The sequence below is a fragment of the Peromyscus californicus genome, unplaced genomic scaffold, assembly GCF_007827085.1.
Source record: "Peromyscus californicus insignis strain IS unplaced genomic scaffold, ASM782708v3 Scaffold_19__1_contigs__length_69161282, whole genome shotgun sequence".
Taxonomy (NCBI): domain Eukaryota; kingdom Metazoa; phylum Chordata; class Mammalia; order Rodentia; family Cricetidae; genus Peromyscus; species Peromyscus californicus.
Window position 1 is genome coordinate 47,626,825 of NW_026294491.1, and position 72,089 is coordinate 47,698,913.

The window sequence follows — 72,089 nt, forward strand, 5'->3', positions numbered from 1 at the left end:
TATTTAAGGATCAGATTGCTGTATGTTGTTTCTGAAGGGTTCTTTCTCCACTAAAATTTAGCAATTTTGTAATCTTGTGATCTCAATAGGGACTGGATTGAACAGAATGGAATTTCTAGAAGGCAGCTCTGCTTACTCCTATGTCACCAATGCTGGAACTATATTTCTGAAAGAAGTTAGAACAAGGCTGATTGTGGAATGACATGAAGTGTCAAGCCTGGGTGAGAAAAACACAACAGAAATCTCATGTGTTTTCATAGAAAAGGGAATTGAAGTTTTATAACAAATAGAAGAAGGAAAGAGTGACAAATCAATTGGTAACTATGCATTTGAGAAGATTCTGATTGTCTGGGCAATATACAGTTGAGTGGCAAAATATCTGGAAGCTAGAGTGAGAAGAACGGAGATAAAGTAGCATGCAGATGAACATAGCTGTTGGCATGTTTAACATGGTGACCTGCAGATATTACTATCTCCAGAAGGAATCTATAGTACTGTGAAAACAACCTTGGGTTAATTGTTAGAGTTCACTCCATCAAGAAAAAAAGTAGCTAGCCAAATAAGAAATGCTGGCAGTTTTCAGTATTACTATGACATGGAGAAGAAATGCCATACTGGGCAGTTTTAAGAAAGAAGAGGCATAAGAGACAGATGCTCAAGTTTCAGGTTAACTTATAGCTTCGCAGAACTACTCTCTCTGTATCACAAGAGAGTGATCATTTTGGGCATTGCTCAGTTTATATACCTATTCATACAGTGCTAGCATATACCTGACCTTTATGTGCCAGATTCTGTTTAGATGAACTTTTGTCTTGTGTGTGTATGAAACAGCTAATCAGTATGCACATTTTGCCTCTCCTCCTACCATAGCCTTGCATCACTGGTCTAGAGACAGAAGCTAAAACAGTAGCCATGGAGGAACACTGATTACTGGCTTGCTTGCTATTGCTTTCTTATCTTATTATACAATTTAGGTACACTTGTCCAGGATTGGCATTGTTCACTATGGGTTGGGCTTTTCTATAATCAAACAGTAATCAAGAAAATGCACCATAGGTAGGCTTGTCTATAGAATAATCTTGTGGGGACATTTTCTAAGTTGGGCCTCCTTTTCAGTTCACTCAAGCTTGTATCAAGTTGACACAAAACTAACCAAAGCACAACTTTTGAGACAGGTGAACCTTTTCCTGTTATAAGATCAATGACATCAGTGCTGAACCAGAGCATCGATACAAAGGCATCACTTGGGTATACCGTTTTGAGCTCCTACCATGGTGTTAAATGTTTCTATTTGTAAGTTGTACTTGTCACCTACTTAAGAGGATGTTCTTGGATGTTGTCTTGTGTATCACATATTTTTGAGGAGTGGCTTTGTAAGTCCTTACATTACATGGTATGTTGCTTTATAGAGTTGAGTTTCATATAAACTATATATTTAATTATCTTCCGTGAGTTTTCAGCCCATTAGGGTGCCACTTTCAATTAACTGCTCTGAAAGGAGACAAATTCTTCCTTTTCTGTAGAGACACTCAGAGCGTAATGTAGAAGATGTCAAAAATTAAGATGAATTACTGTCTATCAAATCAAATAAAGTTTATCTTTTAGAATTGTGACATTTTTCCTATGTTGTGAAGGAGGCTAATAAAAACAACTGAGTACATAATTTTTCAACAGGAGGAAAAAATAATCACACATAATTGAGCATATGTGTAATCTCAGTTTTGATGTTTTGGTAATAAGTATAGCCTTTAATGGCTAAGCCATCTTTCCAGCTCCTACATCTTTTATTTTTATCTTTTTATTCATTCTCCATACCAACCATAGATCCCTCTCTCATCCCTCCCCACCCACTCCCCATCCCCTCCTTCAACAGGGCAAGTTCCCCCATGGAAGGACACCTAATCTGGTATATTCAGTTGAAGCAGGACCAAGCCCCTCCCCGCTGCATCAAGGGTGACCAAGGTGTCTGACCATAGATAATGGGATCCAGAAAGTCAGATCATGCACCAGGGATAGATCCTGATCACACTGCCAGGGGTCCCTCAAACAGACCCAGCAAACAACTGTCTCCCGTATGCAGAGGGCCTAGTTTGGTCCCACGCAGGTTCCACAGCTGCCAGTCTAAAGTCTTGAGTTCCTTTGAGCTTGGTTCAGTTGTCTCTATAGATTTTCCCATCATGATTTTGACCCCCCTTGCTCATATAATCCCTCTTCCATCTTTTCGACTGGACTCCTGGAGCTCAGCCTGGTGCTTAGCTGTGCATCTCTGGATCTGCAGTTCCTGCTTCTTAATATTTGGTAGAATAAGATATAGACTTTGAACCCTCAATGGTACCTGTGTTCCTATTGATACACAGTTCAGGTGGTAGTCCAACATAGAACAGTTTGGTAATATCTCTGTCATTATCATGAACATAAAATAGTATTTCTCTGTTTAGTTTTTGTCTAGGTGACCCATCCGTTGGCAAAAGTGGGTGTTGAAGTCTCCCGTTATCTGTGTGTGAGGTCAATATTTGATTTAAGCCATAATATTATTTCTTGGGTGCCCTTCTGTTTGGTGCATAGATGTAAAGAATTGAAATGGCATCTTGGTGGATTTTTCCTTTGATGAGTATGTAGTGTCCTTCCCTATCTTTTCTAATTAGTTTTGATTTGAAGTCTATTTTGTTAAATACTAAAATGGCTACACCAGCTTGCTTCTTATATCCATTTGCTTGGAATATCATTTTCCAACCCTTTACCCTGAATAATACCAATCCTTGATGTTGAGGTGTGCTTTTTGGCTGCAGCAGAAGGATGGATTATGTCTTTACATTCATTCTGTTAGTCTGTGTTTTTTTATTTGGGACTGAGTCCATTTATATTGATAAATATCAATGACCAATGATTGTTGATTCCTGTTATTTAGTTGTTGTTGTTGTGGTGGTGCTGGTGGTGGTGGTAGTGTGTGTGTGTGTGTGCGCGCGCGCGCGCGCGCGTGCGTGCGCGCACGTGCTTCCCTTCTTTTGATTTTGCTGGTGTGAGATTATTTATTTCCTGTTTTTCATATAGATAAATTCCTTATGCTGGAATTTTACTTCTAGAACTATCTGTAAGGCTGTATTTGTGGAAAATTATTGTTTACATTTGGATTTATCTGGAATATTTTATTTTCTCCATCCATGGTCACCAAAAGTTTGCTGGGTATAGTAGTCTGGACTGGCATCTTCGATCTCTTAGAGTCTGTACTACATTTGTCTGGGCCATTCTAGCTTTTAGAGTCTCCATTGAGAAGTCATATGTAATTCTAAAAGCTCTGACTTATATGGCACTTGGTCTTTTCCTTTGAATTTTAATATTCTTTCTTTGTTCTGTACATTTAGTGTTTTGATTGTTAATTATGTGGCAAGGGGACTGTACTTTCAGGTCCAAACAATTGGATATTCTGTTTGCTTCTTGTATGTTTATAGGCATCTCCTTTAAGTTAGAAAAATTTTATTCTAAGATTTTGTTGAAAATATTTTCTGGGACTTTTTTCTTGGTCAGTCCTGTTTGGTTCTACTCTGTCTCCGAGTCATCCAGCTTCTGGTTCCTACCCAACCAGGCAGTGTTGGACACGGGCTCCCTCTCCTGGCCAGTCAGTTGTTGGTTGGTCACTCTCAAACTGAGCCACCACTGCCCCAGCACATCTTGCAGGCAGGACTGCTGTGCGTTGAAGGTTTTTGTGGCCGAGCTGGTGTTCCCATCTCACCACTTGGAATCTTGCCAGGTTACCAAAGATAGTTGATTCACATCACCCCCTAAACGTCCACCTATTCTAGTCCTCTCTCCCTATACTTTCCCCTTCATCCCTTCCTCCCCAACCTGATCCCTCCTGTCTTGAACAGTTGTTTCCTTCAACTGTTTGTGTTCTCTGGGATTTCTTTAAAAGATTTATTCATTTCCTCCAATTGTTTGTGTTTTCTTGGATTCTTTGAGGGATTTATTCATTTCCTCTTTAAGGACCCCTATCATCTTTATATAGTTGGTTTTAGGGTATTTTTTTCTTGGGCTTCACCTACGTTAGATTATTCAGGGTGTGCTGTGGTAGAACAGGTAGGCTCTAGTGGAGATACATCTCTCTGCCTGCTGTTGATTGTGTTTTCATGCTGGCATCTTGGCTACTAGGATGATTATAGATTTAGGTGCTGATTTCTGGATTTGTCTTTGTTGGGTGGGTGTTTTGTTCATTGGGGGTTTTGTTTGTTTGTTGTTTTGTTTTTTCTTTTGTTTTGGTTTGTTTTTTTTTTTTGTTTTTTTTTTTTTTTTTTTTTTGGTTTTTTGAGACTGGGTTTCTCTGTTTAACAGTCCTGATTGTCCTGGAACTCGCTTTGTAGACCAGGCTAGTCTCAGATTCACAAATATGCTCCTGACTCTGTCTCCTGGGTGCTGGGATTAAAGGCATGTGCCACCACTGCCTGTTTTCTAGCCTGCCCAGCTGGTGTGTTCGCAGGGAATGCCTGCTGGTTTTGGAGGCTGGGATACTGGGATGAATTGGGGAGAGAAAAAAGGTTGGAGGAGAAGAACTTTGTCATCTCTCCAGAGGATGAAGTCAGAGAGGAAAGGGAGATCACAGCAGGCTTCCTGCTACAGAGCTAGGGATGCAACTTAGGGAACTGGATCTCTGGAGCAGCAGGAGGTGTGGCTCTGCTTTCAGCCTTCAGTATTGTTGCCCTGGGAGGAGTGACCCTGGTTCACCAGTGGAAAGATGAAGGTAGGACGGGAAGGTCTGTGGGATCCACAGGAGATGGGAGAAGCATGGCAAGGAAGGCTGCCATGGGTGTTCTGCTGCAGAGCTTGGGATGAGACTGGGGGATTGGATCTCAGGAAACAGACATAAATTTACTTATATAATTTAAATATCCATCTACTTGTCTAAAAATGACTCCATACACATAGCGATATTTCTTAACAGTGTGTGTACTTACATATTTAATATGGAGTAATTATTTGAAGTTTGAAAAATGAGAGCATTAATTTGCCCATTCAGTATATATGTGATATATATATATATATATATATATATATATATATATATATATATATATATATATATATATATATCACATACATATACTTGGAAAAATTTGCACAACAATGTGAGTAATGTAAAGGTATAGCATCATTTTAATTTCTGCTTAAGTAAATTTCTCCATTTCTCAGCGTCATACTAGTACAGAGAATGTATAGATCCTGAGAAGGCAGTGCTCCCCTGATTAGAAATTGAAGCTGCTATATTATTGCTTCGTATCCTGACTTTTATTTTAAGAAACCTTAGATATTATGTATGGTCATGTTAAATAAAAAGTGTTGCATTGTTATATGCAGAGGAAATAATCGTCCTTTCTCAATCTTCTGCAGCTAGATTCTGAGAGGTACCTGGGAGCTTCTGAGTCATTTCCCTCTGGTGGGAAGCCTTTCTCTAATTAGTCACACATACTCAACGGACACCCGCCCCATTTGTATTGTATAGGGCACTGTCAGAGAAGCCAAGACCATAACTAGGTGGAAAACGCACACACTCCTGCAAATGCTTATAGGAGCATGCTGAGCCTACATTTTTAGAAGTGTCAGGACAGTGTGGGTTTGAGCTACTATGACTACACAGAGAATTTTAGAGATGCCAACAGTATGCCTGATAGTGATGAGTAATTAAACTTTATTCTCTTATTCAGTGTGAAATTGCATGAAATACCATATAGTAAGAGTGAAAAAATTGCTACATAAAAACATACTGGGTTTTCATTAAAGCATTTTTTTTAAAAACAATTAACAGTAGTTACACTGAAGACTTGGAGTCTAGCTTGGATTTGATGTCAGTTAATTGCCAGCTGGGTGACATTAGGAAGTATATGAATGCTTGTTTCTCACACCCTCAGTTAGGTTCTGTCATAACTGTGTTATGACCTGAAGCTACTAAGCTCAAAACTTGAGAGTCTGAGGAACTCAGCAAATGCTACCATTGTCAGACCTGTTTCAAGCTGCAATACATTCTGAGATCATAGCCGCAGACCCATGGTTTCCTAATCTGATTTATCTTTTTAATTCTCTTTTTTAGAGTTTTAAAACAACATGACACTGTGCATCTCAGGGTGGCCTGAAACTTATGTTCCTCCCATCTCAGCTCCCAGAATGTGAAAATTACAGCTGTATACCAACATATCTGTCTTTCTCATTTATAATAAGTACTACTTTAAATTTTCTTGGATTAAGTATTATCAAACTTCTCACATGTGACCTGTAGTAATTTATTTCTGAGCTGCCATTATTTTACAAAACTATATTTCTGTCTTTTTGTAAATAACATGTTGTTTGATTATTGTAGATTTGCAGTATGTTTGAAAATATAGAAATATGATGCTCTCAACATTTATTTTTTTCCTAAAGACAATTTAGGACATACAAACTAATGAAATAGAATAGAGCGTATTAAACAAATCTAGGTATAAACTATTAACAGGTATTTCCTAAGAGTACCAAGATTATGTGATGGAAATGAATAGTGTCCTGGACAAATAATGGTGGAAAAAACTAGATGTTCACATGCAAGACAGTGAAATTGTACTTACGGAAAATAACTAAAATCCATGAAAACAGAGGACTTCAATCTTTGACACCCCAGCAGGGCAGATGGGGAAAGATTAATGACTTCATTCTGCACAAATGTTTCATGACTATGAAACCCAATGTGTAGGCAACAAAAGCAAAACTGACAAGTGAGAGTGAATCAAACCGGAGTTTCCCAGGCCTGGAGAGACGGTTAGTAATTATATGCACCCACTGCTCTTGCAGAAGACCTAAGTTCATTCTTATCATCCTTACCAGGCTGCTTACAACAGGCTGTAACTCCAGGCCCTGTGTATGTGACCTGGTCTAGATTATATAGGAATCTGCACACGAGTACACACACCTACACACCAAGGAAGAGACCCATACACATAATTGTTTTTAAAAGACTCTTTTTGGTTGAATAGCTTGTATATACAAAGGTGGAACAAGAAGCAGAATGAAAAGATAACCTGGGAATTGGTAAATATTGACAAAAGTTATGCCCAATAACAGAATGAATAATCTTTAGCATATGTTTTCCTACAATTCATATATAAAAACTTCTAATAACGTAATTTTAAAAAATGGGCCAAGATCCTGAATAAGGATTTCTCCAAATTTCTACTAACTGACAAGTGCTCAATATTACTGGTCACCAGGATAATAAAAGTCAAAACAACTCATATCTGCTAGCTCGGACATTGTCAAAATAACACTGTTTATAAGGCTGAGGGGAAATTAGAACCCTAAGTATTATGGTTAGGGATCCGAGTGATAGCTAAGATGAGAGAACAGCTAATTCAGTAGACAGATGGATAAAGAAACACGTCATTCAGGATTTCAAAAGAAGGAACTTCTATAATAAGAAACACTGTGGATGAATCTTAAAGAAATTGCACTAAGTGAAATATACCAATCACAGGAAACCAAATACTATATGATTCCACTTGTATGAGGTATATGGTATCTAAAACAGTGACATTTAAAGAATGGAATGATTGTTGTCAGGGATTGATGGAAAGAGCAAATGATCATGCATAGCTTGTAAGAAGCAAACGAAAATGTTTTGGCTACTTTTTAATATATCTTTATGTTTTATATATATGAAGAAATAAATCACAAAAAGGAGAGTGTCAAACAATAACAGTATTATATAGTATTGTTAACAGCACAATAAATAATTATATAATGTATTAACACATTAATTGATATCGAACAAGGATCTTTTCTATTAAATGTACTTTTTCTATTAAGGTCAGATAGCAAATATTTTCACTTAGAAGGCTGTATAATTTCTGTTACAATTATATAACTCTACCTTTGCATCTGCAATGCAGCCAGAGATTACGCATATATGAACAAGCATGCCCATATTAATTCTATAAGCAATCATTATGGAAATTGATTAATGAACTAAAATCTTGCATAAGTAAGCTGATTTCTTCAACTAAAACACGGAAGGTAAAATTATTTCAATCTTCACATTTAAAAATAACTTTAATGCCAATAAGAGTTTTTTTTAGGATAGCAAATTATAGTCAGAATTTAAAATAGGCTAGGGATGATATACAACTGGGCAGGTGCTTGTCTAGCATGCACAAGCCCCGGTTTCAATCCAACAAAGAATATGGCGGAACAGGACAACAATCCCAGCACTCTGGAGGTGGAGGCAGACAGCTTAGAAGTTCAAGATCATCATAGGATATAAAGTGAATTCAAGGACTGCCAGAGGAATCATGAGACCATGCTTATAGAGAGGTGAGGACTGAATTCAGACAAGGAGGTAACAGGTGAATGTACTGAAAAGATTAGTGAACTGAAGGTTGGGTAAAAGAGTTACAAACATTCAACAACCGGAAGTAGAAGGTAACAGGAGCACAACTGTAAATCTCCCCCCTGCTTAAACTTTCTCCAGAGCTGATTGGCAAGAGAACATCTGGGAGCCAGTCTCAGGGCTTTCTGTCTAACTGCTGCCAAAATGCACAGCCCTAGTAGTGGGGTAGGAGCATCTTTGTTTCTTCTAAGGGGTTGCCTTCCAAATCTTAAGAGAGAGCCTTTCTATTTCAAACCTGGTGTCTGCTGCTAAATGAGACAAGAACGTCGATTCTAAGAGTAACTCCTGAAATACAAGTATGTATGACACAATCAAAACGGGGGCCGGTCGACCTTGGCAACCAGCAGTCTAGAGTTATCCCTGATGAACATGGAGACAATGGATGTAAACAAGTCTGGAAGCTCAGGAACTGGCTGGCAAGGTAATGGCTGGAAAATCTGAAAATAAAACCAGAATTAAAACTCATTCCAAAGCCTTTCCATATATTACACTCACGTGGCCTGCTGTCAGTCCTGACAGTGTATTTCTAACTGGTATTATCATTTTGTTTTAAATGAAGTTTCTGCAATATTTTGTCAAAGGAAAAAAAAACCCATATCATTTCAAGTTAAATATTTACACAAGGATATCATAGCTAGAGACAATATACTGGTTTTTCCTATAAGCAAGGAAAGTATTTGACATCAAGAAGAATAAAAAATAATCCTTTTATATGCAATTTACGTGACTATGAAATTGAGGGAGATAGACAAAAAAGATCTAAAAGAATTTCTTTAAGTTATAAACAAAAGACTTTTTCAAAATAAGGTAACACATTAAAAAGGAGTCAGGGGGGCACCTCATTAGTCAATTTGGAAGTTGATCACAAGGACTCGAGTTAAGAAAGCTGGAGGAATGAGCGAGGAATGGAAGAATAAAAAGCCTAATACAGAGTGCATTTTGAATTTTACTGCTGTGGGAACCCTGCCTGAGTCTGCTAGGACATCCCTGAATGAACTGCATACTTTGCATAATCATCTACTTGAGATGCTAATTAATCCATCAACTCTTGTCTCCCACTAGCTGAAGACACACCAAGTGCCTTAACCCTAGCACTCCCAAACCATAGTGCACATTGTCTTCATGGCATTTGAGAAGGATAAGATGCAGACAAGTCCACCTGTGGGTGACTTGGGTCTACAGCCTTAAGAGAACTCCAACTTGCCTGGACTTATTGAGTGCTGCTACTGATGCTCACAGAAGCAAGAAGGACATTGCTACAGTCCACTTCTCACGCATCTCAGATTCACTTATGGGAAAGATCCTAACTTTTCCCAATCTTGTTCTCTTTAGCTTTGATGAGTAAAAATAAACAAAGAAAAGCTGGGCATTGGTTTGTTGTTTTGTTTTTATAATTTTTCATACAATATAATCATCCCACAACTCCTCTCCACTTTCCTTACCCTTCTAAATTCAGATTCTCTCTCTCTCCTAAAACAAACAAAATGTACACGAGCGCGCGCGCACATGTGTGCGCGCGCGTGCACACACACACACACACACACACATACACACACACTCATAAAACCAAAACACACAGAATCCATCTTGACATCTGTACTAGAGCATAGTTGATATGCCCATTGTCACTCCATTGAAGAAAACTGATTTTTTCCTTCTCCCAGGAGGTAGTAGTTGCAAATAGCTTCATAGCTGGGATAGGATTTTGTGTTTTTATCCCTTTCTTTTTTGTGGCTTGAACTTGGTAAATTCTTGGGAATGATGTCACTAACTCATATGGGCATCAGCCCCACTCTGTCTAGAAAACATTGTTTCTTTGTAGCTGTTCACTCAAGAGATAGTGAAAATGGACAACATGATTTTTTTTCAACCTGATGTTTTTATATCTATAATCATTTTCAGGTGATCAGCACAATTAACCATGTGGCATATATGTTATTTCAAAAAGTAACCACCATTTGAACTTAATATACTAGTGGTTTACTATCTTATAAGTATCTATTAATTAGTAGTAGTGGAACCTGAGATATTGTTAAGTCATTCTTACGGTATCTCTCTTTCACGTAGTGAGACTTATTTCAGAAAATAGAGTCAGCTCTGGAAACTGACTGAGGTTTCACTGTTGCCCATCAGTTGGGATTTACCAACTTGATACCTGTGATAATAATATTTTTCAAATTACTTTTCTTATATCCAAATTCCAGGTCATAAGCTTAAAGGCTAATCTTCTGCCAGTTTGGAGGATATTTTGTTTGCTCTTCTTTTGTCTTCGCCACATAGAATTTTGCCATCAAAATATGAATATTTTTGATATTGCAGAGGGTATCTTTCAGTCTATGATTTGTGTTGAAAAACAATGCAAGTTTATCACCTTTATTTTGATGTTGATATTATTGATAAATAAAATATTTTGAATGTTACTGAATGTTCAGCTTCCTATTGTTTTCAAATTTGAAAGATAATTATATTTTTAAATAGATTCAAATACAAATATTTTAGAAATATTTGTCTGTTTGATGTATCTTGCACAAAGAGTAACACAACTCTATTGCTTATGAATTCTAATAGTTTCATGCTTTATTTTTGATAACATCTATTTTATCAGGAACCTATGCTCCATAACTCTTCAAAGCCATTTTATATCTGCTGTTAAATTTTGCCTTCAAAATATTTTTCTTTCACTTCTTTTTCTTTTTCTATTTGACAAGACAGACTACAGAATCACAACCTATGACTCGGATTCATATGTATGGTAAATCCTGACCCAAAGAATATCCCTTGTCTAAATGTCTGTCATAAAGACATAACTGGTCTTCACCCTGGACAGTTTGTCTTCAAAGTTAACCTGTAGCTCTTCCTGACGACTTAGCTTATTACTAATCTTAGTAAATCTTCTCATGTTCCTGTAGAGAGCCGTGCTTCTGGCTTAGTAAATCTTCTCATGTTTCTGTAGAGAGCCGGCGTCCGCCTTCCGATGGCGGGTATTCTCTGGGATAAACAACTCCTTATTTGGCTTGGGCGTAGAATCTGGCTTGCTTGCGTATGTCTGACCCTATCGGCATTGTCCACGTGGCATTACGGGGTTGGTTGCCCAGTGGCTATAAAGGGCGTGGGCTGGCTTTCCCCGGGGTCAGAAGATTGTTCAAGGTTCCTGAATAAACGGCAAAAAGAAGAGCTCAGTGTTGTGTCTTCCTTGCTGGTTGAGGTGGTCGCGACATGTTCCCTGGTATTCTGGGCCATCATTACTATCATTAGTATCCACTTACTTCTTTCCCTTCCTGCTCTGACCATGTCAGTGACTTCAGAGTTCTATAAAATTCCCAAACACAGCTCTATTCTCAAGTGTGATTTTTACCCAGTGTTCTCTCCATCTGCAACAATACTCATATCTGACTGTCTAATTTTACTTATATCCTCACACCTCTTATCAAAGGTGTGGTTGCCGTTTCTCCCTGACCAATGCAAATGGCTTCCTGATACTCATCTCTCTTGCCCTGCTTTGTGTTTTCTCATATACGATTGTTGTTACTAAGAATTCTCATGCCATCAGACAGGCCTCTTACATAATTCATTTTCCAAGTACCTTAAATAGTGCCTGTGGACAGTAGGGACTTGATACACATAAGTTTGCATGGACATTGTTTTGTCCCTCATTCTGATCTTACACCATAATAGAAAAACTTAGAGAAAGATTTCAGAACATAATCAAACTATACTGCACCTGTCACTTAAAGCTTTTTATTGAAACCCGTTGTCTTATAAATGTAAAGCCATGCCTGCTGGCCTGAGAAAAAGATCCTTCCCACTTTATTCTCAGGTTCTCTCGTATTTCACAACTCTTATTTCATATCCTAAATTCCAGGTATGTGATAAATGGTTACGTTCCCCAAAATATGCTATGTTTGTACAAAACTCTGTGTCCCTGCCCTTAGGTATGGTGGCCATATAATTTATCGCCCTAACCAAGACACATCTGAGTTAAAGTAGGTATTATTAATAATTGTAGCAAGACATCAGGCACTGAGTAGAACTCTCCCAGACAAAGAATGATGAGTGGTCAGCCACATTACCCTGAGGCTTTCTATCTGAAATGTCCTTTATAATTTCTTTGCCTGACTCCTTCAAAATATGTTTCATGTTTCAACCACTATGTCACATCCACAAATAGACATTTTTATGTCTATTTTATACAATGAATTCTACTTTGACACCTGATGATTATAAGGGTCACCTTATTGCAATCATTATTTAATTCCTTATATGCCCATAGAATTGTTTTTATGTTCCCAGAAGATAAATCTGTGCCCCCAGTAAAGGTGCCTCTGTAATAACCAGAAAATGCTGTCAGAGTATAAACCTAGGAGTTGAGCTTGAGGTCTATGAGCACATATGGGTAAGTTTATATTTTAGATGGATATTCTTGAGAAATTAAAATCTGATCCTAGAGGTGATATGAAGTTCAAATAATTAATTCAAAATTGAAGAGACAACAATTCATAATGCATAGATGAGAGTTATGTAAGACTGAAGTAGATAGGATGTGAGTTTCTTTACTCATTCCAGTCATGTGTGCCTGCCCATAGTCTAGGAAAAGCCATATTCCTTGGTCAGTAGTAAATTATATGTTATGATGATTATTGTTTCTCATGAAGAAGAAGCCTCTCTTTAAAAGGACTCATTTTTTTCAATCCCTGTATTTCAGAGAAGAATCCTTCTATACGTATAATTAAATGTATATAAAATGACAAGTAAGAACCTGGAAATAACCTAGATGCCCCTCAACTGAAGAATGGATAAATAAAATGTGGCACATTTACACAATGGAGTACTACTCAGCAGAGAAAAACAATGACATCATGAAATTTGCAGGCAAATGGATGAAACTAGAAAATATCATCCTGAGTGAGGTAACCCAGACTCAGAAGGACAAACATAGTATGTACTCACTCATAAGTGGATAATAGAGGTAAAGCAAATGATGACCAGACTACAACCCACAATTCCAGACAAGCTAACTAACAAAGAAGACCCAAAGAGGGACACATGGATTGTCCAGGGAAAAGGAAAGAGGTCTCGATGAGTAAACTGGGGAAGAGGGGAGGGCAATGGAGGGTTGGGAATAGGGGATGAGAACATAAGGGAACGAAATGGTCAAGCTGGAACAGGGATGGAGTAGGAAAGCAATGAAAGAGATACCATGATAGAGGGAGACATCATGGGGATAGAGAGAAACTGGGTGCTAGGGAAGTTTCCAGGAATCCCCAAGGATGAACCCAGCTTTGACTACTAGAAATAGTGGAGAGGGTGCCTAAACTGAACTGGCTTACCCCAGTTATCAGATTGGTAAATACCCTAACTGTCATAACAGAGCTTTTCTCCAATGACTGATGGAAGCAGATGCAGAGATCCACAGTCAAACACTAGGCAGTGCTCCAGGAATCCAGTCAGAGAGAGGAGGGATTCTATGAGCAACTGTACCAAGATCTTGATGGGGGAAACCTGCAGAGACAACCAAACCAAACTAGTGGGAACTCATGAAAGTTGGATCAATGGCCGTGGAGCCTGCATGGGACTGGGCTAGGCCCTCTGCATGGCGAGACAGTTGTGTAGCTTGATCTGCTGGGTGGGAGGGCTGGTGGTAGGATCAGAATCCATCCCTGGTGCATGAGTGGGCTTTGTGAAGCCCACTACCTATGATGGGGCACCTCATGCAGACTTGAGACAGGGGTAGGAGTTTGGACTTGTCTCTACTGGATGTGCCTCCCCATAGAGGCCTTACCTTTTTGTGAGGGGGGAGTGGGAGAGTAGGTTGGGAAGGGGAAGCTGCAGGTGTGGGAGGAGAGAAGACTGGTCTTTGATTGGTGTGTAAAATGAATGGAAAATTTTTCTTAATAAGAAAATGAAAAATAAATATATAATCTACTTTATTTGTATTTTCCAAAAACAAAAAACAAAAAACAAAACAAAAACACTGGAGTCATACTGAAACTGATTTCATTGCCACCAGTGGAAGTACTTTATTCCCCTCATCTATCAAAGCAGACAATAGTTCAATTCTATTAACCAGTTTGAAATGCCTATAAATATTGACCACTGAATTACTGAAGTGTGAAACGGTGGAGGAAAACTTAGAAAATGTTCACTTTGGAATTACTATTTTGTATGGAATAAAACTGTAGCATAAATTCAATAGATAAAGTTGAGTGTAATGGATATTTTGTAATAATTTTAATAAACAGAATAAAATATTATGAATAATAGTAATGAGAAAAAGTTTTTGTTAGTGAGATAAAGTCTCTATGAAACTGAGAGTTCAAATATGCTTTCCATTCATTCATACATTCATTTATTCATCCATTCACTCATGAATTCATTCTCTAAAGAGTAGTTAATATTATTTTCATAAAATAATAACCATAATATGAATATTAATAATAAGATTATCATGATAGTAATAATTTTGAATCATTACAAAGATTTTTCACAGAAGCAATCAATTTAGAGACAATTTTATATCCATAATAAACTGAAAGAAGTGTTTGAAACTGGAATTAAAGGGTCTTCCTGATTTTAAACCCAGGACAGAGCAGCAAACAAATCAGAGTTGTGAAACCACCATGTTAAAGTCAACACTTTGTCCACTCTTGTAATCGCTGACATTTTGATTTTGTATTCAAAGATGACCCAAAGCTGGTTCCAATGATTTGACTTGATATGTTACACAACCTCATTCTTTACCACAAAACATTTTCAGTAGTACTTTATACTCACTATCATTACATCCATCAGAAACTAGTTATTTAACCAAACTTAAAACACTTAGTTGTGAAAGCAAATAAATTCATATTTTCCATCCCAATCCATAAATATATACCCTTTACATAGAAACTTGGAACAAAAAAATTCATTTTTTGTTGTTTCATACAATAGGAATGCCACTTTCTGAGATGCAATATTGGCATCATCTGGTATTAATTTCAAGATTTTTATATTAATAACTGAAATAAATGAGATATCTCACTGTGTGTTTCTTTAACTACATCTTGTGGATTAATTTCATAAATATTCAATGTTAAATTTGGTGGATCTATTAATAATGAAGAAAAGCTATGACATGATCATAGTTGACTTTATAAGTCCAGGATTTCCAAACATTATTTCAAACATCATAACGAGATTCTTTTTTTTTCAAGTTTTTGAGACAGAGTTTCTCTGTGTATCCCTGGCTGTCCTAGACCTCACTCTATGAACCGGGCTGCCCTGGAATTCACAAATATTCACCAGTCTTTACCTCCCAAATGTTATGATTAAAGGTGTGTGCTAATGCCATCCCGAACGCATATGATCTCTTCCAATCTTGGAAGAGATTAAGAGCAACTTGAGCTTCAGCTTAATTTAAATGCTTAAAATTGTGTATGCCCAGCATACTTGTACAAGAGAGGACCTGGACACAGTGCCCCTGGTATAAGCAATACATCATTTCTGCTGCTGTTGTAGGCATAAGGAGAAAATAAAGCACAATATAAGAGTAAATCTGGAAAGAGCCTTTTGCTTTAGGAAAGAAGGGAAGACAAGAGAGAATAGGGGAAAAGAAAACTGAGAAGACCTAGGGATATCAATACCTTTTGTCTCAGATCCTGAGTGTACGCGGTCTACTTGAATGTGCACTCTCAAAATATTCTTAAAGCATATTGTGAAAACGAGATCATGGACATGAATCTTTTGAAAATGGAAGCACATGCATTTACAAAGAAACAGAGACCAGTGAGTTCAAGACACACCATTCCATTAGGAAACAATGTCCAATACTCAAAATATTAAGCACATAGGGAGAAAAGCAGAGAATGCTTATTTGTTGATTGAAGTAAAGGAAAAGAAGGAACTTTGACAATTGGAAGCAACATTCTGAAATCTAAATTTATATTAGCAAGAAATACTGGAAGATAAATACTTCTTATTTACATTTTTTAGTCTTATGCCTTGAACATTCATACTTTTCTCATAATTGTGTCCAAATATCTGATAATAAATACTTCGAGGGGAATGATACACGTATTAGTCACCATTCCTTAGAAAAACAGGATCCGCCGGGCGGTGGTGGCGCACGCCTTTAATCCCAGCACTCGGGAGGCAGAGGTAGGTGGATCTCTGTGAGTTCGAGGCCAGTCTGGGCTACCAAGTGAGTTCCAGGAAAGGCGCAAAGCTACACAGAGAAACCCTGTCTCGAAAAACCAAAAAAAAAGAAAAAGAAAAACAGGATCCAAGATAGAATGAATATATATTAAGAGGAAATTTAATACATTAATGGGCTGAGATGATAATGGCTCAGTGGTCCAACAATGACTATCTAAGCACGAACAGGTCTGAGAATTCAGAAGTTGCTCAATCTGTGAAGCTGGAAGCTTCAACAGTCCCAACCTAGCACTGAAGGTTAGCGGACACTGGAAAGACAGTGGTCTCCATTGCCACATTAGAAGCTGAGTTCCATGTCAGAGACGTACAGTGACTGCAGCAATATCCTCAAAGGAAATGCACTCACAAGACAGGGGCAAAGATGAGCATGCCAAAAGCCAAAGCTTTGCCTCTGGTCCTCTTGTATCTGTGTTGTTAATGGAAGGGGTCTCCCACTCTACAATAGGAAATATCTTCCCAGATCCACCTAGGGACTGGAAGTTTGGGTGATATCAGATCCAGTTAAGTTGACAACCAAACTTAGACATCACATTATCAGGTGACTTATGGTTTCTGAGGTTTCTTTCCCTAATTGTTCTCCCTTAGATTTTTAGGCAGTTCAGGTGGAGGCAAGGGCTTGTAATAAAGGAGTGTTTTCATGTTCTTGTGTTTAAGGGGAGATAAGAAGAAGATACAGCTTCCACGAACACAACTCCACTGATTTCTTTCTTTACCTGAGCACAACTACCTGAAGATCCTATCTATAGCCTTCCAAAATAGTGCCACCACAAGATTACTTATTGGATGAAACAAGAGCCTATGGGGGACGCTTCATAGTCCTACTACAACATGGAAACAATAATAAATTTGGATTTTGAGAATTTTTAGCTGCTTGGAAAGTTAACTGTATACTTTTTAAATTATGTACTTCAAGAAAATTAAATTTCTAATTTGCAATTTGTTTTTAGTTTGTTTCAAATTAGTTTGCTTTTCATACACCCATATCCATATACAAATGTGCATGTATTACGTACACAAGTATGTACAATCATATTAACATGATAAGCTTCTGTATTTACAACAAACATTTTCAAAGAGTCAGGAAAAAATAAAATGAATTTGGGTTGGATATTTGCAAGGTATTTATTCATTCATTTAGGAATTCTTGGGCATTGTTATGAGTTGATAGTGTCTCTTTCCCAAACTAGAGAGCCATAGTAAAAATTTTAGGCAGTGCCCCTTTGAAGATCATCAAGTCACGATCACATTTCCTTTTTCAAGGTCCTTGTAAAAGAGGTGTCCTGCAGTCTTCCATGTTCTGCCGTGTAAAATGCCTAAAGGAAAGCATTCTCTCCCTCTAGATGATTCCCTCTCAATGTATCTTCTTAAAAGCCAAGCACAATCCTCACAAAATAGTCAAGCTCACAGGTGCCTCACGTTTGGAAGTCTAGATTCCAGTAAGAAAATGAATTGCTTTTCTATAAAATCCCTCAGCATGTAGTTCTTTCATCACAGCAGAAACATATGAGATCTGCATGAAAAGGATAAAATTGATGTAATAAAGGACAAACCAAGTACAGAATTTATTAAACCAAATCATATTATACAACAACTTAGGACTTTCTTTCAAGTCCTCCAGGGCTTGGGGATCAGTCTATGGGCCTTATCACTTTGCTATTTCTTGTTGATGAGCAAGGTTAAGTAATCTTGCCTTTCAGAAACTTTTCTTTTCATCCAAAGAACAATCTGGAAATACCAATATATGTCATAAGCACTATGATTCCTTCTATTACTACTGTAAAGTCAGCTCCACTGACCTTTGTAGTATTTCTCACCTCAACAGTGAGAAAAGTGCACTACTGCAAATGAGTGTGCGTATGATAATCTGCGATCCAAAAGACACACTCAACAAAATAATATTACCACCTAAAAATAGAAAATACACTTAACCTCCAGAAGCCCGCTTGCTATTGCTAAAGTATATGTATTCTATTCTGTTATTTTTATTAGTCTAAGGTTAAAAACTATATTAAGAAGCAGAAAGTCCACTTATGTTCATAGGTGAATGTACATTTAAAGTCTTTCTCATCGTGAGATTACACATTCAAAGCTTATTTCAGGATATTTGAATTTTTTGAAGCAAGGATACAGGGACTTGTTTTTTGTCCCTTTAATTTTTTTTTTAAGAATACCGAATCTTGATTTTAAATTATTATAAATAACAATGTTAAATTAACTACAGTCACTTCACAATTCTCCTGAACAATATCATTATAACTATGAATCCCTGTAATGACTTCTTATAAAGGGTTCTTCAGTTTCAATGTGTTCCATGACATCTTATTCATGGGAAGGAAAACCAGGGCTTATGTATTAAATCTATCTGATGACTCTTGGTCTAATCTTTGTAAGTAGTTTGGATAAAGCCTGGAGCTGCTCTACGGTAGCCCTGTTGAACACCTACATAATCTACGACTTGCACAAAACAGAAGTTACTACTAGATCCTTCACAAAACATTAACTGACCATGTTTATATAATTTTTTCTTGAGTTTATCTGCCCAAAGTTAGTCAGAGTCCTCAAGGCAACTGTATTAATAATAAAATCCAGATAACTAAAGGGAGCATTGAAAATGAAAATTCCAGACTGAGTGTACACATGTAAAATGTTCTTGTCTAATTTAAGTACTACAGAACAACAAATTTTGAGACAAATGGAAGAAGTCTAAAGGGAGATGTTCAGTATTTCTGATTTGGAGTTAAAAAATTATTTTAAATTTTGCAATTATTTTAGACATCACAAATTTTGTGGTGTTTAGATTGACCATTTTACTATATAATTTCTGGGCAAATATAAGCATCGTATCAATGTAACCAAACAACAGTATTATTAATATTTAGGTAATTGACATTTAAAAAATTAATATTCCCAGTTATGTTTTATCAGTACCCATAATTAACTAATTAAAAATAAATCATATTTAAGCTTCATTCCTAGACACTTTGCTTTGAGGATATTGTGAGTGGACATGTTTACATTATCTCTGTCTCAGCATATGTTTGTCATTAGTATATTGGAAGGTTATTGTTTTGTGTACATCAATTTGTATACTGCTACTTTTGCTGAACATACTGATAATATCTAGAAGTTTCTGGTAGAATGTTTGGGTTCTGTTATGTGTAACACTAATAATCATCTGAAAACAGGAAGAATTTTACTCCTTACTTATTCATATCTATAATTTCCTTCTCTTGTCTTATTGCTTTAGCTAAAGTGTCAAGCATTACTACTATTATATTTCTTTCATTTTTTTCTCTTTCTGTGCTATTAAAAGCTTGAAACACTATTTTGAAAACAAGTCAGGAAAATTGACATCCCTATCTTATTCCTGATTTTAATAGGTTTCCTTTGAGTTTTTTTCCATTATAGATGATGTTGGCTGCTTGTCATATAAAACCCTTATTACGTTGAGGTATGTTCTCTTTAGTCCTATACTCTCTAGGATTTTTATCAAAAAGGCATGTTAGATTTTTCTCAGAGACCTTTTCTGAATCTGTCGAGACCATTTATATAATTAATTACATTTATCAACTTAAGTGTGTTGAATCATTCTTGTATCTCTGCTGGTTTTGAAATTAGTATCTAATTATTTCATTTCCCCCTTCCTTTTCCTTTCTCAAATCTTTTCCACATACTCCTTCTTTCACTATTTCAAATTCATGACTTCTATTTGTGTAATTGTTGTGCACACACACACACACACACACACTCTCTCTCTCTCTCTCTCTCACACACACACAGACATACACATGGATGCACAAACACACATGTACATGTGCACAGATAGCTGATTGATCTGTATAATGTTACTTGGATGTATATGATTTCAGGACTGATCTCTGGGTTTCAACTCCAACTGATACATCTACAACACAATTCCTGCACCTAAAGCTCTGGGAATCATAGTGGAAGAACCAGCAGAGATCGGAAGAGCTCCAGAAAAAGGAAGTTTACTGTGAGATTAAGTCTTTTAGAAATGCTGGAGAAGATACAACCATGAAGTTTAGTCAACAGAGATGGTCTTTCTGGAATAGACTTGTATTAACCTGGGAAGTATTTAGTTGAGATGTTTTGCAACTATGTTAATCAGGATTAACTGGTAACTGATAACTGATTTGCCTGTAGCTTTTTCGTGGTGGTAATAGAGTAATACTGGTTTCATAAAAGGAGATTGGAAATGCTCCTTTTAATTCTATTTTTTTGAGAGCTACTTGCTGGAGTTCCTCTTTAAAAGTCTGGTAATATTCTCTTATGACTCTAGCTGAACCTGGGCTTTTTTTTCTGAAGATTTGCTTTACTATTTATAGAAAAATATTAAAAATAAAGTGAACATTTCTGATATTTTGTGTGATTTCATATATTTACCCTTAAAGCTATTGTATATTCTCATAATAAAATTTACAAAAGCAAAAAGTACAATAACAAAATTGTCAATTTATAGACAAAACAGTTACAGAAACAAGAAGCATGAAGTTTTGAACACTGCATATGTGACTTAGTGTGCTAACTGTATATAAATAAACAACATGGAAGAAACATTTCAGTTTTTGATGACAAAGTTTTTTGGTGTCAAATATACCACTCCTGAGTTTCTTTATAGGTACTATTTTAATTAGTTACACTACTGAATTTGAAAACTATTTTCTTCAATTGTCATAGACTTCATGAGACAGAAAGAAGAAATTAATCCCTTTTATAAATGCATTATATAAAAATCTCAATAGGAAACAGTTCTTTGGATATTGCTTATTGAGTTCTAAGAAAGATATAAACACTGGAACTCAGAATTTGCAACATAGTTCATACTTGTATTAATCAAGGTTTTGGATGACATTTTATGAGCTGAACTACTTTAATTTTTGAAACTCAATATGTATTTATTAAAATATGTAGTTGATGATGATGAACTTTGTTGCAGTATCAATTGTCATATAGACATATATTACAAGTCTTGGTCAACGACTTCATTCATCTCAATCTTCTGATTTGTTTCAGGTCTGTTTGAATTTCAATTACAAAATAATAATCTATTCATGTCCCCAAAGTTTAGATCATATCGTTTCTAAAATCAGGGTAATCACGAGACTGTGTTATTCAGGAAATTATATAAATTATCCTGGAAGAGTCAATTCGGAAATCCATTTAGGCTTTGTTCTAAACCAATGTCATCCTTTGACAGTATAGTCTAATTAGAGTCCCATGCATTTCTGATGATATTCAGAATGGAAATGCCTCAAGGTAATATTAAACAAGACAGAAATTAGACTCAGGGTGAATCCACAGTATGTTTAAAAGCCTGCTGTAAGGACACTTGGAAATAGCCCAAATATTTTCAAGCAATTTGTAAGGTTCCATATGAAGTTCCCTGAGCTTCTTCACATGCAGTATTTGAAAATACCAAAGCTTTTCAAAGGGACAGGTTCATGACAAAGCAAATTATAGCTAGAACTGGGTTAAGCAAGACAAGATTTAGTAATAGTAACGGAAAATACTCTAATTTCAGAAACTAAAGATCAGAGTAAGAAAATCTGAGAAAAGGCTTTAAATACGTATCATTTTCTAAGAAATAGAAAAATGACAAGGGAGCTTACTGCTCTCTATGCATTCAGTTTCTCAAAGGCTATTGCTGTCACCCAAGACAAAGAGATACTCACATTACACATTTAGAGAACTTCAGCAAAATTCAGCATCAGATAGAAATCTGGGTTACAGATACATGAAATAAACAGAAAGTTTGAATATTGTGTTGGCTGGCATAAAGAGGTTATCATAAATACATGTGGAAAAGCAGTCAGATTCTAACCTAGAAGCTTTATTAAGAAATAAAAATAACTACAGAAATGTCCTCAGGTCACTCTTTTAAAAATAATGTATTGTAATATTTTTATTATTTCTTAGAAAATTTCATACAGTGCATCTATCTTGATCATATTCACTCTCAACTTCTGTCAGCATAACTCCCATTCTTGTAGTTTGTTCTTTTCTTTCTTTCTTTCTTTCTTTCTTTCTTTCCTTCCTTCCTTCCTTCCTTCCTTCTTTCTTTCTTTCTTTCTTTCTTTCTTTCTTTCTTTCTTTCTTTCTTTCTTTTTTCCGAAAGAGTATCTCACAGCCTCCTGTGAAAGTTGTGCTGAAAATACATTGATTGGGTCAGACAACCAAACATGAGTTGGTCTCTCCCTTTTGGTCAGCTTTCTAGGAACAGTGGAGGGAGAAATAGTTGGACACAGTTGGTAGGAAGGGGTAATGGGAAAAATGGGCTGGCGGACATCTCGAGAGGAGTGCAAACAGAAGGGATAAATGGCATTAGGGAGAAATCGTTGACAAAGCCATTGAGAATTTTAGTATTTTATGCTTACTTGGGGCACACAATACATCTTATTACTTCAGCTCTTTGTAGTGATGTTGATCTACTTTTCCTGCAAAACTCTGTCTGTCTGTCTGTCTGTGCTCTCTCTCTGTCTCTCTCTGTGTCTCTCACTGTCTCTGTCTCTATCTCTCTGTGTGTGTTTACTTGTTAACTGATGACTGAACACAATTTAACACAGCAGCAGATATTGCTAGCCCTAGCACTATCTTTCATATACTTCACCTTGCGCTTTTGTTTTGACCCCCACCCCTGGGAAGAGTGTTACATTTTTTCATTTTCTGCACCAATTTCTCAAGTTTTTCAATATGGTTGTCCTTCTATTGTATATACGCAATGCAGTATCTATTGACCAGTAAAAGGAACTGAACTAACTAAATTGAAACAAATTTAACAGTAGAAGTGCACCCTATGCCAATCTTGTTTATATGAATCTCACTGATGGTAACTGAAGCATGTCACCTCACTTTGTTGATATTGGAAGAGAAGGTTAAGTTACCTCTATCCACATAGTAAGAGACAATTACACCCTTTCTAGATTAATTGTCTGACTTCTGAAAAGCCTTTGGTTGGTAGTCTCCCTTTCAGCCCTCCATTTGGTACATGCAATATATAACAATAAATCAGTCTGTTAAATGAGAATTATTTATAAACATTTGAATTTTCATCATTGCTTTAGTATAGCATCAAAATTGAATCAGCTAGCTCTTTTTTCCAGTTAAGAATGAGTTTATTCTACTAATCTGTAGATCTCTTCAGATAGAAATAAATAAAACAAATCAATTTGAGGTTTTGTGGACTGCTATCTACAAATATTGGACTCTAATAAAATTTATAATGGGTGAAGAAAAGGAGATAACAGGTTAGATGATACAGTAATTTTCTGTTCTATTTCAAATTGGTTGTGGCAAAACATTATTAGAATTGTTTTTACAAGAGATACACATTTAAAAATTTTAACTACATATTATATTTTCCTAAGGTAGGTTTAAATTTATAGAAAATTTGACCAGAGAGCAATAACAATTTCCATTCATCCTTGTTCACTACAAATACTCAACCTCCCCAAATATCAACATTCTACACTAACATAATGAATTGAAATTGATGAATCAGTTCTGACATAGATTTTAACTAAGTGCATATAAAGTTTCATTATCATTCTCTCTATTAGACAGTCATTAGTTATGATGAATCCAATCTCTATGTGTTCACTGTTAAGTAAACATGAATAATAGTCTACTTGTCCTTCAAATACCCTGTATAACCCTTGTTTATTCTTTCCTTCTGATCAAGCAAACCTCTGGAAACCACTGAGGCTGTCCCCATTTCTACTGTTTTGCTTTTCCAGAATGTCTCAAAGTTGAAATTATAGAGAATGCTTCTTTCACTTAATGATGTGAATCTCAACTTCATAATCTTCCATGTTTTGCAACACATTTCTAAAGATTATTGAGTAGCATTGTGTACGTAGAAGTTTTCACACTTTCTTCACCCATTTACTTTCACAGGAACATCTTGATTGATTTTGAATTTTGTCAATTACCAAAAGAAAGGACCACTAGAAACATATGTGTGCAAGTATTTGGACATAAGACCCCCTCTCCGTTTTTAAAGCTAGGAGGAAAATTGTTGGGAGTTATAGTAACAAGCATAGTTAATTTCATAGGAAATTACTTACATGGACTATGCAGAGAAATCTTATCTCGAACATCCCCTCCAAAAAAGAAAAAAAGAAATTGTTCAAATGTCTTTTCAAGTAGCTGTCTTGATTTGCATTCACAACAAACATGAATGAAAGCTCCTGTTGCTCCACAGCCTTGGTAGAATTTACAGCTATCTGGGGTCTGGAATTTAGGTATTCAATAGGTGGGGCATGGTATCTGCTAATTGTTTTCACTTGTACCACACTAACAATGCATGACATTGTACATCCTTTTTATTCATATTTGAAATATATCCTCTTTGGTGAAATGTTTACATAGATTTATGACTCATTTTAAAGTTAACCATTTGGGGCCTTTCAATAAGAAGTTTGGAAATTATTGTATACACAGGAAATCCATCAGTGACATCTTTTCTCATACATTTAGCAGCTTTCTCAAAGCTGCAATTTGTTTTTTGTTTTGTTTTGTTTTTTACTTTAATGAAATCTATTTTTTTCATTCATGTTATGTTTAGGGGATTTTACCTAGCAAGTCATGGCTAATGTGATGAAGTTTCCCCTTACTCAGAATTAGGAAATTCTATGGTGTTGTCTTTCAGTTTTAGGCCTGTGAACCATTGTGTGCTTGTTGCTAAAGATGCAATATCTGCCTCTCATTTTTTTTTCTTTCTATCCTCACTTTTTATTGGTTCTTTGGGAATTTCCTACAATACATTTTTTTAATCATATTCACTCCCTCCCCCATCTTCTCCCAGATCCATTCTGCCCTTAATTACCCACGCTACTTTGTATCCTCTTTTTTTTTTTAACCTATCAAATACAGTTTGTGTTACCATACATTCCTGAATGTTTGACTTTAACTGGAGGGTGGTCTCCCTACCAGGAGATGAAAACTGACTCTTTTTCTACTAGATGCCAATGATTTCTAATAACTCCATAACTAGGGTTATCACTTTGTTCCTGCCTTCCCCTCTACCATGCTGAAATTTTGTCCAACACAAGCCTGGGTGAGTTTTATGCATGCTGTCTCGAATGCTGGAATTCATATGTTTAACTGACTTATTGTGTCCATAAAACACTATTCTCTTGTAGTCATCCACCACCTATAACTTTTACAGTCTTTGCCTTTCCCTTGGACTGATCCTTGAGGTTTTAGTTTAGGGGATGTGCTACAGGTTTCCTCTCTCAGACTGAGCATTATTCTTGCAGTTTTATCAGTTGTGGATACCTGTGTTGATTGCCATCTAAGATAAAAGCTTCTCTGATGAGGGATGAGAGATACAGTAAGGAGTGGGTGTAATGATAATTCATTAGGAGTCAGATAAATTGTTTGTCCATTTAATAAAATAATTGTAGTAGGTTCTCCAGTAGGTATTATGGCATGTTTAGCCACAGACTAAATAATGGTGGTATACATGGATTTCAACTTGTGAAGTAGATCTCCAATCCAATCAGAAAGTGGTTGTTTGCTCCCATGATGTTCATGCCACTATTGCAATAACAGGGCTGCCCTTCCAAGCTGGTTATTGTTGTAACTTGGAGGGTTCACAGAGGGTAAAATTAGTTATTCCTTCTCTACTTTGGTAGCATGCATAGCACCTTCCAGTACTATGAAAGCTAGCCAATACTCCAGGTGAGTATCACTTTGGTATCTCCATGTTTTATAATACAAGTGTATTATATTGTCAGCAATAGGGTCATAGCATCAATTTTTGCAGGGAATGTTGATGTCTACTTATACCTCTATTCTTTTTTTTTTTTTACAGGAAACTAGATGGAGTTTATTTCTAAAATTATTACTCTTATGACTATTAATTATCCAACAGAAAGTTTATATATACATAATAGTCTCATAATTAAAATATATGTAATATAATACACACATTCATTTTATATATGCCTATTAGATATGATTATATAATTCTATTATATTATAATAATCTTATAATCTAATAATTTTTCATGGACCATCTCCCTTGATCTATTTTTTACTCAGATTATTATTTGTGTGTGTGTATGTGTGTGTATGTGTGTGTGTGCATGCATGCATGTGTGCATTTGTGCATGCATTCTGGAAGATGTGCATGAACCATAGCATGTATTCATCGGTCAGAGGTGGAGGTCAGAGGTGGAGACACTTTTCTCCTTCCACCTCACTTGGATTCTGGGAATTGAACTCAGGTTGATGGGCCTGTGGGGCAGGTGCCTTCTCCTACTGAGCCATCTTGAAGACCCTGCCTTTTAGTCTTCAAAGTCATTCACAGACCCTTTCCTCTTACTCTTCCTCGCTCTGATTCCATGTGAGCAGCCTCTTCACATGGGCCAGAGGCAGGGGAGCCAAGGACTATGTGCTAAAACCATTACTCAAAACAAGTAACTCCTTCCTTCCATTCTTTGAAAATACTATCTAACCTCACCTTATACAGTTGCCTTTTTGCATTGTGTCAGACATCACTTGGGTAATTCTGTGTGGATCTGTTTCTTGGTTCTAGTCCATTTCATTGATTGGTACTATACTTAAGCTTTTCCCCTCTTTTTATTTTTTGGCTAAATTTATGAGTTCAGAACTACTGTATAAAATATTGTTGTATAAATTTCACTGATATGAACAAATGCCTACTTGACCCAAAGAGGGAATCGATGAAAGAACAAAGTAATGATTATATCCCAATCTAGCTTGGTGAATCAATGATAGTACTGGAGTTACTCACAAGAGTATGGATCAGGGACTACTAGAGGATCATGAATAATTCAAAGGCAGATGTATCACTGAAAATCCAACCCCAGCACGGGTGATGATTCATGAATGCTCCAACTCAGGCACTTTCGGCAGAACTTACAGAAAACTTGACTAGGTGGAGTGGAGGATATCACAACCCACTGGCCACTTTTAGTGTCTTGTTTTGCCAGTAATTGCTTACTGTTTCCATAACATTGAAGGAAGAGGTCTTGTAATTATTTGCAGGGGCTTCCTAAGACCCATGAGCTATTTATTTCCTGATTTTCCTGAGCTTCTCTCCTCCAGAATGGAATGTTTCAATTCAGAGGAAATTACTACAGGAAAATTATGCAGAATCATTCCTTTTACAAGTATTTCATGATACTTCAAACATTATTATGTAATAAGCTAGAAACCAAATTCCTCGTTTCATTCCTTTCAAGACAAAATAATTGTTCCCCTGGTAGAAAATTATTTGCTAATTACAACTGATTATTTAGAAAGTCTTGAAACATGTCCACTCCAATGTAAATAAAGAGGTTTATCTGTCAGCATATAAACTAAACAGTAAAATAATTCATAAAAAATGAGATAAGGTTGTACAAATATTAAGACTAATAACATTTGGTGGCTATTATTAGGTATATCTTATTTTGTCTATTTTATTTTTATTTCTTGACAATCTTTTAAAGTAAAACATTTTCAACATTTCAATTCATAGATATCTGATAATGAATGGCAGCATTATTTCACAAAAAGCAAGTGGAATGTGTTAATATAAGTAATACATTAAAAGCATGCATTCTGAGGACTGACAGACTAAAATTGCATCCACATTAGGAATTATTTATCTAACAGTTAATAGCATATTAACATCTTGTGACTATTACTATTCCCACATGGCCACCTGCAAAAATAATACATACCATTTGAATGTTTATGATGAATATTTATTTAATGAGACGTTTTATTTTTAAAAAATATATGGTTTGTTATAATCACTAGCTAACATATTCAATACACTCTTTGCCAAGAAAGAAGGAGGGAGGGAGAAGAGAGAGAGAGAGGGAGGGAGGGAGAGAAAGATAAGGAGAGGAGAAGAGAAGGGAAGGGAAGGGAAGGGAAGGGAGGGAGAGAAAGATAAGGAGAGGAGAAGAGAAAGATAAGGAGAGGAGAAGAGAAAGATAAGGAGAGGAGAAGAGAAGGGAAGGGAAGGGAAGGGAAGGGAAGGGAAGGGAAGGGAAGGGAAGGGAAGGGAAGGGAAGGGAAGGGAAGGGAAGGGAAGGGAAGGGAAGGGAAGGGAAGGGAAGTGAAGGGAAGGGAAGGGAAGGGAAGGGAAGGGAGGAGAGAGGAGAGAGATAATATTGAGAATTCTGCATCTGAAACAGCTTTGAAGCTTTCTGTTTTGCATCCTTGGTTGACATTAATAAAACACTTCAAGCTGGTGTGGGTGGAAACTCCTGCTGCAAAGAAAACAAAACCCTCAACAAGGAGTAGCTGGAGAAAAACACTGGAGAAGAGAGAATGGAGAAAGCAGAAAGCGAGGCATGGCTTCATCATTGAAATCACACAGTAAATTGACAGAGAATACACAAGGAGTTTACAATATGTGACTGTCTTGGCACCCTCAAGGGTCCTTTTTATTATGATCAACCAAGGAAGTACACCAAATGGATAAGATTTTGTATTTCCCGGGATAGATGTAAATGCTTCAAGGCAACTGTTTTTTATCTACTACATTTTTGGCAATTCTCTACAAAGTCCTATGAAACAAAACATACGCAATAACTGTGTCATAGTAAGGACTAATTTGGGCCGTCAACCATCAAACTTCCTTTAGATTTTAGTATGGGAGCACATAAGCTAATTTGAATTCATAAGTAATCTCTTCTCACCATTTTTGCTAAAAAGTGAAGGTCTAAAATCTGAAGAATAAAATCCAAATGCTCCAGGGAAGGTGACAATTTCCCCAAAATACAAAAGTTTGAGTACAAAATCAGGTCCATCATATCATACAACGGGAAAGAGGATTGAAAATGAGCTTTTCAAATGACAATGATCCTGATGTGTAACTTTAAATGCGTGTCTCCTGCTACCACAGGCTGGTGTTACTTTCAAGTTTTCAAGTTAATGGTACAAAAGATCACAGGCTCCCCATCTGTCAACATGAAGTCAAGCTGCACACTGTGATGAATCTCTGATACCTTGCTGATATAAAAGTTTCATCTGAGACTCTTTCTCCCTGGTTAATTAATGCAGTAGGGAGTGGACCTGGCCCTAGACAGATACCTTTGCTATGAATTGCAGGAGAGGATTATGTCAACTTCAAAATGAATCTACCCTTTGGCATGTTAAAATTTTTATTTATGAATGTGTGAGCTTAGGTGTTTATCAATTATATATTTCCTTCTTATTCTTGAAATGCAATAGGAATTTTGCCTTACAAGGAAATGCACTGAAGGGTCTCATGGAAAACTACGTTCTGACACAGAGACATTTTTAAAGAGAAGGTGGAGGTCAGCTTCATGCCTTTTATTAGCTGTCAATCAGAGGGGTTTCAAGTGACTAACAATTGCCTTTGCTAACATGAGAATGGAAGCTGTCTTTGGCGCTTCACAGTTTCAACTATGACAGAGCTTCAAAATGCTCATGCCTGTGGAAGATCTGCACTTGTAAGACACAGAAGCAGCAGAAGTAATCTGCCAGAGAGCATGCATCACCCAAATTAGCATGAAGGCAGATTCACAAAGAAGTGATCAAAGGAGAAAAAGCTGGGATATTCTGTGTGTGATTCTTAGATACAAAAAAGGAGCAGAAATCTCAACAAGGAGAAGGAATGAGAGGTGGAACAATGAATAGTACCCAGCAAGTTTACGAACGGCTCCATCATTGGAGGATGATAGACTAACTCTTTGTTTCAGCCAATATGCTGCTATGTCCTAAAGTCAATAGATCATGTGTTCAGGCCTTTTCTCCCTTGTGTTTGCAGACTGTCAAAATAGAATGCAAAAAACTCACAAATATTTGAATTTTAATCACAGTGCTATATATTATTTAATGCTTCAGAATTGCTTGTCATAATCAGTACATGTTGCTCAAAACTATCATCTGTAATCTTATGTATTTACAGTAGGCCACGGAGAATTCTGGCAAGGTAATAATTAAAGCAATTTACAAAGACAAACAACATCTACAGCAAAACATCCTGAATGTTAACAAAAAGTGCTATAGGCAAATTTTATTTATAAACTTGTTGAGGTTGACTAGAGGTACTCAGTGTTAAAATGTTTTCCTATTATTAAAAAAAAAGTGAGTTAAATCCCAAGCACCAAAAAGAGAAAATAGATTTTTAAAAAGTCACTCAGATTTGAATTAAGACAAAGAAATGTAATTTTTATGAAATATACATGATAATATATCAGATTAATTAATTCAGAGTAATGATGTTGAATAGCATATTAATAAGCATGTTACATATATATCAACCACCAAGTCTAGCATAATATATGAGAAAAAAAGCTCATGTTACTTCTACTTATGTTAATGAGAAAATACCATTACAAGCAATATATTGCACTATCATTAAATGTTTCCTTACAAAGCTAATAAAGTATTAAGAAGCCAAGAAATAAAAGCCTTTTTATTTCTGGAATAAAAGCCTACAGAATGTTTAAGAAAAATAATATTTTTAATAAGATAAGATACAATGATATCACTGAAGAAAATAATTAGCAAAATAATATTATAGATTAAAGGATATTATATAAAGTACTATCAAACTTTAAATTTAAATGAATATGCATAAGCTTACCCAGAAATATATCAGTTTGTGAAAAATGAATTTGTTGATTTAAGTAAGAATTAAGACATTGTACTCATGGATGTAAAACCATCTACACAAGACTAATGTGGATGGAGGGTTGACAGCAAGATGGTATAGAAGCCTGATGATATGATTTCAATCCTTGGAACATTCATAATGGTAGAAGGAGAGAATGAAGTCCATAAACTTGTCCTCTGAACTAAACCTGAGACTCTATTCATCACACAGACACACAATACTAATAAATATTGTTTTAGAGGAAGATTGCTAAATTGATTTGAAATTTAATACCATTGTACTATAAATAAAAGTTTGTGTTTTGATTTGCAGCCTGAAATACTCCATGCAAAGTTCTGGTTATAACAACAACAACAACAAAATAATAATAAAAAAAATCCTGGCATTCCACACCACTGTAGCAGCCATAAGTTTGACAACCTGCTCTTAGTGAGTTTGTATGGGAAATGTTCCTCACAGGATCAGGTATTTGACCACTTGGCCCCTGATTGGGAGATTTTATTCTTATAGCCTTACCAGAGGTAGTAATTCCATTATGTATTCTTATATAGAAAGATTTGAAGTTAGAGTACACAACTAAGAGAACATGTGGGGGCTGGAGAGGTGGCTTAACAGTTAAGAGCACTGGCTGCTCTTCCAGAGAACCTGGGTTTAATTTCCAGCACCCATATTTCTGTAACTCCAGCTCCTGGGGATCTGACATTGTCACATAAACATACATGAAGGCAAAATACTAAAGTACATAAAATAAAAATAATAAACAATTCAGAGAGAAAGAGAAAAAGAAAAAAAAAACGTGTGACATTTGTCTACTGGGTCTGAATTTCCTCAGTCAGTATAATGTGTTCTAGTTCCATACATTTTTTTGTCATTTCATAATTTCTTTTTTCTTTACAGATGAATAGAATTACATTGTGTATATGTGTCACATATTCATTATTCATTCATCAACTGAAAGACATTTAGGTTGTTTCCCTTCTCTATTCATTGTGTGAACCGGGCAGCAATGACTATGGCTGAGAAAGTATCTGCAAAGTAGGAAGATGAGTACTTAGTGAATATGCCAAATGGTAGTATAACTAGGTCAAATGCTTATTCTTAGCTTTGTGAGAATTCTCTATGTTGGTTTACACAGTGGTTGCACCAATATGCAGTTCCATCAGCAGTAAATGAATAAATGAGGGTTGCTCTCTCCCCAATTCCTCTCTAGCATTTGTCCTCAGTTATTTTATTGATCTCAACCATTTTGACAGTTTTTTTTTTAAGGAGACAGGTTATAAAGACTACATTTAAGAATTATTTGAAAGTAATGCATGAGTGAATGGAGAACACTTTAAGGAGGAAAAAGGCAGAGATGGTAGGAAAGGGGAAAGACTAAAATGGCCAGAAGCAATCCTTTACCAAAAGGCATCAAGAGCCCATACATAGATGCCCCAGTGAACGATCTCTCCAAAGATAACTCCAGGTATATTGTGCAGTTTTCAGAGAACTTGCAAACTCCAGCTCCCCTGCCCACTGCACTAGTACTGATCATGACTATTGTTTTGGTTTTGCTTTCTTGCTTTCTCACCCTCAATCACTGAAGATCCTTAATACTTCCGACATAAACTCCAAGAATATAAGTCATTGTATCTGATTACGAATTGGGGACATCTCAGTATAAGGCACTGGATCGCCCAATGATGGAGAAATGGAAGAGATCTTACATGAACAGCCTTGACATGAGTGGGGGTAATGAAGGGTGAGGGTCGAGGGAAAGAGAGCTTGGGGGAGCGGGAGATCCCAGCTGGATCAACAACAGAGAGGGAGAACAAGGAATAGGAGACCATGGTAAATGAAGACCACATGAGAATAGGAAGAAGCAAAGTGCTAGAGATGCCCGCAGAAATCCACAAAGATTCCCCCACAACAGACTGCTGGCAATGGTTGAGATACAGCCCGAACTGACCTGCTCTGGTGATGGGATGGCCAAAACCCTAATTGTCGTGCTAGAAACCCCATCCAACTACTGAGGTATCTGGATGCAGAGATCCATGGCTAGGCCCCGGGTGGATCTCTGGGAGTCCAATTAGCGAGAATGAGGAGAGTTTATATGAGCGAGAATTGTTGAGACCAAGGTTGGATAAAGCACAGACAAATAGCCAAACAAATGGAAACACATGAACTATGAACCAATGGCTGAGGGGTCCCCAACTGGATCAGGCCCTCGGAATGGGTGAGACAGTTGATTGGCTTGATCTGTTTGGGAGGCATCCAGGCAGTGGGACCAGGTCCTGTGCTCATTGCATGAGTTGGCTGTTTGAAACCTGGGGCCTATGCAGGATCGCTTGGCTCGGCCTGGGAGGAGAGGACTGGACCTACCTGGACTGAGTCTACCAGGTTGATCTCAGTCCGCGGGGGAGGCTTTGCCCTGGAGGAGGTGGGAATGGGGGGTGGGCTGGGGGGAAGGTGAGGGGGGCCAGAGGGGGAAGAACAAGGGAATCCGTGGCTGATATGTAGAACTGAATTGTATTGCAAAATAAAAATAAAAACTAAAAAAAAAAAAAAAAGAATTTACAGTAGAGGGATCAGGGTTTAATGACAAAATGTCTTAGGCAGATTTAACTGTCACTAAATTTTGAACAATAAGATATAAAATATATATGTAATGCAATATTAAGAATGTATTTACCCCCAATTTACTTCCCAAACAAATACTTTACAACCAAAGCCTTCTAATATTATTTCCACATAGAAAACATGCAAACAAAACCATATAGTAGATAGATTAGATAGATAGATAAATAAATAGATAGATAAATAGATAGATAGATAGATAGATAGATAGATAGATAGATAGATAGATAGAAGATAGATAGATTTAAAAAAAAATCAAGAAATCGGAGCATGCTCATAGCTTACTGGCATTATCAGGGATGATGGTAATCCCAGCATTACAAAATGAGAGCCAGGAAAATCAGGAATTCAAGGTGATTCTCAGCCACATGAGGAATATGAGGCCAGCTTGAACTTCAAGAAAGCTTGTCTCCAAAAGGGATAAAGGAAAACAAGTACAAAGAAAAATAGACATGATTTTCTTAGCATCAAGAAAGGTGAAAGAGGACAAACTGTCTTACATCAAAAGAATTCCAAGAAATGTGATTAAATTCAATGAATATTTTTTTGCTTGTATTTGAATTTAAGCAAATAAAATTAATTTTGGGAACTAAAAGGAAAACTTGAATACACCTAAAACTGGAAACTGCATTGTGGTTACACAAGAAAATCTCCACATGCTTTAAAAGTTCAGAAGTGATTCACATATCTTAAAAATATGAACCAAAATATATAACACAGGTCAAACCATAGGTTGGGAGTTTGTTTTAAAGCACTTCATATTTAAAAGAGGAGGTAAATATTTTAAGTATAAAAATTAAATGAAGAATGATAAGATGTGCGTGATGAAGAAGAAAAGGGATGTTAGAGTCTTTATTTCCGTTCCAAGATTTTCATAATTCTAAGCTTTTAGAACAATGTGCATCTTCTTTAGCCAAAGTGAGTAAGCATAAATGGGTAGACAACTCAAATGGAAAGAACTGCTATGGTTATGAGGGAAGATTTGAGTTTGTAGAAGTAGGAAGGACACAGACGATGAATAGCAAAGGTAAGGGAACAGGGCTAATCCAGTAGACAGGCATTGATCTCCAGTATAACAGAACAGTATGCATGAAAGCTGTTCTAGCATTAACTTAGCATGAGCACATGGAAGACAAGCTTTGTTTTTGAAAAAGCAATTGTATTGAAGTAGAAGGAAGATGTTAGTGGGTAATAAAAGTCAGGGGAGGGATGACTTGTCTTTTAAAAATCATTCGCATGCATGTAACTTTATAAGTATTAAGAAAGTTTTATTTATTTATTTAGGAATAAACACATATAATACATAATAAAAATTAGAGAAATAGAGATGACTGAGAGAAAGCAAGAGGGACACACAGAAAGATTTAAAGGGAGAAAGAGGAAAGTGGAAAATGTAATTATATTTTAGTTTCAAAGAATAAAAATAAGAAGTCATTTCATTGCTATGTCCCTTGGGTCCTAAGTATAACAAGAAGTAACTGGAAACATAATAATAATACTCATTTCAATATTAAAACCCTGTTGTTCCCTTTGTGAAAATGTTATAATATCTACTTTAAATACTGTACTCTGAGATATCTTGCCCTTTTGTCATGATTTCCATGAAACCAAAATAAAGTGTGCTGTGGTGAAAAGCAAGCTCTGGACTATAATGGGCCATGGAAACCTGGTGGTCATGTTGAATGAGGGATTTTATGCAAGGTAACCTCATTGGGAAGTATATTTTTTAATATATGCACTTTATATTTATTTATTTTATTAATTTATATTTTATTTAAGTGCTCTGGGTAGAAATCTGATGCTGGGGATCAAGATGTCTGTCACTCTTATGAGCTTTCTGCTGACAAAAGAGAGTTTGTCAAGAAAACATAAAGACCTAGCTAGCATAAATTATGGAACCTGAAGTATTAATAGTGATGATAACAATGGATCTAGACACATGACATAATTGGAGAAATTTATACAAATCTTTGAAGTGTATTCAGTGTGATATTTTATGATAGATGATTAAGATAGTAGTAAAACTCTACAAGCACATTTCAACTTGCACAGTATTATGCATTGTCATGGCAGATCTTCCTACACAAAAACTATGTAAATGAATCTTGTATAGACAAGTTTGGCCCACTACCTTGTTTTGTGAATATAGGAAAAATAAGTTACACTTACTAAAACAATGCCAATAAATGGTCAAGGCATTTTTGGGGAAATACGTAAATGTTTAGGTCTTTATTTCCTTAGAGAAACTAAATTAGATTAATGGAATATTCTTGTGATTCAACTTACTGTCTACCTACTGATCCAAAGGGATGAAAAGTTGAGAATTAGGTACTTACAGGAAAGGTATACTATGAAACTATTCTCTAGACAGCTAGTATGGTATTTCTGAAAGAATCAACAAAGAGATCAAGGGAACAGAAGAGAGAACTGAGGAAATATCCCCACACAGATACAAGCAAAGTGTTCTAAGGAGAAATGGATCTATTCAGCAAATGCTTTCAACTGGGCATCCATATGCAAAAACAACAAATCTAGAGATTATCACTCTAGATCATATACCTACATATAAAAGGGGAAATATTTTTAAAAATCTAGAACATAAATAACATCAGTTTGACAACAGGTTTATAGATAAGTGAAACAACAAAATCCACCAAAGAGGTGATTGGTAGAGGAAATCATGAAAATCAGACTTTTAACATGTTACAGGCAGTCTTTAAAGATTGAAAACACTAACAGGAAGGCAAAAAGAAGTTACATGAAAGCACATGTCAGATTAAAAGCTGAAAACTAAAAATAAGCTATCAACTCTTAAAGTTAACATTAATAAAACATCTAATTATGATTGGGAAAATGGTCTCAGGCACCTCAACCAAGAACAAATGTAAATGGTCAAAGAGCACGTGAAAGGAGGCATAGTATCATAGGTGACTAGGGACATTCCCTTGAAACAGTCTCAGAGCTTTCTATACTACCATTAGGGTGACTAATATCCCAGACACTGCCGAACTGAATACAAGCATGTCTACTTCTGATTGGAGTGCAACTTGGAACCACCACTTGGGTAGGCAGCTTGTCAGCTTCATAAACGGACACATTATACTTAACACCCACCCTAACAGTCACTCTCCCAGGTATTTTCCAGTTACATCTAAAACTCCAAATATGCACACAAACGTGTAGAACAGCTATTCATAATTAGTAAATCTTGAAAGCACCATGATGTCCTTTACTATTGTAGTCATGAACAGACAGTGGCACGCACATTCACCAGAATATTATTCACTAATAACAATAAATGATTTGTCAGGCCACAAAAACACCAAGATATCTTAAATGCATATTTTAATTGAAAAAAATATGAAATGCCTATAATCTATTTGAATCTAAACATGTGGTGTTATAGAAAGGAGAATAAAATAAAGAGACTTGGAGAAAAAAACAAACATAATTGCCAGAAGTTTGTAGTTGTGGAATGAGAGACAGATGAAAAATGAAGGTCCTAGCATTTTCAAGACACTGGAAACATTCCTGTGATACTGTAATCATGGACATATGGTATCATGCTTTTATCACAGCTCCAAAGAGCTCAACACAGAGTTAGTACCAATGTAAATAATCTGGACTTAGTCTCTAATGTTAGATAATCAGTTGCATCAAATATATCCTACTAACACTCTGTGTTGCAAGTAGGAAACTGTGGGTCTGGGTAAATTTATGGGAGGGACATTGATGAATTGTCCCCTCAAATTTTCTATAAACCAAAGTGCCTCCCTGATTAATTGATTATAAAAATAAAAATGTGGGTTGGATCAAAGTCCAGGAATGAAATTTGGAGTAGTAATATAAACAACAAGCTAAATATGCAAATGAAGATGAAGATAACAGGTCCTGCAGGCAGTGAGTAACCACGAGACAGTTAAGATGCAGCATCAATGTTATTGAGGAGAATAAACTAGTTCAGTCATTGTGGAACATAGCGTGAAGGCTCCTCAAGATGGAGAGCAGTGCTATAAAATCGTCTTTTGTACACGATATAGCTGCAACACTCACAAACTCATTTAGCTGTAGTTTTCTGAGCAATACATGTCCAAAATCAAGCCAATTAAAATTCCAGCATGGAGTCAGGAGAGGGTGATAATGCCTCACCCCTTAGCTGAGAAGCTAGGTTTCTGAGGAAGGGAAGACAGAATTTTCTCTCTATGGGAGTGTGGCCACTGGTAGGTTGACCGTGCACCATTGGATGGTCATGCTCATACATGAAGCACTCAAGGGACTCAGTGTGTCATGAAAGAAAAGAATGTAAACAAGAGCAAGGAGGAGGTATATGAGAGGATTTGGAGGGTGGAAAGGGAAGGAAGAAATTTTATAATCATATTAAAATCTTAAAAAATTAAATGAAGAAGGGAAAGCCAGTCAGGGTGGTATAGGCCTTTGATCCCAGCAACTGCAAGACAGAGACAGGCACAACTGTGAGTTCAGGGCCAGACTGATCTACAGAATGAGATCCAGGGCAGTCAGTCAGGGCTACACAGAGAAACACTGCTTTGAAGAAAGCTAAACAATCAAGCAAAAAAAAAAAACAAAAACAAAAACAAAAAGAACAGGGAAGAGAAGGAGGAAGATATGGAGGACAATGAGAATATGAAGTTGGAAGGGGACATGTTGTATGGGTAGTGAGGGGAGCTGAAAAGGGGAGAAGGAAGGTGTAGTCTAAGTTCAATATGTCCATGTAGAAAATAAAAGAATGAGAAATAAAACTAGCATTTGATTCATTAATTACTAGTGGACATTTAGCCACAGAAATTGATATCAGCATGTCAAAGAAACCTGCACTTGTCTATTTATTGCATCATTATTTGCAATAGCCAAAAGAAACTTAAAAACTTGCTCCCATCAGCTGATAAGTGGATAAATAGTATGTAGTCAGATATACATATACACTTATACATATACATATACATACACATATACATTTACACACATGCACATACAAACACATACACATACACTTTCTCTCTCACTCACTCACTCCCTTACACACATACCCCTCCAAGCATCTGACTGCTATGTAGCCATGAAAAGAAATAGAATACTGTCATTAGTATATGGACAGAGTGGCAGTCATGACGGTAAGTAAACCAGGCAGGGCACAGAAAGATAATTAATACATTGTTCACATGTGCAATCTGAAATACTTATACTATCAAAATTAAGATTAAGAGTAATTGATAGGAGACTCTAGGAAGAGGTGGGAGATGAAGGCATGAACAGAGGCATTGGTTTCAATGTAAGTTTCAGTCAGATGGGACAGAGATTTCAGGAATGTTATTCAGGAGAAGGGCTGTGAGAATGGAGACATACGGTATGCTTCAAAACACTTTTTTAAAAAAAGGGAATTTGCATATTTCATCCAAAAAATGATAAATATTTGAGAAAATAAATGTTTTTCTTGATATAAAGATTACACACTTATATAGAAGAATTCCATATGCCCCATCCCCATGAACATCATAATTTCTAAGTTTAGTTCCCTGTTAAACTACTTATTTACATAATCAAAAAGTTCGTTATATATGTCACCTCTTTGTCTTAAATTGTTTTGCCGATACTCTAAGGAAGTCTGTTCTAATTACATATGAATTTCAAAAGCAGTAAGCACACACATACATACACACACACACCAAAAAAAAAAAATACTAGAGCAAAAATGTCCAGTGAGGAGATTTTAAATTTCCTCTTAGAATGTGGTGATATGAGCAGAGGCAATGAGACCACTTTTTAATGAATAAAAAGAGGCAGTCACTGTCAAAGAGCAAGCACTAAGCATTTTCCAATTGTTGGACAGTTTGATTTTGAATTCACTGGCTTTGGAAGGGAACTGACTTTGAAATGAAAGCATAAAATCCTTTCACATCGGAGTCTTCAATTGTGTGCCTGAAAATATTTTGATTTCTTTGTGTAAGTGCTATGGCATATCATCGCCTCTAACTACATGCTTACCACAGTGTTTGAAAATTGAGCTGGCAATTTACATAGCATATCACAAGTGAAGCAAAGCAGGAGAATATTAAATGGATATGCAAATTGATTCATGAATATGAATAGCATCCCAAGTTACAGATACTGTCATAACATCACGGAACTTAAAACGGGATTTTATTACAAAAGCTGAAGTTCTGTAGAATAAAGTATAGCAAAGATGACTGACAATCCTAATGTATAGGTACCTGGAATCTAGTTCTGTGAGACACAAACAGTACTATTCTCCTCAAAATGAGAAAATGAAGTGTGTGATACACAGTACTAGACCTGTAAGAGTTACAACTTCAAATATTTATTTGGTATAAGCAAAATTCCTTAATATCATCACATTATCTGCATTTTATAAAGTACTATGATAACGATATATCGTGGGTTCTGTGATAGTAAAAGGAAAATAGGTCAAGTGCTGGGGCATTGATTTACATATGTGTAAACTGTAGCTTGTACATGATATTATTTTTTCCATTCAAAATTTGCATTTGTTTGTGTATGTGTGTGTGTGTGTGTGTGTGTATGGACACACTCATGTATATAAGTGTTGTGTGATGAGGAACTTGCTAGAGTCAGAAGACAGCTGGCAGGAGCCTGTATTCTCCTTCAATGGTGGCTCTGGAGATGGAACTTAGAACTTCAAGTTTGGTAGTTAGTGTCCCCGCTGAGTCATCGCATCAATACTCAGTTATTTTTAGAATGTCGTTTCATTTCATCTGACCCTTGGCTGGATTCCAGCTTTGTTGACTAATATTCAGGACCTTGAACATCATTTGGCTTTCTGACAATGTAATGTCCTAGAGATTAAATTAGTGGTTGTCTTTCTTCCTACACGAGAATGTCTACCGTATCATTACTAAGAAAACAGATACCTTGGAGCCCCCAGATCAGCTCCTTTCTCAAGGGGAAATGCAGGCATCCTTGAGGCATCAGGATCCCTTAAGAGTGGGAGAAAGTGGGTTGTAATCACACAGTGGAATGAAGCACATGTGGAAGGAGGAGCTGTAGTAGTTCCAGTACACTCTATGGAGAACTGATGCCCGTCCCAGCTTACCATTCTGAGCAGGTCTAAGGAATATACGATTATGCATAGCTGCAAAAACTTTAGCTATCATGTAAACATGTGGTTACCTCAACTTCTCTCTTCCCTTCATAAAACACACATTAGCAACCAATAGAGGACCAGACCACTAGACATTAGACCATTAGACAACAAATTTGAGAAACTTTAGTCTGTAATCCCATTCAATTCCAATTAAACAAGTGACAATGGTTGTAAACATGTACACCAACTGTTGTCTCAGACAACCCTCACCCTACACTGTAACTGTATAAAGCCTAGAGTTCTTTCCTTTGCTTTTTCTTACCACAACCTCTGTGCCCTTCCTACTCTCTTTATTGGAAATACTATATGAGATGAAAACCATCTCTCTCTTTCCTAAAGTTGGGACACAAAATCCTGTTACTCATGAAGAATCAACCCCATCACAGACACAGTGGTGAACCTTGGATGTCCCTGTGTGTCAATCTATTAGTCTCTTCCATGGAACAACTACTACATTCCTCACAAACATACCTGGGCCTTAAGTTTTGTAAAGGAAATATATTGAGGGACTGCCTATTAAAAGCCACTTCAGGCTTCCCACAGTCTACAAGGAAAATGGATGAATGTTTGCCTGGAAGTCAGGGATTTTCAGCACATATCCTTTCTCAGCTTCTGTATTTGCAACTCCATTAGACCTTTAGTGGTCTGCCTCCACTCTTCTGAACTTCTTGCAATTCCAGAAGCAAAACAGCCTTTTTAAAAGGTGACAGATAATTATACACGTTCATTGTATGGAATATAATGTGCTGTAGTACTTATACACTGTGGACTCGTTACATCTATGTAATTAATAAATGCATTGCCTCCCATAGTTAATCATTGTGTGGTTCAATAGCTTTAAGACTGCTTGTTTCCTGGTCTTTCTTTCCGCCTCTAATAGGATTGCCCTTTTGTTCCCAGCTCACCAAGGAATGTTGTACTTATGTTTGAAACTCAGTGCAATTGTCACTTTGTGAGGAAAGCCTTTTACGTCTCCCTTCTTTGTGCTGGAGCTGTCCTTTGTATATAATTCTATTATTGCACCTTTTAAATGGTATTACCATTATTTGTTCTTGTGTCTAAACATGCCTGATTTCATCTAGATGGTCTCTCTGGAAACAGTAAAATAGAGAGACACTTGAGTTCATAGGAGCCTGGGCAGTTATTTTAATGAGAAGACTTTTAAAATACACATAAAAAATTACTTAATGTCAAACTGTCGATGTTGGCAGGAGCTGTGCAAGATGGTAGATAATGTCACTTCTGCATTTAAGCCTACCCTAATGTCTGAAGGGAAAGGATCAGATGCAAGAAAATGACTGAACAGGTTATGTCAACAGGGTCTGCTTGAAAAGCAAAACTGCATCACATAGGACTTGAGAATATTTGAAGACAAGAAAACATTAAACCTTGCATCATTATAGATGTGTGTTAATACAAAGTATTTGTTCAGCATGTATCGTATACATGTTCTTGTCTAGAAACATTTTCCACAAAGCGTGAGAATTCTGGAAGGCTATAATTAACCAGAAGGCAACAGAGAGAACTAAAATATACATGAAGACTAAATGTACCAAGTCTCCACCGTAGGTCAGATTTTGATAAACTTACTTTTTTCAAAATTACATTTCTAAGTGTTGTTAGACACTAGTTTAATCTCTTCGATGAAACTTCGGGAGCATAGTGCTACTGAATATTTATCCCTCGAGTCTACGTGTACTGTGCCTTACACATGCAAGAATGAGAATTTTTCACCTTCCCCAAGGGAGTCCTTTTGCCACCACTGTAAAAGCAAACTTCAAAAATATTATTTACAACCGTGTTGACTAGACATGGAAACAGTGGAAACTTTTGCTTTCATTACTCTAATTTGTGTTATTTCAAAATAAGACACAGTGGAATGTGACTAAGACCACTGTACTGTAGAACAGCCATCACCCCCAGGGGCCTCTCACTTCCCTCTCAGCTCCTAAAGGTTCCCTTGAGAATCAGTCCAAGTTGCTTTTCTTTGTAAGTTAAAGTTTTTCACAACGTTGGCCAAGATGGTAATCAGGCTCTCAGTTCCATTTCTAAGGAAGGTCAGCTCAGCATTTTCTCAGTTTCTAGTGTCCAGGGACACTAGAATATTAATTCATATCCTCAGTCTGGAATAGCTAACTATTTTTCCTAGCTTCTCAGGTAGGGAAATGGGGCAAGACAGATTGAAAACTATCTCAATAAAAGATAAAGGAACATATCGATGCCAAATTTTTATGTAATTTATATAGAGTCAGAAGGTCTCAATCTTTCTAATCCAATAAATTCTTATAGATTTCCCCAGAGCTATAGAAATCTCAACCGATTCTCATTATTGGCAGTCAAAATTAATAGAAACAAATAGATCCACATTTATTATATGATATAAGGAATCTGTGAGTCACTCAAAACCACATATTTCTTGTGAAACACTTGTTTGCCTATGAACAACACTGACCAACATGGCATGGTAACCCTAAGAGTGTAGCAGTGGCAAATGTACTTTGGTGATAACCAACAGCACACAAATTGACCTAAAGATCTGCTCAACAAGAGAGAAAATTTTTCTGGTACTGGAAACCTAGCCAAGTTCCCATGGCCAGTGAAGTCATGGATCTCAGAGGAGAATCTGCAAACACCACTTTAGTAAAGCAGCATAATCCATCCCTAACTACATTATAAATATTTGTCCTTATACCCCACAGACAAGTGTAGTTCTTTTTTTTCATATATATATATATATATATATATATATATATATATATATATGACTTTCTATTCATTTTGCATACCAACCACAGATTCCCCTGTCCTCCTTCCTCCCACCCTTGAGCCTCCTCCCCAACCCACCCCCCATTCCCATCTTTTCCAAGGCAAGGTCTCCTATGGGGAGTCAGCAAAGCCTGGTACATTCAGTTGAGGCAGGTTGAAACCCCTCCTCCCTGCACCAAGATTGCACAAAGTGCCTCACTATAGGCTCTAGGTTCCAAAAAGCCAGCTCAGGCGGATGAGAGAGAGAGGAGGGATTCTATGAGCAAGAGATATGGAGACTATGATTAGAAAAAGTACAGAGACAACTGGCCAAACTAGTGGAAACACGTGAACTATGGACCAATAGCTGAGGAGCCCCCATGGCACTGGACTAGGCTCTCTGGACAAGTGTAGTTCTTATATCTCATCAAGAAAAATTCTCTTTCCAACAGATGGAGACAACCATGGAAAACCACAACCTATCACAAAGCCCAGTCACAATGAATATATCTACAAATAACATCCACACACAGGCTCAGGGAACATTGTGGAAGAGGAAGCAGAAAGATTGTAAGAACCAGGAGATTGGGGAGTTTGCTGTGAAATTGTGTCTCCTAGTAGTTTCTGAAGCTACACTCTTATAGTGCCACCAAAATGATAGCACAGATATGAGCTAAACGAGGATAATACCATAGAGACACCAAAGCAGTCAAGGAAAATTTAATGAGTTCCACCTTACACAAAGAACTGTAGACATCTAAGGAATGCTGAAAGTTGAAGAAATAGGCTTCTCTCGGGAAGAACACAACAAATGGTTATCTACTGCCAAATGGCCAGCCTTGAACACATAGATACAAATATCACTATTCAGACTGAGCAGAGGTTATTTACCTATTTAGAAATATATATTTATATATTATCTAACAACAATTAATGAAAAAAAACATGAATTTTAAAGAGAACACGAGGGGGTATATGGGAAGGCTGGAGAGAGGACAAGGAAGGACAGATAATGTGATTATATTATAATCTCAATAAATAAATTTCAACAGTACATGGACCATGCAAAAATGATACTGAAAATGTTTAAAATAATAGCCAAAATAATGAGTTTAAAGTTGTTTAAAAATGCTTCTTCCCTCAGAAAACATAATTCCAGTCACAAGGAGATTATATCTTATTGCCAGCCTCCAGTTCCTCTTATTTTTACCCCTTTTTGACTATGCTTAATTTAAGTTATCCTCCCTGTATATTGAGGCTAATGATAATTATCTTTCTGAATCACACTTTTATCACAAAAATATCAACATTACTTTTATGTGTAGATTATGTCTAGATTATGGTGTCTACATATATCTCTAGAACTTGAAAAACACGATTGCTCACAATCTGAGCTGAAGATCATCTTCTGCTGCTTAGTACCTATTCTTCACATGTTTGTTCAACTATGTCTTCAAATTCTTTTTATTTGTTGGGTCACTTAGGCAAAGTTAGGAAATTTGTAGCAATAGTAGCAGGGCCTGAAAATGAAAAGATCAATTTCTTCAAATATTAATAGCATATATCTTTGATAATGACTAGAAATGCCAAACTAAAATAAGACAAATATCTAGGAGATTTCTCTCATGTCTGTGGTTCAGACCTAATATCCCAAGTGAACTTTAATGTGATTTTTCAAGGTAAATATAGTATTTGCTTTTTAAAAATTCTTTTACCGAACTGCATGGAAAAAGACTGCAAAGTTGAGAAGCCCATTACCAGTGGACAGATCTACAAAACACTCTCACACCTAAGGCTCAGGGAACATGGTGGAGGAGTGGGCAGAAAGATTGTAAGAGCGGAGGACCAGGGAGATTTCTGGGAGATTTTGTCTCCTAGGAATGTCAGAAGCTGCACCTATAAAGTTGTACCAACACAACTGCCCAAATGAGCTGAACAATAACAAGAATAATATGTCAGAGTGGACAGGGAAAAACCCGTGAAGACTGAACCCTACACAAAGAACTACAGGCAAGTAAGGAATGCTCCATGTAGGAGAAGTAATCTTCCTTAGAAAAGAACATAGCAGTTAGTTATCCAATGCCCAATGGTCAGCCCTGAAAGCATGCATACAAGTGACATTATAAGGACTGGAAAAGTTATATTTAGGAATACATATACACACACACACATATATAATGTATACATATATATTATATGTATATATTTATATTAATATGCATATATTTGTATACAGGTATGCATATGCATGCAACCACAATGCAAGAGGCCACGAATTAGAAGGAGAGTAGAAAGGAACATAAAGAAGCACTTGGAGGGAAGAAAGGGAAGGGAGAGATTTTTTTTTAAATTATATTACATCCTCATTTTAAAAAGTGAAAAACAAACAATAAATTAGAGGAATATTTAAAGCTGGTGAGTGTGTGTGTACATGTGCATGCATATGTGTTGTGTGTGTGCACTGTGTATGTGTTTGTTGTCTGTGTATTGTGTGTTCTATGTGTGTGTATTATGTGTGTATGTTGTATGTATGTGTATAGTGTGTGTGCATGTGTATGTGTGTGTGTGTGTGTGTGTGTGTGTGTGTGTGTGTGTGTGTGTCTGTCTGTCTGTCTGTCTGTGTAAACTTGACATCATCCTCAATGGGGGGCCCCAGAGATCATCCTCTCTCATCTTCACAGTGCTGTGATTACAGGCATGCACCATCATACCATGTTGATCAAAACTGGAGATACAAACCCAGGTCCTCATGCTTTAGTGGCAGGTGTTTATCAACTGAGTCATCTCCAAGCTCCCTTAAAACCGATACTTAAACCATGGAAGAAGGCTATTCTCATATTATGGGAAAGAAAACAAGCTGTGACTAGCAGGTAAGTGTGTTGGGTAAAGTGCTCTTCAGAGGCAACCATTCTTGAGAGAGAGCTGAAGGTGGCAGTCCATCCTGAGGAGGATTCTTTGTAGAACATTATCTTCTATGTGTCTCAGGCATGGAGTCACGATTTTAAAATCATTCACAGGATGACACTTAGCCTTGGGTAGAAAGTAAGACATAAAGAAGTTGCCAAAGTGACCAGGGTAGGAAAGTCACCTTTAAACCCGCACAATAAACTGCAGTCTGAAGAAGACTAGTGTGTTTACTTATTGACACTGGGGACCTTGCCAAGGCAAGCAAGGACAGATGGTCACTAAAATATGAAAAAAAAAAGTGTGTTAAAATGCCACTTGGATCAGCCTGAGGCTGGCTCCAGTTTAAATCAAGCTCCATTCAAAATTCCATTTGAACTGTGTTTTCTCCAGTATCTTACAGCTTATTAAATTTCAGAGTCCTAGATGAGCCAGGAGAGACATGCTCCATAGTTCTCACTGCTGACAAAGATGAGCTCAGCTCAGAATTCATGTACATCTCAGCAACAACTTCAGACATTTCAGAAGATACCCCTGGAATCCACATCCACAAAGATAGAAGAGTCTGCTGGTTAGGTGATAAAGCCTTGACCTTGTTTAAAGCAGAGTTCTAATCATGTGTGGTCTGACTTTGAAGGTCCAAGGTACATGTGGATTGCAAAAGAAAGAAGTCTTTCCATTTTAATCCTTGAATCTGTGAAAGCTAGGAAAACCACAGGACAGCAAATGATGATTTAATCTTTCCTAGGAAGGCACAAGAATAAAACAGTGTGAGGCTCCTCAATGTACTTCCATCCCCCAAGTAAAGGTGGACACCAGAAGGGCCCCATGGGATGAATAATGAGGGATCACAGTGATAAGCCATTTTATCAAAAATATTAGCACAACAGTTTGATCATGAATCATGTCTTTGGGCTTTCATCCCAGAACATGTTCATATTTGGGCTCACTGGAATTTCCCTAAGGTCTCATGTTGGTAAATGATAATGTAAAAACCATTGGATTATACTGGGTACATCTTGATTACATGGAAAATCACTTAACACTGTATGGAAAGAAGGTCAGACTTGAAAATGATAATCCAAGGGAAATAAGTAATATCTAGCTATTTTCACCAACCCTGCTTCCTAATTTCTATGAAACCTAGCAACAAAACCAGGGGCCAAACCGATACAAGTGGTCAATCTTTGTTAATCTAAGGGGAGATCTGTCAAAGTTCCCCTTAAGTTCTGTCATTTCATTTGATGCTTCTTGGTTACTATCATCTAGACAGGGAGTCTGCAAAGCAGTCCACGCCAGGAGTTTATTTTCTGCTTTAAGGAAAACATCCAGACCTCAAAGTGATTCCACGGAGATTACAGGTTTTGTGAGGGAGACCATGAAAAGGGGCATGATTGTAGACCATATAAAATACACAACAATATTTCAGGTTATGAGCTGCAAATTCCTGAAAATAACCTACTATATATCACCGTTTCCCCTTTGCTTGGCCAACTTAATAAATTTAACTGGAAAATATTATTTAACAATGCAACAGATATTTTCCATCATAAGTCTTATGAGCCTAGAAAATCAAGAAGTACAAACAAAAAAGAAAATTCCCTAGTACTATCTCCCATAATAAATACTCTTAATCTCCTTGTGTTTTCTACTTACAATTCTTACCTTTGATATTTTCATTTTTTTTTTTTGCATGATTGTAATCACACTGAACCTACAAGGTTCTTTTTGTTTGCTTGTTTTTGTTTTTCTACCACCAAAATATTCTTTCATTTTCATATTTTGGACAGTCTCATTAAGCCAAAGATGACCTGAAACTCTTGCTCTTTCTGCTTCTGTCTTCCAGTTGCTGAGATTATAGATGTATACCACCACCACACCTGTTTGAAATAGTTTTTTTTCTAATTTAACTTTTTATTGCTTCTTTGTAGATTACCCATCATATATCTTGATCCCATTCATCTGCATGTCCCTTACCATCTGACCTCTGCCCTTGCAAACCTCCCCCAAGAAAAAACAAAATAAATTTTAAAAGAAATGAAAATAGAAATCTCATTGTGGAAGCTATAGTATGACACAGTGAGTCACACAGTATACTCTTTTGTCCATACATCTTTCCTTACAAGTGTTCATTGCAATGAGACATTGGTCTGGCTCAAGACCTCTGATTTTGGTTACACTGTGGAAACTGGGTTCTCACTGGGGCTCCTCTCAGATATCCTTTGTCATGGAGATCCTGCAGCTTTCGGTCTGCAGAACTGGTCCCTTCACATGCTCCAGCAGGTCATAGATGGAGAGGCTGTTTGGATGGGCCAATTGATAGCCCTAGTTCTAGGACTAGATAGTTACTGAGTTGGTCAGCCCACCAGCTCCCCCTCATCCTCACCAACAAGACAAACTCTCCAGCACCAACCTCGATAGCTTAACCTATATAGTAAGCAGCAAGGGGCAGGGAGATTCTCCTGCTTTCATGCCCTCTGCCTGGCTCATCCACAGCTATACAATTAGGACCAGCTCTACTGTGTTGCCCAGTAGAGGTGTAGGGGCCACTATTCTGAGTGCTGCAGTTGGTTAGAGGCAGGTCAAGCTCTCACATTCTTGTGACCTCAAGGCCAGCTCTCCAAGGCTGCATGGGGTTGGGGAGGAGGGTCCTCTCTCCCTCACCCAGCTCCCTCACACTTAAATTCTAGGGGCAAGCTCGCCTGCATCCCATTCAGTAGGTTCAGCTCTACTGTGCTGCCAGAGGCAAGGTGCAGGACCTGTTTCCCCAAGTGCGGTAGCCAATGAGGGACAGGACCAGTTCTCCCACTTTTATGATCCAGGGGCCAGCTCTCCTGCCTGTTGTAGATATTGAGGGGTGAGGGGCAAAAAGGTGGTATCTTTCTCATGGTTGTTGAGTAATGGGGCCAGCTTTCCATGTTCATGTTCTCGGGGCCAGCTCACCTGAATTCCCACCAACAGGGTCAGCTCTGTCATGCTTGCCCAGGTGAGGTGAAGGACATGCTCTCTGAAGTGATGAAGTTCATGAGGGGAAGGACCAGTTCTCCACAGTGTTGCAGCCAGTGAGGCAGAGGGCCAAATCCGTGCAGCCCTATGCTCTTGGCCTTCATGGTAAACGGAACTATGAACATCAACAGAGACCACAGCTGTGACAAGGCTATGAGCCCAGACATAGTCCTTAGCAGTAATCTGAGCCTGGATATCACCATGGCCCCAGGTGGCAAGCAGGCCACCTACCTCAGCCAACTTCTCACCACCTTCACCTCTTCAGATCTGCCTCACTCCACAGGTCATGAGCCATTCTGCCTCTCTGTCTCTTCCATAACCCACCATATATTTGCTCAATGTAATGGTGCCCAGCCAACCATGTCTTCTCTTCCCCACCTGGGTGGATAGCCCCAGGCAGTCATGTGTGTCTTCTTCTTCTGTTCAGTCTTAATGGTCACAATTTTTTTTAACCAGTTGTTAACAGTTATTCATTGATTTCAAAATGAGTGCATTATGAAAATGATCTTGAAGACAAATATTATTGGCAGATGATACATTTTTTTTCAAGTTAGACAAAAATAAAACTTCAACATTTTGATGCAGATTAGAAGATGTAGAAAGTAATTCTTACTTCCATAGTAATAAAAATGCACCTCATGGGGCTGTAGAAATGGCTGTGTTTAAGAGTACTTGTTGATCTTGCAGAAGACCCTGGTTCAGTTATGAGCACCCACATAATGTCTAACAATCATCCATAACTACAGTTCCAGGGAATCCAATGCCCTCCTCTGACTTTTGCAGTCTCCACTTACTTGCATGGTGCAGGCAAAACACTCAAACACTTTCTTAGGTGTTTGATAAATAAATCTGTGTGTTTGATAAACAAACAATTCTAAAACAACATTTTAAAAATGCACCTTGTCTGTCTGTACTGTCATGAAAATTTTATGAGAAAAGGTAAGAAAAGGAAGTGAAAGAACAAATATTCTTCCAGCACAGTAATTTACTTTGGTAAGTGACAAATTAACCAGGTATTGGTTGCTTTCTGAAAGGTTATACATATGTCAGTTACAGTATGCGTAGGATTTAAAGACAGTAACATGAAAAATTGTATTTCTAGAATCAAAGGAAAGTTTCAAAGGAACTTACAATCCCCAGAAATCATCTAAAAACATAAATACCTGGAATTATTGCAGTTAGAAAGTAAAGGAAGGCATGCTAATCCTTCTAACTAAAACATGCCCAGCCAACTCTGCTTCTTTAATGAGACATTATCTTCAAATAATCTTGCAATACATGAACATGTTCTTCTGTTTCATTCACATATCTTAATTTAAAATATCCTTCATTAAGTTTCTTCTTGATGTGTCAGTATCTTTAATCTATCATTCATTTTCACACCCTTCAAGGAAATTCCAATTGTTCTCTGCGCTTCCCTTCCTTTACCCTGCCTTAACAATTCCAATTAGGATACAATCTCTCACCATCTACAGAAAGCCTCTAACCCCAGAAATGGCACTATTGTCCCACAACATTGCCAAAGCCAAGGATCAATTTTTATATACTCTATCAGAAAAGTGCACCAGTAACTGTGAAAAACTTTGTGAGTACAGATGGTACTGGTAGCTTCTAAGCTGACTGTAATGTTTTCCTGTTCAAGTTTTATGTTTGTGTGTTTGGTTGGTTGGTTTGGTTTTTGTTGTTGTTTGTTTGTTTGTTTGTTTGTTTGTTTGTTTGTTTGTTTTTTTGGTTTTTCGAGACAGGGTTTCTCTGTGTAGCTTTGCGCCTTTCCTGGAACTCGCTTTGGAGACCAGGCTGGCCTCGAACTCACAGAGATCCGCCTGCCTCTGCCTCCCGAGTGCTGGGATTAAAGGCGTGCGCCACCACCGCCCAGGTTGGTTTGGTTTTTAATGCAATCTATTCTATGATCTCTCTCATCCTTGAAAAGTTCATTCAATGAGAGACTAGGGGTTATAAAGACTCCTTGGTAGGCTGACAATGAGAGAGGCCATGGATAAGTAAACAAGGTGGTGAATTTCCAAGATGGCGAGCTTCTTCCTCACCCTCCTTACTTGAGACAGCTTGGTGGCTTAAAACAAAGGCCTTATAAGCTTCTGGCTCTAACCAGCACGTCCCTCCTGATGGACTGGTTCAACAATTTCAAGGCCTGCTCTGGACACGGCTCAGGAACAGTTCTTGGCCAATCAAGAATCCTAGTTTTCTTCAAACTGATCACCCATGAATTCGGGGAGGAAAACTCTTCAGAGGCTTTAAAACCACCAGCCTGCAAGCCTGGATATTTTGGCTCACAGAGTATCTTCCCCTACTGCAGCACACATGCACTGTGTAAATCCCAAAGATGTCAGGAGGAAGATAATCGGCCCAAATCATCATGGCCAAATTAATTAAAGCAAGCAATTAACTAACATAAGCATTTTTATTCCTGTACATGGGCATATTCCCCCAAGACAGGGTTCAAGAGGTCAGCATTGGACATGGAATAGATATGGTTTTTATAGCTCAGGGGTAGGAGGTTTCCAAATGAGGGATTTGGCAGGGAAATGGTTGAGTTACAAAAGCAGAATATAAGCATAATAGTTTTGTTATAGCAACCTTTTGAAACAGACATAATTGCAAGGTGGTCATAAGATAGTCATAATAACAGGTGGTCATAGCAACAGGTAATCATAACAAGGTAGTCATAATAACATTCAATTCCACAGTTCTTCAGAAGGCAGCTTCTGAATGTCTATGTGAGACAGTCACTGGCTTCTTCAATCAAACTCACAACTCTTTTCTTCTTCTACCCCCTAAGCCATGTTGGATTTCACACACAAATATAAATGTACACATACGCACAAACATCACAACATATATCACTAATTTTGATTGACTATCTGAATGAATTTTCTGAACCTAAAGTTTCTAGGTCACACAGAATATTCCTACAAACACTTCAAAATTGCTTTAATCTCATGGGGATTTTATCCTTAGAAACATGATCTTTTTCACATTTGGTGGTTAAATTCTTCTTTATGTGGCTCAGGATTAGAGTCTTTATTTCAAGTTTATTAATTATTTCCACATTCTTTTGCTTTTAGCTTCTTAATAACTGTTTCATGTTTGTCTTGTATTAAGCTTTGAGTTTGGTTTTGATTTACAAGCAAATTTAAGAATCTATTCTATTAAGTTCATTCTAATTAGATATACTCATGAGACTAGATTCTCATCTCTTTTACATCTTACGTTGGAAAATTTTTGTAGGTTTTTTTATTAAAAATAGATTTTATTTTCATATAATATATCCTTTTATTGAAAAAAATCATATGCCATATGTCCTGATTACACTTTTCCACTCCTCTATTTCTCTAAGTTCCTCCCTATCTTTCCTCCAAAATAGATCAGTCCTGTTCTGTCTCTCTTTGGAAAAAGACAAACAGGCATCTACGGGATAATAATGAAGTAAAAGATAAAACATTACTAAACAGATTAAGGAAAAAGCTAATAAACACTAGGAAAAGAGACTCCCTAGAAATGAAAAAAAAAAAAAACAGAATAGACACAGAGACACACATTTGCACACTCAGGAGTCCCATAAAACAAAAAACAGAAACCATAACACACACACAAAAAAAAACCCTATAGAGTAAAAAAAATACAAATAAAAATTTTAAAAAGATAAAATTAAAAAAATACAGAAGGGAAATATCCTTGGCATGATATTATTAAACAAGGAATGTCACAAATATCACTGAGTTCCTTTTTGTTTGGCCATCCACTGCTAGGCATGCAACCTGCCCTTAAGAGTTTATTTTCTGAGTAAGACCCTCTTGGAGAAAACTGGATTTTAATTTTCTAGTGGTTATAAGTTGGAGATAATTTCTGGCTTAAAGATGGGGGTGTATATCCACTTCTCCACTCAGCCCTATGACCCACCTGGTACACACCCATACAGGACCTGTGTATGCTGCCTCAATCTCTGTGATTTCACATGTGCGTTTGTCCTGTTGTGTTTTGAAGGCCTTATTTCCCTGGTGTCTTCTATCCCCTCAGGCTCTTATACTCTTATTACTTCCCCTTCTACAGGATTTCCTGAGCCCCGAGGAAAGACATGATGGAGACATCCATTTAGAGATGAGTATTCTGAGGCCCCTCACTCTGTGCATAATGCCTGCTTGTGGGTATCTGTACTTGTAACCATCTGCTGCAGGAGGAGGTATCTCTGATGATGACTGAGTAAGGCACTGATACATGAGTATAACACAATGACAGTATGAGTCATTTTATTGATACTTTTTAAAATTTGGTTTTACCAAAGTCCGTGGGCTAACTAGTACCAGGTTCTTGGTCACCCAAGGAATTTCATGTATGGGTTCCATGTCATGGAGTGTGCCTTAAGTCAAAACAGACATTGGGTGTTTACTCCTACAAGCTTTGTGCCACCATTGCACTAGAATATCTTTTAGACTGGACACCATCACAGATTGAAGAGTTTGTAGCCTGGATTAGTGTTCATGTTTCTTCTTTAGTAGTATACAAAGTATCTTCCAGTACTGTGAACACTAGTCCATAGGGATGAAGACTCTAGGTTGAGACAAGCTGGATTTATGTGTTAAATGAGTTGTGGAGATATTGTCTTCAGCAACCTGGATTGCTATCAATTTGTAAAGAACAATCTCTAGCCTTGGCTATAGTCTGTGTTGTTTTGGAAGTTCCTGTAGGACCTGTTTAGCCAAAAACTCTTATTAGTTGTAATCAATTCCCACTACTGGAAGTTTCATTTGGTGACAGGAGATGTTCAGTTGGGTGTGTGTCTCCCTTGTTGTTTTGTGATTCTGTTTAGATCTTCTTTATATGTGATTTTTTTTTTTTGTTTTTCCATATGGAGCTGAGAATTGTCTTTTTGAGGACCATAAAGAATTGTGTTGCAATTTTGATGGAAATTTCACTGAATCAGTAAATTGCTTTTTAAAGTTTGGCAATTTTTACTTAATAAAGTAAATGTATGAATCCATCTTATGATATCTTCTTTAATTTCTTTCTTTCGTATCTTAAAGGTTTTATCATATAAGTCTTCCAGTTGCTTATTAATGCTATCCTATGACATTTCATAGTTTTGAAGCTACTGTGAAGGATGTCTGTTCCTTGATTTCTTTCTTAGTCAGTCTGTCACTTGTATATGGGAAAGTCACTGATTTTTGTGAGTTAATTTTGTATCCTGCTGTCACTTTAAGGAAAGTGTTTATTCAGTCGGAGGAGTTTTACAGTGGAATTTTTAGAGTCACATATGTACATTGTCATACCATCTGCAAATAAAGATACTTTAATTTCTTACCTTGTAATTGACTCCCTTTGATATTCTCCAGTTGTGTATTGCTCTAGATTAGACTTCAAATACTATATTGAATAGGTATGGTGAGAGTGGACAGCTATGTCTTGTTTCTGATTTTAGTGGAATTGGTTTATGTTTCTCTCATTGAAGTTGATGTTGGATGTGGGCTTGCTATAAATTGCCTTTACTATCGTGAGCAGGTCTCCTGTATTCCTAATCTCTCCAGAACTTTCACAATGAAGAGATGTTTGATTTTGTTAAAGGCTTTTGCTGCATCTAATGATTTGATCAAGTGGACTTTATATTTCTGTTTGTTTATATGGTGGATTATGTTTATTGATTTATGTATGTTGAGCCATCCCTGCATCTCTTCGATGAGCCTACTTGATTATAGCGGATGGCCTTACAGATGCATTCTTAGATTCACTTTGCAAATACTGAAAATTTTTCCATCCTATGCTTGTAATGGAAATTGGTCTGTAGTTCTGTTTCTTGGCTGGGTCTTTATGTGGTTTGGGTATCAGAGTAACTGTGACCTCATACAATGAACTAGGCAATGTTCCTTCATTTTCCATTTTGTGGAATATTTTGAGGAGTACTGATGTTAACTTTTCTTTGAAAGTCTGCAAAAAATCTGCACTCAAAGAATCTGGTGTTGGGCTTATGTTGGTTGGGAGACTTTTAGTGACTGCTTCTATTTCACTAAGGTTCTGTTTAAATTGTTTATCTGATCTTGATTTAACTGTGGTAAGTGGCATCTATTGAGAAAATTATCTCATTCTTTTAGATTTTTTAATATGGTAGAATACAGTTTTTAAAGCGAATTCTTAGGATTCTCTAGATTTCCTTGATGTCTATTCTCTTTATCTCTAATTTTGTTAATTTGAATATTCTTCCCTCTGCCTTTCAGCTAATTTAGCTAAGGATTGGCTAATCTTATTGATTTTCTCAAAGAAACAACTCTGTTTCATTGAGTCTTTGCATTATTTTTAGTGGAGGTGATGTTTCTATTTTATTGATTACTTATATGGTCATATAAAATATGATTATATCTTGCCATTTACTCCTTTTAGGTGTGATTTCTTCTTTTTTTTTGGTTTTTCGAGACAGGGTTTCTCTGAGTAGCTTTGCACCTTTCCTGGAACTCGCTTTGGAGACCAGGCTGGCCTCGAACTCACAGAGATCCGCCTGGCTCTGCCTCCCGAGTGCTGGGATTAAAAGCGTGCGCCACCACTGCCCGGCGATTTCTTCTTTTATCTCTAGAGCTTTCAAATATGTTGTTAAGTTACTGATCTGTGATATCTCCTTTTTTGTAGTTTTTTTTAAAAATGTAGGCATTTAGTGCCACTGAACTTGGCTCTTAGAATTTCCTTCATTGTATCTCATTAGTTTGGGGATGATTTGTTTCCTTTTTCATTCATTTTAGAAAGTTTTTAATAACTTTATTAGTTTCTGTCTTAACTCATTTTTCATTCAGTAGTGATTTGTTTAGTTTCCGTGAGTTTGTAAGCTTTCTGTTACTTCTGTTATTGATACCCAGTTTTCATCCATTGTGGTCAAGTAGGATGCAGGATGTTAATTCAGTTTTCTCTTATCTATTGAGATTTCCTTTATGTCCAAATTACGTGGTCAGTTTTGGAAAGATTTCCATGATCTTCTGAGAATGAAATATATTCTTTTGTGTTTGAGTGAAATGTTCTGTAGATATCTGTTAGGTCCATTTTCTTCATGATGTCAGGTAGCTCCAGCATTTCTCTATTTAATTTTTGTCTGGACGATCTGATTATTGGCAAGAATAGGGTACTGAATTCACCCACTGTCAGCGTGTGAGGGCCAATATGTGCTTTAGGCTATGGTAGTGTTTCTTTTGTGAACTTGTGTTTGATGTGAAGATGTTAAGATTTACAATGTCCTCTTGATGCAGTTTTCCTTTGATGAGTATGAAGTGTTCTTCTCTAGCTCTTCTGATAAATTATGGTTTAAATCTATTTTGTCAGATATTAATTGGCCACACCTGCTTGCTTCATAGGCCAATTTGCTTGGAATGACTTTTACATCCTTTTATTCAGAGGTGATTTCCATCTTTGATTTTAAGATGATATTTCTTTGATGACACAGAAGCATGGACCCTGTTTTTGCAAACATTATGCTTATCTGTGTCTTTTTAATGAGGAATTGAGACCATTGATGTTGAAAGGAGTGTTTGCTGTTATTTTGTTCTAGTGTTTTGTTTGGTTGTTTATGTTTTGTTCTCTCTCTTTTGATTTGCTGATTATTTATTCCTTGTCTTTACTTTGTGTATTTAACTAATTTATATTGAAGTTTTCCTTCAAATACATTTTGTAGTACTCAATTTATAAATAGATACTGCTAAAATTAGGTTTTATTGTGAAATGTCTTTTTAATTTCCATCTATAGTGATTGGATTTTATTGTTGGGTATAATAATAGTTTAGGGTGGTACCTGTGCTTTCAACTAGTGTTGAACATCTATCCAGGCCCTTTTGGTTTTTGGAGTCTCCATTGAGAAGTCAGGTGTTATTCTACTGGTTCTGCCTTTATATGTTTTATGGTCTTTTTCCTTTCCAGTTTTTAATGCTTTTTCTTTGTCCTGTACAATTAGTATTTTGATTATTATGTGCTGAGGTAAATCTCTTTTCTTGTCTAGTCTATTTGGTGTTCTACATGCTCCTAATATTATAATAGGAAACTCTTTCTTGAGGTTAGTAATATTTTCTTCTAACGTTTTTTTGAAAAGATTTTCTGTGTCTTTGACTTGGGTTTCTTCTCCTTCTTCTATTCCTATTATTTGTTTATTTGGTCCTTTCAGAGTGTCCCAGATTCTGTGGATGTTCTGTGCCTGGAGATTTTTAGATTTAACACATTTAACCAATGTATCCATTTCTTATATCTTGACCTCATTGGCTGAGATTCTTTATTCTATTTGCTGTATTCTGTTGGTGAAACTTTATTCTGAGATTTCTGTTTGAGCTCCTAAAGTTTTCATTTTCAGATTTCTTTCAGCTTGTTTTTTTTAGCTCATTATTTCTATGTCTTGAATGGTTTATTCCCTTCTGCTGTTTCTTTGTGTTTTAATAGATTTCTTAAATGGTTTTCTTCTTCTTCTTCTTCTTCTTCTTCTTCTTCTTCTTCTTCTTCTTCTTCTTCTTCTTCTTCTTCTTCTTCTTCTTCTTCTTCTTCTTCTTCTTCTTAGGGTGAAAGCCTTAGAAAGATTAGGGAAGTAGGGAAAGCCATCAGCCAACCTTACCTCACCATCTCTGCAGCTTCCAAATGCGAGTTACTTCCTGTCTACCCACCTGTATGTCTTGCTGTTCTGCCATCTGATTTGCTCTCTGTTCAGCTACATCGCTTTCTCTTCCTACCCAGCTCTGTCACTTCCTGTCTGTCTGTAAAGACCTCCAGACCTCCATAGTTAACTAGTTTTGGGATTTAAGGTGTGTGTTACTGTGCCTGGCTCTGTTTTTAGTGTGGCCTTGAAAACACAGAAATCCTGCCTGCCAAGTGATAGGATTAAGGACATGTGCTACCAGTGCCTGACTTCTTTGTTTACTTATAATGGCTGGCCTTTTTCCTCTGATCTCCAGGCAAGCTTTATTTATTAAAGTACAAATAAAATATCACCACACCCTAAAATACTGAAGCAGAAGCAGAGATCCATGGCCAAGCCTCCGACTTGGAGTCCAATCGACTAGAGAGAGGAGGGATTATATGAGCAAGAGATATTGAGACCATGATTGGAAAAAGTACAGAGATAACTAGTCAAACTAGAGGAAACACATGAACTGTGAACCAATAGCTGAGGAGCCCCCATGGTACTGGACTAGGCCCTCCGATAAGTGAGACAGTTGATTAGCTTGAACTGTTTAGGGGGCCCCTAGGCAGTGAGACTGGGACCTGTCCTTAGTGTATAAGCTGGCTTTTTGGAACCTAGTGCCTATGCTGATATACTTTGCTCAGCCTTAGTGAAGGGAGGAGGAGACTGAACCTGCCACAACTGAATCTACCAGGCTCTGCTGACTCCCCAAGGAAGTCCTTGCCTTGGAGAAGGTGGGAATTGGGAGTGGGTTGCGGGGGAGGCCTGGGGGTGAGAGGAAGGAGAACAGGGGAATCCATGGTTGATATGTAAAACAAATAAAAAATCTCTTAATTAAAAAAAAAGAAATTCTGGTTGACCTTGCATTGAGCAAAAGATGTGAAAGTGGAAGATTATTTTGTGTTTAATCTCCTGCTATAATTTATTTTGTTTATGAATGAAATGTAAACATCTAGTTATACAAATAGATGAATTATTTTAATATAGCCATTAAGTTAATTGAACCGTGGATGATTTTGGCAAATGTAGCCCTGACTATTTTAAACATTGTAATATGTATTACTAACTGCCAATAGTTTTATTCTTTTCCTTTTGAAGGACTTGTTGGTTATTTGACTTTTCATTTTACAATGCAAACCTCTTTTAATAGTATTACTCTGCCATTTAAATTACATTTCAAGTTTCTTAATATATAAATTTCAGTTTTGGAACCCCATTGATACAATGAATTCATTTTAAGATAGCTGACATCTTGAAAGATTAATGTCATCACATTCAAATATATGTCCATCTTCTCACAATTTAGGTGTTTTTTTTTCTATTTTCATTAAGATGTTTTGTATTTTCTTCTATAAAATCAGGTGTATCCTTAGCTACTTCTCATGTAATTTTTAGGGGTTTTGTGTTTCTCTTTCTTTAACATTGTAGATATTTGTTTAGTGTTAAAAAGTCAAGTCTTACATAAGTTCAAGGCAGCTAGTAGGTAAGTTTGATATTGTACCCTAGATTATGCTCTAGCAAGATATCTAAATGATTTGGAGAGACTATTGTAGGAGGTAAAGTAGTCTCTTACATTTGGTACTCATGTTGGTTCTATCTCCCTATCAAATCTTAATAAAGTAGAGATGGAATGGGATGATGTGGATGATAAATTCATGATGGACATATAATATACACATAAAACACCAAGGTTAACCTACTCTGTGCTACAGGTATAATATAGGAGTTTCCATTGAGGGAAATAATCTCATTTGGAGTCTAGTTAAACATAAAGAGAATGGATTTAGCTTTAAATGTCTGGGGTATTTCTTAATTAAAATACCTAGAAGACTTATGTTTTGTAGAAACATGAAAGATTCCAGGAAAAGGACATAAAGATCTGTAACATTTCTGATATGGTAACTGCTAAACTTGATCTAAGAAATGCTAAGATTCTTCAACATATCTGATCATTAACCAATACTGCTCATGTTGAGTCATTTGGTTTTCCTCTTATAAATATTGAATAAGAAATAATAACAACTTGACTCTTTCTCTATAGGTTTATTTTTCTTTTTTGAAAGCTACAATATTTGATCAGATTACCCAGACAAGTAGTACAGTAACAATTTCCACAGACTGCTCTTCACAGTCTATTTCATTGGTGTGACTGGAACAAGTTATTTCCATTTACCAGTAAGGAAAGTAATTGAAGATGTGATAAGGTATTGTGAGTTTCCCAGTGTTACTAAGATCAAAAGTAGCTGTCTGATTTAACAATGAATCTATTGAGTCAGGTCATTTTATAATCACTAGAAGGTTTCCTCTATACTCAATTGAGTGACATGGAACAGTTTGTCTCTGGACAGTGTATTGGATTCTTTAAATAGTACAACTACTTTATTTAATGTGTTAGAGAACAAGAGTTTTACCCAATTGTGTCTATGATGATTTTTTTCAATTATTCTGATTCCCTGTTCCTAAAAAAATGAAATAGTTTGTTGTCTATTATTCTTATTATCTTATAAATCTGAGGAGTTTTGTTTCATTACTTTTATTCATATATTTTAAAATTTTTGATGTTGAATTTTTCTTTCTAAAAATACTAAAAATACTTCGTTATCTTATTTAGCTGCTTTAAAATAAAAGTGCCATTACGTTCTAATTTTAACAGTACATTATTCCTCCTTTCCTCCACTTTCTTGTTCTCCTTTTCTATATTTCTTTCAAGTTCTCCTTCTGATCTCCTTTAGAACATCAAGTAAATTTTTAACTGTCCATTCTGGTTACTGAGGAAAATCATTTTTGGAAATAAATCTTTCCTCTCCATCATTGGCACAATATACCTTTTCCTTATTCTAAAATATTTCCTTTAAATCCATCACATTTTTGTTTTTGTTTTTTTTTTTTTTTTTGCTGTTTGTTAAAGAGAGGAAGATTGACCCAGGATTCCACACCCACTTTTCTTGCATATATAGACTCACTCATCCATTGTATTCCAATAGTGGAGAATGTTGAAACCTAGAGTCTAAATAAGAACTGTTCATCTATAAGAACAATATTATGAACAAGATCAAAAGGGATATGTGACGCATGCATGAGTGGGTATTCAAAACAATTGACTACAACCAAGTTAAACAAGACTAAAACGTGTAGACATAAAAATACAGTTCTGAGGCCGGGCGGTGGTGGCGCACGCCTTTAATCCCAGCACTCGGGAGGCAGAGCCAGGCGGATCTCTGTGAGTTCGAGGCCAGCCTGGGCTACCAAGTGAGTTCCAGGACAGGCGCAAAGCTACACAGAGAAACCCTGTCTCGAAAAACCAAAAAAAAAAAAAAAAAAATGCAGTTCTGAGGTTATAATGATTCTGAATTTTCATTGCAACAAATATGTTCCCACCAAAATTTTATGCCACCATTTTATCTTACCATCTAATTATTCAAATATTATCAACAAACTCTAGTGCCCTGTGGCAGGCACTCTTATTTCCTATGAAAGAAGCATCTTTAAATCACACAGCATGGCGGGAAGTCATTGGGTGGTACCAACTCATTTTTCCCCATATTACTCTTAAACTTTTTCTTTTCATCTGAGTAGAAGATTTGTTTCAGTCTATAGAAATTGCTTCCTTTTCTCTTGCTCTTTCTTACAGCATTTTTCACAGCATAAAAAATAAAGGCATCTATAGCTATAACCTATTTTGGTATTTATCTCATTTAATATATCTTCATAAAACTGTAATCCCAAATGGGTCCTCCAGCTTTGAATATTAGTATAATGTATAAAAATTTGTTTTTGTTACCAATGTCCTTATTGACAGAATCAAAATTAAAAAAATAGAATCCACATACATAATGATATATATGGAAATGCATAATCATATAAATGTTTTATACAATTATATCTAACATGCATCAAAGTTTGAGAGCAATTATTTTGAATATTGATTATTTGCAAATGAATGAATAAAACTTGTGATCCTCAAACTGTCTTACTATGATTAAACTTCATTCTTTGTACTCAATGTATCACATTACTTCTTTTCCATTAGAATACAATAACTATTGGGGTGTACAACTCTTCTTTACTTCTTAGCTGATAGGAAGTTAATTTTTCTCTTTATTAATATATAAAATTGTGAAATAGCAAAAGGGGCATTTTCATAGACAGACTCATATATCTGTGTTTACACACCAAATATAAATTAATTTTTCTGTAAAATTATTTTTACATAATTAAAAACACACTCAGAAAACAGAGTAAGGTAGATCTCTCTGAGTTTGAGACCATCTTAATCCACATAGTGTTCTAGGGCAAGTGGATCTAGATAATGTGGTCCCTTTGCAAATACATACATACATACATACATACTTGAAGTTTAGTATAACTGTAATTAATGATATGCATTTTTCATTTACTTACCTTTGCATTTATTTATAGTTTATTTTATAAAAAGAGAATAACTACAATATTAAACTGTATTTTGTGATTATCTATAGTAATGGCACCTGGCTGAAGTAGAATTTATTTTCATTCTATCTAATCAGCAAAGAATCTGAATCAAAGAATTATGGTAATCTCCCTAGTGGCATTCAGTTGTTGAGTAGGGGAGCTAGACAGTAACTGTAGTATCTGATGATAAAGCCCATGAACTCAATCACTATGTTGTTGTTTTTTTTGTGAAGCATTCATAAATTGTATTCTGCTGCTGTTTACAAGTATACTGTAAATATATTTTCATTGGTATCAAGTAAACAACAAACACAAATCATTTATTATTTTCTAGAAGTATTACTTTTTTTTTGGTTTTTCAAGACAGAGTTTCTCTGTATAATTTAGGTCCTTTCCTGAATCTTGCTCTGTAGACCAGGATGGCCCCAAACTCACAGAGATCTGCCTGACTCTGCCTCCCAAGCGCTGAGATTAAAGGTGTGCAACACTATTGCCTAGCTCATAGTATTACTTATTTTCTTATTCACCTTTTATAGACTAATTTTATTTGTCTTGTAAATTCTTTAAATTAAACCATCTTGTAAAATGGTTTTTTTATTTTAGGCAATATATTTTCTATGCTATTAATGTGCTGTGGTGCCCAGATAAAATTTCATCTATGCCTTGACTCAGCCTATTCTCTTATGATTGCATTTCTGCATCTTTTAATGTGTCAAAAGGAATTTTAAACAAAATAATATTTCTAGATTTAATCTTAACTTTCTTTAATCCTATGTCCTTTTTTAATCACTCTTTATAACTTAAAAATAAAGGCTTTATATATTTTAGGTATACTACAAGGTATTTTGAAATGTGTCTTTGATCTACACACACACACACACACACACACACACACACACATTTTTATATCATGAAAATTCTAAAATAGACTATACTATCAAGTTACATGTGTATTAGTTGCACATTATACCTCAGATGCAACAATTTTTTGGAATTACTAACTAGATAATTCCAAGCCTTGAAATTCTATATCTGCATGATTAGAGCGAATATATGGAACTCCAGTGCTGAGTTTCCACTTCAGATATAAGACATATAGACATGAAAGATACACTATACACAAACAAGTCCTTACAGCCTGGAAATTCACTGCTCTAGTAAATTTGTATAACTTATAGGGATTTAACTTTTATTTCTCAGATGTATTGGAGTAGGGAAAAGGAGTAAATGTACTCTAAAATCTTATGATGTCTCTAAGTTATTTTTTTCTCCCCATACCCAACCTGCATGAGGCTATTCCTTCTGAAGCCCCAGGACTCCTGCTACAAAATCATGTATTTTGTATATGAGATGGATGACACATTCATGAAATCTCAACAATTTGTTTGCCTAAACAAGATCTGTATAATTACAACATCAGCTGATAAGCCCTCTTGGATGGGCCAACTTCCACAAGGCCTCATTCTTAGATTAAGAACTACAGGTAATCAGCAGCTGCCAAGAAGGAAAATCAGTTTCCTTCAGGGTTAAGTTCCCTAATAGGTTGTCCAATAGACTATAGCCAGCTGTAAATACATATACACATAGGCAACACTAAATGCACTCACTAGATTGTGTTCATGTATACTACATATATATTAAAATAATGATACAGGAAGTCATACAAATGAGTGGAATGGGGGCATGGAACTGAGGGGGGGAAAATGAATGGAAATGATGTAAATATAATAATCCTGTATGATATTCTCAAACCAATAAAAATAATTAAAGGGAGAGAAACAGGAGGCTGTAAACCAAGTGGCTTTTGAGGAGTGAGTCTTATGCTACTCTATTTGTCTAGATTTAGTTATACCAGCAGCATTATTCTTGATGCTTACACAGCCTTTGAATTTGTGGTCTACAAATTTTAGGATTGTGCTAGTTCAATGAAAAATGACACTTGAGTATTTAAAACTATTTTTATTTATTCTTCAAGAATTTCTTACAATGTATTTTTGATTTCTTCATTGCTATGTGGTAGTTTCCTCTGAGATTAAAACTTCCATCTTGGATGGAAGCTTGCTTAGACACAAAATGTTGAAAAAGGTGATGGATGTGAAACAACAGTATATCCTAAGAGGGATGCTGGTTAAGGCTGGATATTAAAAGAGAGGTAAAACAACTCATGTTCAAAGTTTAAGTGAAACATTTCTTTTCATGGATGTTTCTTAGGCTTATGAAGTAAACAACTCAATGGCTTCAGGAAGTCCCTGAAACTGATCAGATTCACTACCCCTCCCCCCAAACATATATAAGCAGTAAGGACTATTGAAGACCATCTCAGACAAATGTAGTTGCCCAGAAGAAGCAAAAACTAGGTGAACTGCCTGGAAAAGGCTCAGACCACCTGAGTTATCTGGAAAAGATATCTCCAGTCTTTTGAACTGTCTGCAGACTGTGCTGTGTACTCCAGGTTTCCAACTGATAGCCATGCTGAGGTTCCTTAGTGAGTGGGAGGAGCTCATGAGCCTTTTCCCATTCATGCTAGAATGCAGACTGGCTTGACCTTGAGAAGGTCTTATGCAGATACCCAGAGCTGTAGTTAGTTCATGTGTACAGCTGTCCTGTAAAGTCCAGGAGACAATGTTTATTCAGAGTCTTCACCAACCTCTTGCTCTTACAACATTTTTTTCAACTTCTACCATAGTCTCCAAGCCTTGAGAGGGGTGTCATATAGATGTTTCATTTGTGGCTAAGAACTCTCTGTATTTTGACTAGTTGTGAGTTCCTTCATTAGTTCTCCCTCACTGTAGAAAGAAATTTCTCTGATGAGGTCTAGGAATTTTCTAATCTATGTTCAAGGAGATATTAATTAAGAGAGTAGTATGATAGTATGTCCATTTAGAAAAAAATAATAGTAATAGGTTCACCCCTGGGATTTGTGATCTCCTTATTCCTTGGTCAGATTTGGAATTCTAGGCATGTGTTTCTTCCTTTGGAGAAGGCTTGAATCTAGTAAAAATGCAGTTGATAACCTCATTTCATCCATGCCATGGCTGCAACTATGAAAATATCTTGCCATACTAGTCATCATTTCAGTTTTCAGGATTCACAGCTGAGTAAAGCTTTTTTGATTGAATTTTTTCATTTATTTTACATACTGACCAAAGTTTCCCCTCCTCTTTGCCTCCCATTCCCTCCCATTCTCTCCCCCACCTCCTGTCTTCCCCCCTCCATCCACTCTTCCTCAGAAAGGGGCAGGAATTCCATAGGTAAAACTTTTGATACCTTCTCCTTTTTTTACCCAGAGACATTCCTAGCACTTCCATCACTAAAAGGGGGCTGCTCCATCACTTCTGATTAATTTTGGATATGAGTCTCCTTCAGCTCCTATTAGAAGGGCTATGTCAACTTATTTGGGGCTTCCATCTGCTTGGTATAATGACATCCACCCTTTAATTCTCAGTTCATCTGTAATCTTGCCCCTGAAGTATGTTTCCTGGTACACACATAGTTGGACCTTTATTTTTAATCCAGTTCAGTCAGTCTTTGTCATTAATTGTAGATTTAGAATTTTTTCTATTTAGTGTTATTATGCAGAAATATTTACAGGTTCTAGTTATTGGCTATTGGGGTTTTGTTTTGTTATGTTTTTTTATCTGGTTGACTGTACCAATAGTGTTCTTTTCATCTTCCATAGTCATAGGAGGATTTTTGGCTTACTAAGTCAGTCATAAGTGATTCTGTCTTGTCTGCCTTTATTCATCTATTTTTATCAGTCAGTTTATTCTTTCTTGAGCTCTCATAACTTGAACTGTCTTACTCCCATTTACCGGAGTCCCTTTAGTTATATTGGCTTGCTGTTCAAAATTGCTCTAGTGTGTACTTGTGTTGAAATGTATATTGGTTTTCAATATTAAAAGATATCTTTGTTGGTTATATCAATTTTTCTAGCAATTATTTATTTTCAAAGGTCAAAACGTATTGCATGCTTTTCTAGCATTTAAGGTCAATGTTTAAAGAGTTGATATTCTGATGTATTTTCTTTTGTGAGTCAACTGGAGTTATTTGTTAATGATTATAATATATTTTATTTTGTAGTTTCAGGATTCTGACTACTATGTGTCATGGAGAAGCTAATCTGGTCATATGTATTTGAGGTTCCACATGCCTCTTGTGCTTGCACTCCCATTTCTTTCCCTAGATTTGGAAATCTATATATCATAATTACATTGGATAGTTATTTTGCCTTTAACTTTAATCTCAGTTTCTTCTGATATTGTGAATTCTTAAATTTTTCTTCTTGGTCATACACTAGTACTTTTGAAGTTGTGTTCATGCTCATTTTTTCTTTATTAATATCTGATAGTAATATTTCTTTGATCCTACCATATATCATTGATATCTTTCATCTGAAGTGCCTAGTTTATTTGTACTGCTTTCTACTATGTCTTTTGTTTGATTCATTGAGTTTTTATTACCAGTATTTCTGCTTATTTTATCCTGTCCAAATGTGCTGGTACCACACTGCTTACAGTTTAGTTGGTGAATATTGCTCTAATCACTTCAAAGCTACCTTTCTTTGTGTAGCAGAAGCCACTTTTGACCACCTAGAATTATAGAGCCCATGTGCCAGGCAGAGTCTCACTCCACAAGTTTCTCACTCTGCATACCTTGGGGTGGCAAACTTCTAAAACAAAGTGTGTGTCTTGAGTTAGGATGTGGGGGAAGTAGGAGGAACATTGAGATTTGTTATTACAGGGCTCGTTTCTGTGTTTTGTGGTCTACTGGCTACAGATATTTTCACAGATGGAACCTCCAGCTGCCCAACCTCTTCAAAATCTCTGCATTCAGCCTTCCCTTGATCCATCCAGCCTCCTCAAACAGACATTTCCCACTCATGGTCTTGTGTGAAATAACTGAGGTTTTATGTGTTAAAATTGTTCCCTTTATCATGCACTAATGCAGCTGAGCCTTCAACAACAGTTTCCTCCCAAGAATGTGCCCAGCCCCATCCTTCTGAGACATAGGGATGACAACTAGACCTCCCTACCACTGCTAACCCACATTAGAGCAGTAGCTGTTTCACCAGACCCTGTCTGGATTTGAGACATGTGAGGACTATGGGTTTGTCCTCTAGCCTGAACTGCAAATATGCTTCCCCACTGATGCCCGGTTTAGTTTAGACGAAGCATTTGTTTCCTCTTCCCAGTAGGGAGCCACTTGAATGTGTGTTGCTTGCTAGCATTTTGCAGAGTATGCTCTCTGCTTTACCACACTGTTCAGCAGTTCTCTCATGATCTTCGTGATTTCTTGTGTCCAGTATTTTTCACTTTAAAAGGAAATGCTTGGTTTTGCACACCACTTTCATTTATTGCCTCCTACCAATACTACTTTGTCTTGTCTCTTTTCAACAGAAGTCCTCTGATCTCCTTTATATGTTTAAAAATTGCAGTGTCACCAAGTATGCACAGAAACACTATATGTGTCTTGTGCTAGTGAAATGTACATATGCTCATTAGCTATAATACTATTTTGAGACCAGGTGTTTATTTTATTATTTAGAAGAAAATTACTTTGGGAACCTTGGCTCCAAAAATTAAAAAATAAGCTGCAGCTACAAAGAGTAAAGCATGAAAAACGTCCCATGAAATACTTTTTTGAGTTTTCAGTGAAAATTCCCCAATATTATTAAGACATAAAACCAACTCTTCTTCTTAACACTAGTTGAGAGCACCGAGCAAACCATCGTATTGATTTTTATTTGCTGGCTCTGAAGTGAAATGAGAATGGAAGTGGTGCGTCGCTCAAGGAATGGAGACATTAAAATAAGAAATCAAAATTGGAAAGTTCAGAGTTGACAATCTCTCAGCATACTTCAAGAAGTTTCAGATTCAGGGTTACAGCTCTTTGGATGTATAGTCAATACTTCAACAATAAATAAAACTATGCTCAAGGCTTTATGTGTGCAGATATAAGGCCTTTAATTTAAATGCAATTCAAAGCCACACTCTATGACAAAACACTCTTTTGAAAGCAGTACAAAAATGGCTTTTAAAAATCTCAAGGCAAGAGATTCAGGTGCATCATCAGAGAGAACAAAACCTCCACCATCCTTTAGTTTGTTTGTTCTATCTTCTCCAGTATCATGGCAGTGGATTTACAGCCTCAGATAGCTAGCTTTTCAGACAATTATGAATATGAAAGATGAGGATTAGTATTTGAAAAAGGACTGGGAAAATAAATTGTGTTACTTTGTTTAACAGTCTGACATACCTTAATCTCTTCTAATAGACAAAAAGAAGAGAAAAGAGAAAAAAGCATTTTATAATAGGATGTACCTCAGAATACCATACAAGAATCGTGTAAGTTGTCATTCTGTTCTTAGTTTTGTAGAAGTAATAAAAATAATTAACCAAAAACAAGAAAAGAAAGAAAGATAAGAGAGACTAAACAAACAGTAAAGATTTTGAATTTTGCTGTAAGCAATATAGTGACATGGAGAAAATGGCTGTATTCATATATTCTACTTGTTTTCCACAAGCAAACTTAGAATTCTTCCTCAATTTTGAGGCACTGAAGTGATAGGATTTACTTCAAGTAGTTGTTTCTGAAATTGTTTTCAATTACCTCAATAAGTGTGTTCCTTCAGGCAGCTCAGAGTTTGACTTTCTGAAGGCTTCTATTTGTAGTAAATTGGCTCACCAATGCCTTTGCCTGAAGGATAATACAGCAACTTAGACATTTTCTCAGGGTTAACATGGTTGGGGGGAATGAATGTTTTGGCTATAATAAAACAAGCAGCTTAGCAATACACACAAACTCACTCCTTTATTCAGTGGTATTAGTTCAATAGATACAGGACCAAACAGATCAAGCTTACTGTTAGGTGAATAATAATAAAAACAATTACATAGTATAAAAATAAAATATAGACTTTCTCCTTGAAAAGCAGAGAATCCACTTTTATAAGATTCATGGAAAGGATTTTTTGGTTTATAATCTTAAGTAGAAGAATATCCAAACAGAAAAGGTATTAGAAGATTCCTTGTGTCTTAAAGGATACTGTAATTATAAAAGAAGCAATACAATCTTTTGCAGTCTGCCCTATTTATGCTACTGAAAGTGACTTGGCAACTTATTGTAATAATACACAGTGTTATTTACCAGTTTTCCCAGAATTTAATGTGATTACAATGACCTAAGAGTATCCTTTGGCTTCCACACACCATCCCTTCCATTTGCATTTCTGGTTCCTCCCATTGCAACTTAGGAATGTCCATCCCTTCAAATAATTATGCCCTTTCACACCAGCAAATGGTTGTATGTAATAGACTTTACAAATTGAAAACATTCTTATTGCCCTTCTCAATTAGAACACACCCCCACAAGGCAAACATCAAGAGTGGTATGTAATGAGCATATATATCCAGCCCACACACCTTCACCTACAAAACTCAGTGATTCAGGATCCCAGAAAATTTCTACCCAATAAACAGAAGACATACCTAAATGACTTCATGTGACATTCCTTTACCTCTTCATATCTATCCTTCTATGATTAGGCTGTGCAAATTCACACACATGTGCAGGTTTGAGGGGTTGCCTAGCAACCCAGCTGTCTGTGTGAAAGGTGAAGTACCCACAACACCATTGCAGCAAAAGTGAGCATAATTCCCAGAGTGCATGTGTTATGGTGTACAAAGATGGGCAGAGCACTGAGTTGGTTATTTATTTGCATACTTTCCTGTGGAGTGGACAGAAATAAATCACAGTAGATGCTTCTGATAAAGTTAATCCTTCACACAGGGGAGAAACACAAACAGAGATGATAGGGTCAGATAGAGACAGAATAAGAACACCATTATTGTCAATGGCACGTTGTATAAAAACCTTAAGAAAGAGCCGGGCGGTGGTGGCGCACGCCTTTAATCCCAGCACTTGGGAGGCAGAGGCAGGCGGATCTTTGTGAGTTCAAGGCCAGCCTGGTCTAGATGAGCGAGATCTAGGAAAGGCGCAAAGCTGCACAGAGAAACCCTGTCTCGAAAAACCTTAAAAAAAAAAAAAAATTAACTTGCCGGGCGTTGGTGGCACACACCTTTAATCCCAGCACTCGGGAGGCAGAGGCAGGCGGATCTCTGTGAGTTCGAGGCCAGCCTGGTCTACAGCGCGAGATCCAGGAAAGGCGCAAAACTACAGAGAAACCCTGTCTCGAAAAACCAAAAAAAAAAAAAAAAAACCTTAAGAAAGACTTAAATAGCAACTGTTCAGCAAGATTCTATTTTTAAAATGACAATTCATTATTTATCATTATTATTTTATAATTGACAGTTCTGAATCAATCCTAGAGCATAATACTCATTCACACATGCTCAGCTACTTAGCTATACTTCTAATGCAGAACACCCATTTTCCTCATGATGATCTATCAACCAATTAATTCATTAGCTCTATTATACCAAAAGAAATTGCAAATACAGAATGAATTATAGCTCATTTTCTCTCAATATAAAAAAACTCAAAATATCGAGAAATTGATGTGGAAATATTTTAATTAATACAATCTGATCAACTAAGAAGGAATCCAAAAGGAAATAGTATTGGAAATCTAATAAAAATAGAGAGTGTCCAAGAATAGTAATAGATAAAAAAGAATCATGTGCTTTATAATCAGAGAAAGTTAAAAACTATAAAAAATTACATTAATATTATAATCCATATTTCACTGTGTTGAAAAGTAACCCACCAGATGTTTTCAGTTGTCCTCTCTCCTGCCTCTCTGTTATATGCAATAAACCTGCAAAAATTATTGCATTAAAATTTTGATGAGAAATAAAAAAATGTAAAGTAATAGAATAGATAGAAGATAAAAGTCTTAAAAAGATGAAGCAAAAACTTTGAAGATGTATCCACTGGTACTATGCTCCAAAATTCTGCATTTGGTTTGGCTATGGCTTTCTGTAGTGGACTCTGTCTATTGAAAAAATGATAAGGAAAGAGGACTACACTTTTCCATGGGGATAAGGACGAATGTTTGTAAATCATTTGTTGGGAATTACACTGGTTTAGTAAATTAGTGGTTGTAGATTTTCCTCCAATAACCATGAATTCACTATCACTAAGTTGCTAGCTAGGTTTCTGAGCCCAGTCACAAGTTTCCCTCCTGCCGAGCAGGTCTTAAGTCCAATTAGAGAGTTGTTCCTTTACCAAGGTATGCACGCCACTACTGCACACTTATGTGCTATGCTCGTCTTTGATGTGGTTCGCAGGCACCATAGCTGGGTAGAATTGTTGTCTGCATCTCTTTTGGCAAATTGCATGGTGCCTTTGGGAAACACAAATGCTAATTCTCAAGGAAGAACACTCATATCAGTTCTAGCTCAGGGATTTCTGGGCA